Source organism: Lemur catta, chromosome 2, assembly GCF_020740605.2.
Source record: "Lemur catta isolate mLemCat1 chromosome 2, mLemCat1.pri, whole genome shotgun sequence".
Taxonomy (NCBI): domain Eukaryota; kingdom Metazoa; phylum Chordata; class Mammalia; order Primates; family Lemuridae; genus Lemur; species Lemur catta.
In genome coordinates, this window is record NC_059129.1 from 22,157,288 (window position 1) to 22,228,455 (window position 71,168).

The window sequence follows — 71,168 nt, forward strand, 5'->3', positions numbered from 1 at the left end:
GGTTTTCTCCAAGCTGGGGGCGTGGTGGACGAGGTTGAACCTGAGCCAAAAACAAGTTTTAGAAATTCTGAACATACTACAATTTGGTGGGGAAGAAAAAACTAAAATTTCAAAACAGACGCCTCAATGAATAGTCTCCTCTTATTAATACTATTCACTAGTGTCACAAAGTGACATTAATGGCCTAATCGTTCCTGCTGCACCATAATTGCCTCCGAGTCTGAGACACTGTAATTACACATTGAACCGCACGTGTCTTACAAGATCTTCCCAGCACACTCGGGATGAGCGGCGTCTGGGATTCCGCCAGTTCCATGGCTTCACTGGCAGAAGAGCAAGTCACCTGCGGCTCGGAGGGCGGGGAGTTTTCCTGTTGGATCCTCAGGCTCCCACCGTGCTGGCTGGGCCTCCCACCTGCAGTTCTGATTCCCATGGGTCTTCGTTCTAAAACCAACCATCGGTGCCATCGAGGAAGGGGATGCAGCCAAAGCCTGTTTCCCTTTCTTCTCCAAGCACCTTTCTCCCACCCAATCATTGCGTTTCATTTGGTTGCATTTTGTCATCTATCACTAGGGGCCTATTTAGCTCCATTTAGAAATGAAGTGTGACACAAACACACATATATTTTGATAACAGCTCTTCACCATTGTGAGTGGGACCCCCACAGTTGACTAAACCCTTGTACTTACTCCCTCTTTCACCTCCGACAAGTTAGGGAGGTGGGGGGAGGGCTGTCATCAGCAGAAAAGCAATCTAGCCTGTGGCTTGAATCCTGGCTCTGCCTTCCTGAACCCCTACTTCCTACTGTGTAAAATGGGGCTAAGGGTCGCTGTGAAGAGCCATGTTGGTGTCTGTAACTGAGTGTGGTGGCTCATGCCTGTAATCCCAGCAGTTTGGGAGGCCACGGCAGGAGGATTACTTGAGGCCAGGAGTTTGAGACCAGCCTGGGCAACATAGCAAGACCCCATCTCTACAAAAAATAGCAAAAATTAGCTGGCTTGGTGGTGTGCACCTGTAGTCTCAGCTACTCAGGGGGACCACCTGAGCCCAGGAGTTTGAGCTATGATCGTGCCACTGCACTCCAGCCTGGGCAATGGAGCAAGACCTTGTCTCTAAAAATAATAATGATAATAATAATAAAGCACTTGGCATGTTGTAAGTGCTTGACAAAAAGCAGTTAGGAACACCAAGCCCCCCCTGTCAGGCGAACCCTGGGTTAAATCCATCCATTCATTCCACAAGTATTTACTGAACGCTTCCTGTGGGCCGAGACCCAGGCTGGGTTGGATGCTGCAAAGACAACTGCAAATGGGGCACACGTGGTTCCTGGGAGTGGCCCCGACAGAGGAGAAACAGGTAAACAGACAAACAAGATAATTTGAGACAGCGATGAGGGGTGTGAAGACAATAACACAGGATCGTGACATACAGGGTTTGTGCTACTTGAGGGTGGAACTGTTAAGAAAGACCTCTCCCAAGAGACATTTGGGCCAAAACTCGGCTGTGACAATGCCCATCCCAAAGCCCTGTCCACTGGCTGGAGCAGGTCAGGAAGGACGTGGTACAATAGGACCGGATCTGCTCACGTCCCAAGCCCTGAGTCCCACCCCTGCTCTTCTGTGTGCCCTGGGGCTGGCACTCCACCCCAAGGCACCATTTTCTCCATCTGTAAAAAGAGCTAACACCACCTGCTGCAGTGATGGTGAAACACGGCTCCAAACAACCTGGACCCTCCTCTCACTGAGAGGTGGCATCTCTGTCCCTCTCCTTGAATCCAGGCAGGTTTCTGATGCCTTCAACCAGGAAAATTTGACAAAAGTGACACTATGTGGTGACTTTTGAGGATAAATCCTAAAAGACCATTGTGTAGTTCCTGCCTGGTTCTCTCAGAGCCTTACTAGACAAGAAGTACAACTAAGCCACATGCGAGCACTTCTGACAATGGCAGCCCTATCTGACCTCCCAGCCATGTGCCAGCATCCCCTGCCAGCCACAGGAGTGAGCCATCTCAGACGTCCAGCCCTGTCCAGCCTTCGGATGCTCAAAGCACCCACCAGGATCTGACAGCAACCGCCTGAGACCCCAAGCAGGACTTGATTAGCTGAGCCCTAAGCAAATTCCTGACCCATAAAATCGTGAGCCAAATAAAATGATTGTTATTTTACCCTAATAAATTTGGAAATAATTTGTCACACCATTATAGGAATGAGAGTGCCTGTCTCTCTGCCTTCTTATCTTAAAGCTTTCCCTCGCATGCATGTACCACCTGGACCAGTCTTCTTTCTATTCCTCAAATACACCAAAATGTTCCCGGCCCCAGGGCCTCTGCCCTTGCTGTTCTCTCTCTTCCTGGAAATTCTCCACGCCCCCCTCTCAATCTTCCCGTTGCTGTCTCCTTCATGCCTAGGTCTCAGGTCAAAGGGCCACCATCAGAGGGTTCTTCAGGATCACCTGATCTAGGTTAGATCCCCAACCACCCCTACCCTAGCTGTAATCAGATCACCGAGTTTGCCTTAACAGCACTTACCACCAACCACCTGATATTTTTGTTTGTGTTTATTGACTATGTCCTTGCCAGAATATAAAGTCTGTGAGAGGAGTCCTTCCCTCTTCTGGTCACTTGTGTCTCTCTCACTCCTTTTATAATGCCTGGTAGCTACTAAGGACACATGTCAATAAAATGAATGAACAAATGAGAAAGAAACAGCCATGAGAAGATGAGGAGAAGCATTTCCACCAGCGAGAACAGTAAGGAGCAGCCCTGAGGCTGGGGTGTTCTAGGTCAGGAAGGCAGCCAGGTGGAGCCGGAGGGGTTCTAGATGACACAGGCCCGTGAGACTCCTGGGAGCCTTTTAGATCACAGAAAGGATATTGTGATAAGTCAGACAACGTGATCTCACCTGTGCTTTGTGCAGAAAAATAAGCACAGCGTAGAACTGACCATCGTAACCATTTGGGGGTGTACAGTTCAGGCATTAAGCACATTCACATTGTTGTGCAACCACCACCACCATCCACCTCCACAACTTTTCCATCTTCCCAACTGAAACTCCGTCCCCGTCAAACAACTCCCCAGCCCCCGGCACCCTCCTTTCTACTGTCTGTCTCTGCGGAATTGATGGCTGTGGGGACCTCATGCTAAGTGGAATCACACAGTATTTGTCATTTGTTGACTGGCTTATGTCACTCAGAATAGTGTCCACAAGGTTCATCCCTGTGGTAGCAGGAGTCAGAATAGCCTTCCTTTTCTTAACTGTGATGAAGCAGACAGAACATGAGATGTACTTCCTTCCTTTTGACGGCCAAACAGTACCCCACGGCGTGAGTATTCCAGTGTGCACGGTCTGTTCCTGAAAGGCCTCTGTGGCGGTGCCCAAGGCAGTACGGACCGGAGGAGCAGTCAGGGCCCGGGGCCCACAGAGGGGTCACGGAGTAGGGCTGTCCTCCGGGCAGGTCAGCCCTAAGCTCACGACCTCTCACCCAGGCCCACCCTACCAGCAAGGAGTCCCCCCCCCCCCGGGAACGAGCGCAGGGCCGCGCAGCTGGGAGGGGCGGGGCGGGGCGGGGCGGGGCAGCGCTGTGAACCCCTCGCGCTCGACCCTGCCCGCCCTTTCCCGGCCGCAACGCGCGACCCCGCCCCGGGATGGGCCGGCCGCCGCCCTGCCGCCAGTGCGCAAGCGCGGGACGAGCCCGGCGCCGCGGTCCTAGGACGCATGCGCGGAACACGTACACGCGCGGAAGGCTCCGCTTCCCCGGGTGTGAATCCACCGATCCGGGGTTTCGGCCCCGCCGGGAGCTCTGTTTATAAACACACCGCGCGGCCGCCGGCCAGGAGTAACCCTAAAGGTAGTGGGGTCGGAGGTCAGAGGTCAGCGGGCGCGGGGGCGCCGGCAGGGAAGCCGGCTCCGCTACCCTCGAGGGCTGTCGGTTGCGCGGCGTGGCTGGCCAGGCGGACCTGCAGCGAGCCGGGGCTGCCGGGGCGCCACGTGGTGCGCACGTGGTCCGGCCCTGCGCGGCGGCTCCCCTCCCCCACGCCGCCGACGGCCCGCAGCTCCCCCTGGCGGCGCCGCGCTGCACGGCGCGCATGCGCACAATGCGGTTTGGGGGCGTCTTCCGGGGGTCGGGTGGCCGGAGGCCTGTTGCCGGCTTGGGGTGGCAGCGCGTGGCCCCGGGATGGCGGGGCGGGGAGGGGGTAGGGAATGGGGGGGGTACCGGGCGGGGGGCGGGGCCTGCAGGACTCGGGGGAGGCACATGGAAGTATTCCAGGAGTGTCGTTTCAGGTTTTTTGTTATATTACCTACTTTTATAGATTTTATTTATGAAATTGTACGTGAAAAACTGTTGGGCGTTTCCTAAGCACTCAGTCAATGGTAGTTCTTATGGCTGTCGCTTTTTAAAAAAACACAAAGCTTTATTATAAAAAGATTTCAGGAGGTCTATAAAGATCAGACACTTCTGACTTTTTCTGCCATTTTTTCATTAAGGCTCAGAATTGCATTGCTACTGCTGGTTGCTCTGTAAAATTAGTGTCCCTCAGTGTATCCACCGCAGCAACATCTTTTAAATACAGTCTCGCGTGGCTTGACAACAGGATGCCTTCTGAGAAATGCAGTTAGGCATTTGTCCTTGTGTAAACATCCCAGAGTGTCCTTACGCAAACCTAGGTGGCACAGCCCACTATACGCCCAGGCTGTGTGCTGTAGGCAACTGTAACACGAGGGGAAGTATTTGTGTACTTAAACATGGGAAAGGTACAGTAAAAATACAGTATTATGATCTTACGGGACCACTGCTGTATACTCCATCCATTGTTGACCAAACATGGTTATGCAGCCCCAGATACTGCTCCAAGCTATGAGGTACCTGGGTCACCTCTAGGTAAGAGGAAAATCTACAAGTGGTTAAATTATAAAGAAAAGCCAGGAGGTACTTATCCTAAAGGTCAGGCTGATGCTTGCTACATGTTTAAAAACCAGCTGGGGAAGGAAGGAATGCATATGTACATACATATATTCATGTATTTATTTAAAATTTTACTGATATGAAATGTGTAGTACATGAATTACAAATGATGATAAAACACACAGTACTCTTTTTTGTAAATTCCATTCTTGATTCTCAGAGAATGCTTTCATTTACTTTTACTGAACTCTTGTATCCATGGCCAACCCGTGGTGGAAATTGAATTGTAATCTGCCAAATGATTTGCCTGTTTTCCCAGTAAATTTATTGTCACTAAATATGTGACATGATTTTTGGTATTTTCACTTACATTAACAAGTAAGAAATGAAGCAAGAAAGACATAAAACAGAACTTTATTTGTTCAACAATGATGTGATCAACTTCTTTGCTGTATGGGATCATGGTTTTCCATTACTGGACAAATATTCCCTCAGAATTTTGTGCTATTCACGATATAATGGCTACATGGCCAGGTGAGGTGGCTCACACCTGCAATCCCAGCACTCCTGGAGGCTGAGGCAGGAGGATCACTTGAGCCCAGGAGTTTGAGGTTGCAGTGAGCTACAATGATGCCACTGCACTTTAGCCAGGGCAACAGGGCAAGACTCTATCTCAAAAAACAAAACAAAACAATGTAACAACTATGATTTTAGGTTTAACTACATTGTTAGTTTTCTCTATTACTTTCTTAAGTCTAGGCTAGGGGTTGGTAAACGTGTTCTGCAGAGTCAGATAAGTAAAGATTTTACGCTTTGCCAGACTCATATGGTCTTTGGCACATTGTTTTGTTTTGTTTTGTTTTGTTTTAACCATCCTTTAAAAATGTAAAAACCATTTTTAGCTCACTCAAGGGCCAGATGTGGCCTTGAAGCTCTGAATTGTAGCACTTTCCTATTTTCACAGTGTAAATGTCTCTGGAGTGGGTGATGTCAGACTACCAACATGGACCATCTGAACTTGGAGTTGGGAGAGTACTTCTAGTATACAGTTAAAATCGATGCAGATAACCTCAGGAACAAAGGAAATGATGAGTTTTGAGACCTTGTTTTCAACAGAATTGATTTCACTGTAAGTTTCTATAATTTAATTTTAATTTTTAATAACAGCTATGTTTAACAGCCAGCTCACAGAATTCCTGAGAACTTTAATAACTGGCTCTCGTGAGCCAGCTCTGAGTCAGCACTGCTTAAGTGGAGATGGGATAGTGTTCTATTTCTCAGCCTGGGCTACACTTAGGCACCCTAAAGTGGGCCCCAATAAGTCACACCCCATATCACCCACTCCCCCTAAGTAGGGCAGGGCCTGTGACATTTTCTAATCAGTGGAATGTGGCAAAGGGGGGGGTGTCGTTGCCTTGATCAGGCAAGGGGCTGCTACTCCCATCACTCGCATAATCACATGACGTTATCTGAGACCCCATCTTGGCCACCTGGAGAAGCAGCAGTATGTTGGGAACCGTCCTTGGAGAGGATCCCATGACAGGGGACCGTAAGTGGCCTCCAGGATCTGAGAGCACCTCCAGCCGACAGCCAGGAAGAAGCCAGGGCTATTGGTCATGTGGCCATGAGGAAATGCATCCTACCAGCAGCATGCACTAGCCTGGGAGATTATTCTTGCCCAGTGGAGCCTCCAGATGAGAACGCGGCCCTAGCAGCACCTGGATTCAGCCACATGAGACCCTGAGCAGAGGACCCAGGTAAGCTGTGGTCAGATTCCTAACCCGTGTTGCTTTAAGCTGCTAAAATGTAATCATTTGTTACACAGCATTAGAAAACTGATACATAATTATTCACCAGATGTGCTCACCTTTCTGTATGTGTGTTATGTTTCTCAATTTTAAAAGATTAGGCGGAAAAATTTTAACGTTAAATAGTAGAAAAGGTCAGGGCAGAAAAGAACTGTACCCAAATGTTGGCAAGAATGCTCTCAGATGGTCTAACTCTGGGAGGAAACCGTGGTGGGTTTGGTTGGCCTGTTTGCCCCTAGAGAGCTTGCTGTCCTGACCCTGTGGCCTCCCTGGGCTGAAGCAGTTGCGAGGTTGGGAGCCAGATTGTGGGGCCCGAGTTCTTTCCCCTTAGCTTCAATGCTTCCTCCTGCCTGTGTGTCTCAACAAGTCTCGATTTGCTCATCTTTAAAATAAGATGACAGTGGCACCTGCCTCGTGGGAGGATGTGGTGAGCCAGTCATTTCAGTGGACCACACTGAGTGGCCACCAGCCCTTGTAACCCTCGCCTGCCATGGAGCTGTCAAGGGGCCGGGCAGGGGGCTGAGTCCAGCTCTGGGATGGGGCCTTGGTGTTTCTACACCAGGGGCGGCAATCCTGTCCCCATGCCAGTAAGTGCTTCAGGAATCTAAGTCTGTCATTGTCCACCATTCCCTGAGCCGTCCGGAAGGGTTCTGCACTCAGTTTGCAGGGGCATAGGGTCGGAGGGTCTGGAAGAGGGTTTATCTTCCAGGAGGCACCCGTGGGGAGAGATGGCCTTTCCCTCTCTGGATGCCATCAGGAAGGATGAGCCTTGGGCAGCCCGGGACAACGCAGTCACCAGGCCCCCGGGCTGTCTCTGAAGGAGAGCAGAGCCAGCCTCGCCACCCGCTGAGGGAGCCGGCGTCCCCGAAACTCCCCCTATGTCCAGACCCAGTGACGTGGACTGACACACTGCAGCATTGTTGAGACCATGGCGAGTTGGGGTTTCTGGTACTTGACGGGCTGAACTTGTGTCCTGATGGGGGAGCTATGTAAAGCCCTTCCTCGGGCTGTCTGCTGGGAAATAGGGATGAGGGACAGTTGACACTGGATCCTGTGTCTGCAGCTCGCCCTGGACTTGGGCAGGACGGGACCAGCATAGTGGCCGGCACTGTGTCACAGCTGACACCCGCTGAGGCCTCCTGTGTGCTGGCTGCAGCTGCTTTCCCGCTGTCCACAGCGCAGCGTTGCTCGGGCTGCCGTACGATCCCATAGGCCGGGCAGCTTCAACAGCACAAGTGTGTCATCTCACAGTCCTGGAGGCTGCAAGTCCAGGATCAAGGTGTTGGCAGAGTTGGTTCCTCTGAGGCCTCTCTCCTTGGCTTGTAGACGCCAACCCTAGGACACCAGTAGGATTGCATTAAGAGCCCACCCTCGTGACCTCATTTTACCTCAATCACCTCTTTAAAGGCCCCGTCTCCAAATACAGTCACCTCCTGAGGTGCTAGGGGTTAGGGCTTCAGCATGGGAATTTTGAAGGGACACGATTCAGCCCATGATAAACCCCCACCTCACAGATGAGGACCCTAAAGCAGAGAGAGGCCAGGCCATGTGCACGGGCCACATGGCTAACCAGGGGCGGGGCTCACCCCAGGTGCATCCTCCCTGCTGTGGACTGAATGCTGTGTACCCCCAAAATTCATATGTTGAAACCCTGATCCCCAACATGATGCTGTCAGGAGGTGGAGTCTGTGGGAGGTAAATAGGTCACAAGGGTGGGGCCCTCACAAAAGCATTAGTGCCCTTATAGGAAGAGACACCAGAGAGCTTGCTCTGTCCCACTCCTCCCGCCACATGAGCACAGAGTGAGAAGGTGGCCATCTGCAAACCAGGAAGTGGGACCCCCCCCTAGACACCAGATCTGCCAGCACCTTGATCTTGGACTTCCAGACTCAAGAACTGTGAGAAATGAATGTTGTTTAAAGCTGTTACAGCAGCCTGGGCTGACTGACACAGTCCCCTGCACCAGCCACTGTTCTTTGCTGCCTCTGACAACGTGTCATGAAGCACCTACGTGCTGGGGTGAAAGTGCTGTTAGCCGTGCAGTTTGCCCTCCGTGCTGTGCCTACTGATATATTTGGAGCCTAGCGAAGGCTCCATAAATGCTGCTGAGCATCTGAGCTTTGAATTTGCACAGGATGCCACCGTCACGGTCAGGCATTTGGCAATTGTTAAATGAATGAAGGAAAGGTGCCGGGCTCTGAGGAAGAGAAACCTCCCCAGTTGGTCCTCACTATAATGTGACCATAACAACCTTCTGATTCCCCCCATGCAGCCTTAGGGACAAATGCAACCAAGGGAGCATTGAGCCAACGTGGCATCCACAGCAGCGGTGGTTTCCAGCCTGGGCCTACGGGCTGTCGCTTTCCTTCCTATTCAGCCTGCCACCTTCCTCTCACTTCCAGAGCTCACGCTGCTTCTATTGTGATATTAGGTGCCCATGGTTTAGCCCAGGCTGGCCCAGGGCCATGTCCCTGTTCGCAGACCCGCATCTTCTCCCGGCCACCCCAGCCACAGAGGCCTGGGGCTCAGCAGCCCTTGGGGCTCCCCAGGCCCCTTCCCGGAAGCCTGGACACCACCGGCCTGGCCCCTGCATGTATGCTCTTGTCTGAAAAATTTCACAAAAGAAGCCAAGGGTCCCTGGGCCCCAACTGCGGCCCCAAGAGCTTTGCCAAGGAGACAGGCCCCCACTGACGGGCGGGCGAATCTTCCCAGGCCGGCTTAGGTCGTGAGGTTGGCCTGGCAAAGACCAGACGAGCCGGATGAGGGCCGGATTGCAAGCAAGCAGCTCAGCGGGCTTTATCACCATTTTCTGTGGAACAAAGGCCTGGCTGGCCCCGGGAGCTCACGCTGCTTCTCTATTGAAATCTGGAGGTGGCTCTCTATTAATCACTCCCCTCGGTGCCTCAGAGGCTGAAAAAAAGAGTCAAACAAAACCTCTTTTCTAAGCAGGAAGAGCTTTGCAGAGGCCTGAGCAGAAAGATTCCCCCAACCCCTTGCGCCAACCTAACATTAACGAGTCGCCTTGGCCTCCGGGACTCACACACAAACAAGAGAGGCTGCCCGGCTGTGTGGAGAGGGGGGTTTGGAATGCGACCAGCTCCACTCCGTGCAGGAAACAGGGCCAGTGCGCCAGGGGTCTCGCCTTCATGCAGCCCCTTCCTTGTTTTAGTTTAGACACCAGAAAGACCCAATTGTATGATTTTTTTTTTAAGTACACATATACTAGGAGCATGGGAGAGAAAAAGACAAAAATCCCATTTCCTTTCTTCCTTAGATATAACCTTCAACCACAACTCCTTTGTCTCTCTTCTTTCTGATGTTGCTGTTCTGCATTAACCAGTAGCTAATATAATTCATCAATCTATAAACATGAAGTTTGGCTTCTGCTTTTAAACAGAAGACTACAGGCCAAAACGCCAAGCAGTCATTTCCCCAGACAAGTCCTCATGGCCCCGGGGACCAGGCTACCTGTGCGTGTGCACGGAGACTGTCCTGTTGCAGAGAAATGCCGCCCGTTCAGCCAGAGACTGTGGTTCCCATCAGGCAGAATGGGCAGCAGCCCTAGATTTTTATGCCTCCCAGTGGAAGCACATTCTTTTTCATATAAATTTATTTTTAAAAAAGAAAGGAAAAAGCTGGCTCCAATTGCATTTGAGTGTCAGACGTTCATATCTGAGGGCAGAAGTCCGTCCAAAACAAGTGCATAACATCAGCTTAGAAAATCAAATGCATAGAGATACAGTCATTCATTAAAAAAGCACTGTCCTTGGCCTAGCAAGGCCGGGGTGTACTTCAAAGTATAGAATTTGGCATGGCTTGGATACAGCAGTCATCTTATGAATCTAAAACAGAAATAAGACATGACAGAAACAAAAGTCTGCACTGCAATGAGAGATTGCATGGTGGCATTGTTCATTTGTTTGTTTTTGATCACAGCACAGTGGCAGCTGGCACATAATATGTATTTAGGAATTATTTAAATGCTATGTGGTAAGTGGTCCCCAGTCCTTCAGCACCCTGCAGTAAGATTATATATCCCCATCTTTTGCCATGCAACTTTGCATGCCTCCCAGTAGAAAAGGTGGCATTATGTCCCCATTGATTTGCAGCCTGGCCGTGTGACTTGCTTTGGCCAGCGGAATTCAAGTAGAAGCCCACACTGTGCTAGCTCCAAGCTGAGACCTTAAGAAGCACAGTAAGTTTCTGCCAGTCCTCTTACAGTTCAGCTGTCTATGATAAGAACATGTCCTGCGTGGTGACTGGCCCAAGGAGAATGAGGAGCCCATGGAGGAGACCTGACCCCCAATGGCAACCTGGAGCCAGGCCCAGTGGAGCCCAGCAGAGCTGCAGCCAAGCCACAGACCCCTGATGGAGAGATACGTGCTTACTGTTTAAACTGCTAAGCTCTGGAGGGAGGGAGCTGTTTGTTACGCAGCCCTACAGCAGCAACGGTTAACTAGTACATAGTATCTGTCTCCCCAGCTGAGCTGAGGCCAAATCTGATTTTGCTCATGGTATCCACAGCTAGTTGTACTTTTTCTGGCATATAGTGGGGGCTCAATAACATTTGGTGAATAGGTGAATGGATGAGTGACACCTTTTACTTGGAAAACTCTTCTCTATTTTCAAAATGCTTGGATGAGTTAGGTTGGCCAATTTGTTTTTAACCCCATTTTTTACAGATTAGGAAATGAAGGAAGGTCAAAAGTCTCGCCTCTGTTCACACTGACAATAAGCAGGGAGAGGACAGATAGAGCCTGACTCGCCTGGAACTTTCATTGTGAAATTTGACTATCTTGGTGGTAAGCACACATGCTGTGTGTGCAAAGTTTGATGCGATTTCATCCAGTGGATTACAGGGCTTGTTTAATGCCTAGATTCATTTAGAATTTACTAGGTGCCAAAAAGTGTCCCAGGCTCTGAGGCAAAGCATAAACTGAGGCAAGGAAATGAGCCATGCAGATATCTGGGGAAGGGTCTGAGGGGACTGCGGTGCCAAGGCCCCAAGGCCTGGGCAGACTGTTTGTTTGAGGGAAGCAAAGAGTAGTTTCCTGTGGCCTCTGTTTAACAAATTACCTCCAACTGAGAGGATTAAAACAACAGGAATTTATTCCCTCCCATTTCTGGAAGCCAGAAGTCCAAAAGCAAGGTGTCGGCAGGGCTGCACTCCCTCCGAGGGCTCCGGGGAAGGATCCGCCCTCGTCCCTTCCAGCTTCTGTTGGCTCCAGGAGTTCCTTGGCTGTGGCCACAGGGCTGCAGCTCTGCCTTCGAGGTCACTCTGCTGAGGCAGGGCCAGCAAGGGGTGGGGACGGAGACCTCATAGGGCCTTGGAGGTCGCTGTCATCACTGTGGCTTTGGCTTTCCAGGAGACAGGAAGCTATGGAGCAGGGGAGGGCCTTACACTTCCAAGGAATCACCTGGGTGCCGCGCTGGGATTACACAGGAGGGACGGAGAGATAAAATGAGGCCAGCAGGAGGCCAGGTCAAGTCCAGGCGGAGGGTGGTTGGACCAGGGTCATACCAGTGAAGGGGGTGGAGAGCGGTGGAGGCTGTGCCTTCTGCAGAGGTGGCGAGGGGCAGCTGAGAGGGTCTTCTGTAGATCCCGAAGAGAGAGGACAAAAAGGACTCAAGGACCATGCCGAGGTTTAGAGCTGGGAGCAGGGGCGACGGCCGAGCCAGCCCTGCTCATGGAGTCGGTCCCCTGAGCCGCACACGCCCTCCGCTGTTTCACCACCCACGATGGGAAGCGCTCTGCCCCGTACAGCAAATGAGTCAAATCACCAGCGCAGCGCAGGAAGGGACTGAAGGTTGTGCCACCCTCCCGATTTACAAATGAGGAACCTGAGGCACACACCAGTGACGGGGCTACTCAATCATGATGATATGCCCAATAAGATGCCTGGCCGGGGCTCCGACCCGGGTGATCCGGGCAGGAGGTGGAGTGCTTATCTCTCGAGCGCCTGCTGGCCTGTCTCTGTGCCGGGCCCGGGGCTACACAGTGGATGCATTTCCAGGGGGGCTTACGTGAGATAGCGCACGCACGTGCACTAGGACATTTGCCCCGAGCCTTGACCAGCAGGTCGGGTTTGCTGGCTGGAGCTGAGGCAGAAGAGTCCCCTGCTAGGAGCAGAAGAGTCCTTGTCCCTGGAACTTGTGACTGTCACTTTACATGGCAAATGGTGTGAGCAAATTACCATCAGAGAAGCTTGTCCCCACTTGCACCACACATGTCCTTAGAAGAGGGACGCAGAGGGACGCAGATAGCCACATGACCACAAAGGCAGACACTGGAGCGATACAGCCACAAGCCGAGGGACACCTGGAGCCATTGGAAGCCGGAAGAGACTGGGGAGGACCTGTCCCAGAGCCCTTGGAGGGAGCACGGCCCTGCCAACACCTTGACTTTGGACTTCTGGCTTTCAGAGAGCTGTGACAGAATAAATTCCTGTTGTTTTAAGTCTCCAGTTAATGGTAGTTGGTTACGGCAGCCACAGAAAACAAATACTAATACAATCATTTTTGCTGGCTTCTGTGTGAGGAAGTAGTGGGAGATGTAACATAGCAAAGCGGATTCCAGCGTAAGCTTTGAGGTCACATGCCACAGACTGGCCCCAGATCTGCAGCTGGCACCCAGTGAGGCCTCAGGCAGGTTCCATGGCCCCTGTCTCTGTCCCTGGTCTGTCCACTGGGACAAACAACGGCTCGGGGCATTGTTCAGTGAAACACACGTCCTGCCATTTTTTTCAAAAACCCAGCTTTAGGCTTTTGTTTTCCTACTTTTATTTTATTTTATTTTATTTTATTTTATTTTATTTATTTATTTATTTTGAGACAGAGTGTCACTTTGTTGCCCAGGCTAGAGTTAGTGCCATGGCATCAGCCTAGCTCACAGCAACCTCAAACTCCTGGGCTTAAGCGATCCTCCTGCCTCAGCCTCCCAAGTAGCTGGGACTACAGGCATGCGCCACCATGCCCGGCTAATTTTTTCTATATATATTTTTAGCTGTCCAAATCATTTCTTTCTATTTTTGGTAGAGACGGGGTCTCACTCTTGCTCAGGCTGGTCTCGAACTCCTGACCTCGAGCGATCCACCCGCCTCGGCCTCCCAGAGTGCTAGGATTACAGGTGTGAGCCACCGTGCCCGGCCTGTTTTCCTACTTTTAAAAGAGCCATAACTCTGTAAGTTCTATGTATTGTCAGAATGTCCTCCCCACCCCCACCCGAGCTGGCCACCTTAGTGTGACTGTCCCACTGGGAAGGTTGGACTTCCTGCCCTATTGGCAACAGGCACAGCCCTGTCATGCATGTGGGCCGGTGACAGGTGACTGGAAGTGCTGTGAGCCACTTAGGGCAGAAGCTTTAACAACAATGCTGAGGTTCCACTGTCCCCACATCCCTCTGCCCACAGGGCTGGCATGTCCCAGATGGCAGCTGTTCCCTCGGCCTGGCTTGCAGAGCCGAAGGTGACCCGCCAAGCACCCAGCACAGGAATGAAGAAGGCGTGGACCCAAGCGTGGCACAAGTGAGAGACAGGCCTGTGTGTTCGTAAGTATCTGAGATACAGAGGTTTTTTGTTATCTTACTAGAACCGAGCGCTATGGTCTGGATGTCTGTGTCCCTCCAAAATGTTCCTGTGTTGAAACTTAACCCCCGTCGTGATGTTAAAAGGTGGGCCCTTTGGGAGGAGGGTGGAGACCTCACAGACGGGGCTAGTGCCCTTGTAGAGGCAGCTCCTGAGAGCTGCCTCGCCCCTTCTGTCGTGTGAGGACCCCTCGAGCAGGTGCCCTCACCAGACACCGCATCTGCTAGTGCCCTGACCCCGGGCTGTGCAGAGCTGTGAGTGACAGGTGTCTGTGTTTGTAGGTATTCGGTCACGACAGCCAGAACGGGACCCTTTTCTCCTGATTTCACCATCGGAGGAACAACAGCATGGAGACGCTTGGGAGCTGACGTCTGAGTCGGCCCGGAGACCGCAGTGTGGAGGGTGCTGGCGGGTGTTGTTTCCTTGGCTCCAGAGGCCAGAAGCCTGAAGCCAAGTGTGAGTAGAGCCGCGCCCACTCCGGCACAGACTCCCCTCCGCCCTGCGTGGCGTCTCCCCTCCGTGTGTGTCTGTCTCTGGGTCCACATTCCCCCTTTCCATGGAGACCCACCCTAGTGACCTCATCTTCACGGGGTCACCTCTGTAATGACCCTGTCTCCAAAGAGGTCCCATTCTGAGGTCCAGGGGTTAGGACCCCAGCATATCTTTTTGGGGGACACAGTAGAGCACCCACAGGAAGAGAGCACAGCACTGATCCCACTCTTCTTCTGTTTATTTTATTTTTATTTTAAGAAAAGCTGCAGATCTGCATATGTTTGCATATTGGCCACTAATTTAATTCATTAAAACCCAGTGGGGGGCCCGTCAACCAAAGAGGTGTGGAGGCAGAAATAGGCCCACGGGGGCCATTCTGCAATCTCTGGATTAGTTGAATCCCCTCATTCTCCTTGTAATTTATTAAACAAATATGTGTCAGCCTCCCACCCCCACCTTTCACAGGGGCCCGAGACTGGGGGACAGAGGAGGCCTGAGTCGCAGCCCAGCCCTGTCACAGGCTTGTTGCTGCATCCCTTCTCCTCTTTGAGCCTGTTCCCCAACTATATAGGGGGTTCCCCAGGGTGCCCAAGGCCTGTGAAGGTCTTTTTGTGACAATTTGGTGAGCAAGCAAGGCTAGGGGTTTGCCAGGTGCTCCGTGGCCCAGCCAGCTGGTGACCGAGTGGTGGGTTCTGCCCCACCACCGTGGATCCGTGGCTCCCACCATCTTCTCTCATCGTTCATGGCAGGTTTGTCAGAAACAGGCAACTTCTATGCAGAAAAGCCAGCTCTAGACGCAGCCTCTGGCTCTCCATGGAGTTTCTGATCTGCCAGGAGACTGTTCCAACAACAAGGTCAGTGTTGTTGCTTTTATTAGGTGTGATGGGTAATTTTTTTATGTGTCAACTTGGCAGAACCACAGTGGCCAGATAATGGATCAGACATCATTCTGGGCGTTTGTGTGAAGGTGTTTCTGAATGAGACTAACATTTAAATCTTAGAGTAGTATCATCAGTACACTTAGACTAGCTGCCATCCAGTCACTAAACTTAGAGCAGGTGCCATCCAGTCAGCTGAGGGCCAGAATAGAACACAGAGGCCGACCCTCCCCGTCGAAAGAGAATTTTCTGGCAAGCTGCCTTCAGACTTGAACTGGAACATCCACCCTCCCGGGTCTCCAGGTAACCAACTGCCGATCTTGGACTGGCCAGTCTCTATAATCACATGAACCAGTTCCTTTCAACAAAACTATTCACACACACACACACACACACACACACACACACACACACATATAGTTGTGTTTCTTTGGAGAATACTAATACATCAGTTTTCTGATTTTTTACCTGTTTTTCCCAAACCTATAACCAAGCCTACACACACACTTCATCTCACCAAGAACAAGAAGCATCCTTAGGTTCGAAGTCCTGGACACCTTCTATGAGCAGTAACTTGCCGTGCACCGGCTTCAATCAGGCAGGTATTATTTTCCTATTTTACAGACAAGCACACCAAGGTCCCCTCAGGTCAAGCAACATCCCCTGAGGTCACAAGAATGAGTCACTTAGGAAAGAGCTAGGTTTGAGCCCAGGTCTGTCTTGCTCCAAAGTCCATGTTCTTGCCCCCGAACTTGGCCTCTTGAACAATGAGGAGGACTCGGGTGCAAGGGCTGGTTTCCCACGTCCTGCTGCCTTACAGACCATGAGGACGCCGTCTCCCATTGGATGATCAATATGGCGCTTCAACCTAATGGTCAGGTGCTCTTATCTCTAAGAAAATAAGCCTGGGAAACAGATATTACTTGTGATGGGCAATGCCTACTCGCTCCTCAGAGACAAACAGAATGAAATGGCTGGAACTTGCCTACTTTGGGTATTGCATTAGTCAGGGTTCTCCAGAGAAACAGCCAATGGGGCAGAGAGAGGAAGAGATTTGTTAGGAGGGTTTGGCTGACATGATCACGGAGGTGACGTCCCATGATCTGCCACCTGCAAGCTGGAGGCCCAGGAAAACCAGTGTTGTCATCCCAGTCTGAGTCCAAAGGCCTGAGAACCAGGAGCACCAATGTCCAAGGACAGCAAAGACAGGTGTCTCGGCTAGAGCAGAGAGCGCCAATTGCTTCTCCTTTACCTGCTTGTTCTGTCCAGGCCCTCGATGCATCGGGTGGCGCCTGCGCATACGGGTGACGGTGGGTCTTCTTTACTCAGTGAACTGATTCAAGTGCTAATCACTTCTGCAGACAGCCTCACGGACACACCCAGAAATAGCATCTTACCAGCTACCTGGGCATCCCTTAGCCCAGTAAAGTTGACTCATGGAATTAACCATCGCAGATGTGTGGATAGGCAAGCCTAGCATATGCTGCGATCAAATGGCAGGGAAAACCCTACCATGGCAGTCTAAGACTACTTTTGCTATCATGAGGTTTTTTTCCAACTAAGAACATGACACTCTAAACAGAGGAGATGGCTATAATAATGGCCCCGTAGTGCTTCCCAAGGAGCAGTCACACCTGTAAAGGTAGGAAACAGGTAGAGCTGAGGGCCTGCTCACTGTTATTCCCCAGGAAGAGCTCAGGCACCTGGCTAATCTTTAAATAATTTTAAAAAGTCATGAATGATTGGGAAGTTTTGTGTTTTGTTTAACAGTTTGTAGCACAAATCAATGCACGGGTCCTACAAAAAATGCAGAGATGTTTCTCTAATCCCATCCTCAACAGGGGCTTTTTTTTTTTTTCTGCTAAATCTCCAGCCTAACTTCAAAGATTAAGACATAAGAATAGTGAGGAAGGTTTGCACTTTGGTACCCAACTCACCCCCTTGTCCTCTGGTGCTCTCTTGCTATTCTTCCCAAAGCACAAACTTACAGTGTTTTGCAAAGAGTAATTGGTAAGTGCATATAGTATACAGTTGCTAAAAATGATGTCAACAAAGAATGTGTGATAACATGGGGAAATACCATATCAAGTGGAAAAAAGCAAGATAAGAAACTGAAAGTAGCTAGCGGTAAGATTACACAGGAGATTAGTTTCTTTTATATATATATTTCCCTAATTTCCTACAATGAATGCCTGTTGCAGTTCTAATTGAGAGAAGTATAGTTTTTAAAGTGAAATGTAATAGAAACTGGAACTCTCTTATATTCTTTTTCTCCCCTATGCTACCTTTTTTTTTGATGATTGATTTTTGTGGTCCATTTAAGTTCCTTTTGTTCAATTCTTGATATACTCACTTGTTGCTTGGTAACAATCATCTCCAATGAGGCCTCTTCCTCACTGGCACTTTGCAGTAAGGCTGCGTTGCACAGCAGTCTGGTATGAGATGGTTTCAGACCAGGGCAATGGCAAAACTACCTGAGTAATTTCCTGGACATGGCTACTACTGGCAACTTTCCAAAACATTGCATTTAACAAGTGGACTAGAAAGAATAACGCCTTAAAGATTCGTGATTCCTTGTTTCTGCTTTGACAGCCAGGTGTGAACATCTCTCCTTCTCTCCGTTTCTTGCATACATGCTGTTCTCTACCCCGTTGCAGCAGACACCTTCTAGTTGCCTACATAGCGCCTGACCATGCTTTTCTAGCCAGAGAACCTGGATTTTGCCCAGCTATTCACTTTCTACGAGCTTAAGGGGAGGTGGACCCCAGCCTCTAAGACAGAGTCATGACAGAACCAAGAAAAGCAAAGTGATCTCTAAGCCCTTGCCAGGAGTTGGTTCAGGCACAGGCACATGGTGTCATTTTGGCCAATGAGATGAGGGGACGTGTGCTGGGGGAAGGGAGAGCCCAGGAAAAAGGGTCTCTGTTCCTAAAAAGAGATGAATAAAGCAAAAATGGCCTCTGGATCCTGACTCATGAAGATGGGAGGCCTAAGATCCCGGCAGCCACCTTGAAATCATTAAAGCCAACACACCAAGGACAGAGGATCCAATGACAAATAAAAACTGAGTCCTCAAAGTCAGACTCAGCCCACCCAGGATTGCCCCATCTCCTAAGTTTCTATTATGCAAGATCATAAATCCCCTTGGTGTGGGAGCTGCGTTGAGTTGAGCTTTCTGCTATCTGCTGTCAGAAGCCATCTAACCGAGCCAGCACTTGAGTTAAGTCCATGCGTAGTGTGAGTCCCCTGAGCTCCCTCTGCGCAGGGTGACCCACTCCTCTGGGGTCACCCTCACACTCACAGACTACACCTGAGGCATTATAACAATGCCTCGTTTTACTCTCAAAAATGTCCCAGTTTAAGATGACCAATTATGTTGGTCACTGTTATGGGCTGAATTTGGTACCCCCTGAAATTCATATGTTGAAGTCCTAACCCTCTGTACCTCAAAATGTGGCCTTATTTAGAAATAAGGACATTTCAGATGTAATCAGTTGCAATGAGGTCACACTGGAGAGGGCAGGCCCCTGACACAACATGACTGGTGTCCTTATAAAAGGGAGAATTTGGAGACAGACACACACACAGAGTGAACACCATGGGAAGATCAGAGAGATGCTGCCACAAGCCACGGAGCTGCTAGAAGCTGGCAAGAGCCCTGGGCAGACCCTGCGCCAGCATCTCGGAGTGTGGCCCTGCCAACACCTTGATCTTGGATGTCCAGCTTCCAGAACCATGAGAGAATAGATTTCTGTCATTTAAGCCACTTGGTCTGTGACACTTTGTTACAGCAGCTCCAGCAAACGCATAGGATGGAAATCAGCTCTGTCAGGAGGCAGCTGTGGCCCAGGGAACCTTCTAGACAGGAAGCCACCCCTGTATGTTCAGTAGATGGTGATGCCGGAGGAAGGCCGAGGAGGCCTGTGGTCTATGCTACAAGCAAACCTGAGAACACAGCAGCAGGGCTCACTCTCCTACCCAGCTTGCGGTGCTCTGTTCCAGCAGCTCTAGCGAACAAATACGGCTGTCCTGCCCACAGGTGGTGTCTGGGGAAGAAGGGACCGCTTCTGGCTGCAGGTGACCAGAGGTGTTGCCATTTGGGGTGGGGCCTTGAAGGGTGGGTAGGATGCCCACAGGCAAGTGCGGCATGTGAGGAGAGGCATGAAACGCCCAGGGAAACGTGTGAACAAAGGGCAAGATCATAGACAACCCTGTTAACGCATCCTGACAATAAGAAAATGGGTGCAAGGAAACAAGTAGACCTGAAACTCCTCTGAGACGGAGAATCCTTCTGCTGTGAGAGCAGCAGAAGAGCAAATAGGGACCCTCTCTTTACAGTCCTTTGGGTTAAATTACCCCTGGGAAGCCTCCAGACTCAAACACGCTTGGCAGCGAGGTGTGGCAGGAAGATACATGGAGCACACGGCTTTGGTAAGAGCAGCCTGCAACATGCACACTGTCACTTACGCTCCACACCCAGGGGCGCTTGCTGCTCTCACTGGGTTTTCAGCTGAATGAAACAACTGCTGTTGGGCCCTTAAGGAGAATCAGACAATAGTTTTAACAAGCTACATCATACAAATTGCTTGTTCTTAAAAGTTAAACAGTACATCAGGTAAACAGATTATAAGATTACTTCTATGGCAAACTTCACATGCTTAGACTATTTGCACTCCTTTGTCCAACTCGCAAGCAGGATGCTTGCTGTAGGGTCACGAGAAGACCCTCTGGCACACATCAGACTTAATGATGAAATACTGCAAGTGTTCCCTTTGAGACCAGGAACTAGCAAAGGATGCATTTCTATTCAAAATTTTACTGGAGGTACTAGCCAGCATACTAAAGCAAGAAAAATAAATTAGAAAATTAAGAGTTTAAAAATTTAAAAAAACCAAAACTGTCATTATTTGCAAATTATATGATTAGGTATATGGAGAACTCAAAATTATCAACAGATACATGATTAGATTTAATGAGTTGAATAAGACTGCTAGGTATGTAATCAATTGTATTCCTATATAGCAGCTACAAACAGCAAGTGATGTTTAAGAAAAAATACCATGTAAAGTAGCATAAAAAGTATAAAGGACATGGGAATGAATTTAAGAAAAGATATGTACAGTATCTGCAGGGATATTATAAAATCTCCTTTAGAGGCATTAAAAAGGACTAAATAGTTGGACCGATGCACTATTTTTCATGGATTAGAAAACTCAGTATTATGAAGATGCCAATTCTTCCCCAAATTGATTTGTAGATCTAATGCAAGCCTAATCAAAATCCAAACATTTTTATTATGAAACTTGGCAAGCTTATTCTAAAACTTAAATAGAAACACAAAGAGCAAAGAATAGCGAAGACAACCCCACAGAAGAACAAGCTGGGGGCACTGGCCCGACCATATTTTAATAATTATTTAATGCTATGACACTTAATACGATATGGTATTGATTTAAGTATATACGAACATACCAGTGAAACAGGATGAAGAGCTCAGAAACAGATCAGCTACTTTATTGTAAAAGCCGCACTGCAGAGCTATGGGGAAAGGACATTCTTTTCAGTCAATGGTACTAAGAAAACCAGGCATCCATACAATAAAAGAAATTGAACCCCTGTCTTATACCACATGCAAAAATCAATTCCAGGTGGATTAAAGAATTAAATGTAAAAGACAAAGGTGTAAAGTTGAGGGGTTTTTTGGACATAAGGTCTTGATATGCTGCCCAGGCTGGTCTCAAACTCTGGGCTCAAGCAATCCTCCTGCCTCAGCCTCCTCATTATTTGGTACTACAGGCAAGATTAAAATGTTGTTTATTTATTTTTTATTTATTTACTTTTTTTGACAGAGTCTCTCTCTGTCACCTGGGCTAGAGTGCTGTGATGTCAGCCTAGGTCACAGCAACCCCAGACTCCTGAGCGCAAGCAATTCTCCTGCCTCAGCCAAGATTTAAATTTTAAACAGACATTATGGGAGAATATCTTCATGACACTGTGGGAGAAAATAATTTCTTAGATAAGTTATTAAAAACATTAATCATAAAGGAAAACAGTGATAAATTTGGCTGAATTAAAATTAAGAGCATGAAGCCCCAGGTTCATTCTCCAGCACTTCCACCAAAAAAAAAAAAAAAAAAGTGTTCATCAAAGTACAGCAACAAAAAGAAAATGAAAATGAAAAGGCCAGTCACCAAGTGCTGGAAGATATAATCAACCAGGGCTAGTTTTCCAATTATTCAAAGAACTTCATACCAGTAAGAGAAAACAAATGAGCCAATAGAAAAATGGGCAAAAGACTGAAACAGACACTTCACAAAAGAGACAGTCCAAATGGCCAATAATAATTCAACCTCATTAGAAGTCATGCAAGTGCCTGTTAAAACAGTAATGAGATATATTTATCCCCTCCAGACTGGCAAAAATTTAAAAGTCTCAGCGAAGTGATGGCAAAGATATAGAGTAATAGGAATGAGTACCCTCCAGGTGGGAGTGTAGATTGGTATCATAACTTTGAAAAACACTTTGGTATTACCTAGAAAATTTGAACTTTTCATATCCTATGACTCAGCAAATCTACTTCTGTATGTATAACCCAGAACAATGATTCTCAAACCTTAGCATGCATCAGGGTCTCCTGGAGGGCTTTTGGGCCCCACTCCCAGAGTTTTGAGTCAGTGTGTTTGGGGTGGGACCTGAGAATGTGCATTTGTAACAAGTTCCCCGGTGATGCTGATGATGCAGGTCTGGGGACCACACTTTGAAAACCACCAGCCCAGAGGAACATACACACTAGGATACATTTGCAAGAACTGCTCATTCAGTAATAGCTAAAAATGTCCATCAACAGTTGAATGAATGAAGCATGGTATATTTATACAATGGAATACTACGAAGCATTGGAAAGGAATGAACTACAGCCAGAAGCAAAGTATAGATGCATCTCCAAACAATTCCCAAAGCCAGACACAAAAGACCATATGCAGTATAAACTCAATCATAAAAAGTTTTAAAAAACAGTAAACTCAAACCATGTTATTAAGGGTTTGCAAGCATATGTGATACAACTTTAAGGAAAAGCAAACAACCTATGATCAAAACCATTGGCAGAGGGGCTTCCTCTAGGGAAAAGGGAAGTGAAGTGAAGTATGCCAGTTACTAAGTTATGATCTCTTGGCTTCAAATCCACCCTTTTATGCTGGGCTTTGTGAAAGTTGGGGCAAAGACCTGCACTACGCTTTTCTGTTCTTAGGCTCTTCCCATAGGTGGCGCTAAAGATAGACTGCAGGGCCGGAAGAGGAAGGAAGGACTTCTTCCGGTTCCTTTCCTTTGAGTCTCCACCTGTTTCCTGTCCCTTTGAGCTAGATCCTAGCAAAACTTCTTTACTCTTGCATCATCAGTTCCTCTCTGTAGCAGCAGCTAAATCGTGCCTTCCATTTTGCCAGCACTTTACAGAAGCGGCCTCATTGTGACCCCCACAGTCACCAGCACTAGCCAGCCCTGTCCTCATAAATTGGAGTTTCAGCTCCTCTAAGTTCCAAAATTCCGATAATTCCAACTTCTTCATTTTGTGCCTCCCCACCCTGTCCCCCAGGTGTAGTATCTACTCCATCCAGTTGCTGCCTCCAAGATACACTTAGAATTCTCTTTTTGCCCTTTTGGTTACCTAGTTTACAATTTCATACCTAGTCAACAGTTCTTCATATCAAGTTCTTTCTGTTAAAATAACTTGGTGCCTCATTTTCATGCTTGTTGCTTCATGGTCGCCTCTAGCATTGAGCCCACTTTCCATGCAGCCAGGAGGGGACAAAGGGGAAATGGCACTTGTAAGTTGATCTGCCCCTTTCAAAGAGCTTTCTACTGGGATGACCAGCTGTCCCTGTTTGTCCAGGTCTGAGGCAGAGGAGTTCTTCAGGATGCAGGGCTTTCATTGCTAAAACCAAGAAAGTCTGGACAAGCAGATGAGTTGTTCACCCTAAGCTCTGTGACTTCTGTGTAAATATGTTCATCATAATGTCTCTGGTCACCTCTGGCTTCAAGGAAGGCTGGGATGTAGGTTTTTAGCTGGGCTTGTTACCACCCCAGGTGAAATCGGAGTTCTGTTCATTAGGAAGAGGGCAGAACAGGTATTGGGGAGGCAGCTAGAGGTTCTGCCCTTTTAACTTCAGACTGTGACCATTAACCACCCACAATACTGCCTGAGATTACACGGCTGTCATCAGAGCTGTGACCAGAAGCCAGGTCTTCTGATGGTGGCCCCCACAGGGCACACTGCCTATTTTCCTCCTTGGAATAATGATTCATTTCTGACAGCTTAGAGAGAGAATCATTTCCATCTTTTAGCATTTTCAATCTTCAGTGACTAATTATATTTTGTAGGTCAGATGTTTATGCAATAAAGCTTTCCCCTATATATTGGAGAGTCATTGAGTGAAAGGGGTCACCAAATGGAACCATGGCCATTTTATGTATGCTCCACTTTTCTTCTGTGTTTGCAGTCAAGCTTGGTTCTTTCCAATTGGGAATCTGGGTTGTAAGTTCCTAGTTTTGAAGGGAGCTCAGGAATCCCATGTCCTGTACTCTTCTTTTTATTTTGTATTTACTGGTACTTTACTCAGACGTGAGTTATCGTTTTATCCTAGATGTCTTTATTCTAGGCATCCTTTGGGACCTACAGTTACTCTTACTGACTTGGTAAAGAAATGCTTGCTTGGGAGGATTTCAAATCCAGTAAAGCATACGCCAGCTTACTTTCATTTCAACAGCTAGCTGTTTTTGCTTTATGGCATTAATATACATAAAAAGAGGGAGGCAAAATTATGTCATAGTTTTTTTTTGTTGTTTTTTTTTTTTTTTTTGCTACCTTAAACTTCGTAAGACTCTCTTAGCCAGCTTGGTGTTTTCCTTGGAAGCATTCATCGGGTAAACCGTACAGGGAAAGTATGATCAGTAGATGTTAGACAGCAAGGGCTGCTGGGCCTGGCATGCTTCATATGCATTTTGTGCCCCGCCATACATGGTCACTAGAGGCTGCATATCTGCAGGGTACACGCAAAACAGGAGGCTGCATCTCATCTGCTTTCGATTACCGCCTTGCCGAGTGGGATTGGTAGAACCACGCTTCTCATACACGGCCGGGTGTTGGGCTGGAAGCCAGGGCTTCTCAAATTCCATTTCCTTCTCTAGGAGACGAATTTCTTCATAGATGTGGGAAGCTACATTTGCTTTTTCCTCTTCTCCCACTTCAGAACAGGAATATGTTAATATATATTTAGAGCGAGAAGCAAGCAGTTCCTACATCCGGCATGTGATTCACTAACGTCCAATTTCATTTTCTCTCCTTGTCTCCATTTAATTCCTTCTTCCCTGGTCAGAGCTCTGAAAATTTCTAGTTGAACTCCTACGCTTTGATTTTTTTTTTCATTTAAGCTTTGATTATAATTTTAGATTGAACCATATGAAAGTAATGATAACCATATTTGACCGTTTTTGAACAGCAGTTGCATGTGATTCAATCTAATACTAAATTGCACATATAGAGATCTTGCTTACGTGCAAGACAGTGCACCAAGCTCTTACACACATGACCCTCAGTCTGGAGGGTTACATGAAGTAGGGAAACTGAGACACACAGATTAAGCGACTTGTACAGGGTCATGCAGTTAGTAAGTGCTGGAGCCTCAGTTGGAACCCAGGGGTCTGGCTACAGAGTCTGTCCACGCACTGAATGACACCAGCATGCCACCAGCTCTCAAGGACAGAAACATATTATCATCTGTGTGGGTTATAAAGCATTTTGTAGAAAAGTACTGAGCGAAAGCTTTTTGCTTATGTATAATATTTTAGTAATTTGCCCTTCAATTAATAGCTTGCATCAGTTTGCAAAGATCAGGGGGCAGGAAGAGCTGCAGTGAGCTTTGGTGTCAGACTGGCCTGAGTACCAAGCCCAGGCTCTGCTGTTTGCAGCAGCAGCACGGCCCTCAGCCCGGTCACTTCACATCTTCCAATCTGAGTTTCACTTCTGTGCAAAATGCCTCTCCCAGGGTGCCTAGCACAGCACCTGGCACACAGTAAGTGCTCCATAAATGTCAACTGAAATAAATTATGACACAGCAAATTGCAAAAGAAAGAGCTGGGGATTAGTAATGGGGAGGTCTGCTTCTGTGACTAGCCTGGTTGTTTTTTCCACTAGCAGCCTCTGCGACCTTTGACAAGTCGCTTGAAGTTTAACTATCTGTCTTCTCAGGGATAGAAGCAGCAATGACAAGGGTCTCTCCAGGCACATCACAGGAGGGGGTAAGCGTGGGAAGTGAGTAGGGTGTTATGGAAAAGACCCTGGACTTGCAGAGTCCCGGGCTCCAGGCCCCCTTCAGCAGCTTGGGCGCCATGAGGCTTGGGCGTGTCACCCGTGCCGTTTGACCCTCAGCCACATGGCCATAAACTGGGAAGGATCATGATCTCTCCCTCTGTTTTGGCATCTGTGAGCAAATCAGACTTTAAAAATAAAACAAAACTCTGAAAATGATAAAAGGTGTTATTTTTAAGACAGGAAGAAATACTTGATAAAATGTTGTCTTATATATTTCCTGATATATAAATTTGTATTTTGTTCTCTCAGTGTTTACTTCTGGAAGTAGCCAGGCCCTTGTCCGGTGGAGGCTGGGTTGCAGGGCTGGAACCAGAAGTGTTCAGTGAGGGGCTCATACTAGGACCTCCCAGAAGGGGAATAGAAAGGGGGGACATTGTCAGAGGAGGTGGCTCCCAGCCCCAGAGGACGGGTCACAAGCCAAGGTCAGGCCGGCAGGATGGCTCACACCTATAATCCTAGCTCCCTGGGAGGCCGAGGTCAGAGGATCATGTGAGCTCAGGAGTTCAAGACCAGCCTAAGCAAGAGCAAGACCCTGTCTCTACTAAAAATAGAAAAATTAGCTGGTATCATGGTGCACCCCAGTAGTCCCAGCTACTGGGGAAGCTGAGGCAGGAGGATCACTTGAGCCCAGGAGTTTGGGGTTGCAGGGAGCTGTGGTGACACCACTGCACTCTAGCCTGGGCGACAGTGTGAGACTCTTTCTGAAAAAAATAAAAACAAATAACAAGCCAAGGTCAGGGAAGGATCCAGAGGATGGAGTGTTGTGAGCAACAGGGACCCACATCCTGCTCCCTTTGAAGAACTGCGAGAAGGGGACAGAGCTGCAGAGGGATGGCAGGGCTGCGGAAACTGGACTTCCCAGCCTTGCCCAAAGATTCCTGCACCCGAGCTTAGCCATGCAGCTGGGGGATGCTGAGCCTCAGGGGGCCGTTCAGCCTCACACAGTGGATGTATCAGCAGAGATAAGTGCGGGCCAGAGACCCCAGCCTGCTCATTCTAGACCTGAGACGTTGCCTTTGCACGAGCCTGGAATGGAGGGAGAGGAAACCCAGTAATGCCTGCAACTGAACTTTGCACTATTTCTACACTCAAAGAATTATTGTAACTTTTTGAAGAAAGAATGTGAGATTTCCTACGTCCCATATAATGGCTGCAAATTCATACTCATCCAGCCATTCAATAAATAGTTTCCAATCACCTGCTCTGTGCCAAGTCCTGTTACAGGTGATTGGGGTACCCCAGCAAAGAGAAGCAAGCACCCAGCCTCCTGGGGCATATATGCTAATGAATTCTTTGCACATTTTACATTTATAAATTACTGCAAAAATAGAGAAGATTGCAATTATTTAGCTCCTGCTGGGAAGTCTGGACTGAATAAATAGCATGGTTTCAGGTAAGCAGGGAACTCCATGCTAAAGTCTGATGGATACATACTATTAATAAATAACAAATAAAACTCTGCTATTGTTCAGTGCCCTTTGTCACTTCAGAGCTCTCCTAGGCAGAGTAGATGCCATGAAGAGTGAACAAAAGAAAGATATCGAAATGGAACTCTGAGGAATAAATAACCCTTGGAACAAATATTTGGTTCAAGGAACATGATGCTATCCAAGCCAGGTTTGCAATAAGCAAGGTCAGGACCAAACATCCCCCTTATTGGGGAGGTCTCTTTTTAGACCTCCAAGGTAACCTGGTGGAATGTGGCCTCCTAAATAAGCAGATAGGTGGGGTGGGAAGCTGGTGTCTCCCAAGAACGTATGCAGTTGCCACTGCCATTGTACCGCTCAGACACTTGGCTATTTGTCACTTCAGTGTAAGAGGATGAAGTGTGCAGGAGGGCCTCATGAGCTGCAGTAAAAGCTGCTTACCATGAATCCATGTAAAATGAGAACCATGAATTTTGTGAAATTTTGTGAGCGTTGTAAAAAAAAAGATATGATTCAGTCTTTACCTATAAAGGTGATCAACATAAGTTAGTTTAACTTATATTTAACTGAATTTTATTCATACAAAATTTACCTAATTTTTTAACAGCTCTGAGATACAATTCACACACCATAGAAATCAGCCATTTTGCACGTGCAAGTCAGTGACTTTTAGTCTATTCACAGAATTGTGCATCCACCACTACCGTTAATTTTAGAACATTTTCATTACAATAAAAAGAAACCGCACACCCCTTGGCCATCACCTCCCCCCTCTCAAACCCCCGTCCCATCCAGCCCTAAGCAATAATTAATCTACTTTCTGTCTCTAATGGATTTGCCTGTTCGGGACATTTCATATAATGGAACCACACAATATGTGGTCGTTTGTGACTGGCGTCTCACTTAGCACAATGTTTCCAAGTTCGGCCGTGTTGCAGCTTGCATCAGTACTTCATTCCTTTTTATTGCCACATAATATTCCATTGTACTTTGTTTATCCATTCATCAGTCCATGCACATGGGGTTGTTTCCACACGTTGGCTATTGTGAATAGGGCTGCCACAAACGTTCACGTACAGGTTTCTGCAAGGATGTATGTTTTCATTTCTCCTCAGTAGATACCTAGGAGTGAAACTTGTGCAAATTCTTTGAATGAAAAAGAAATAATGAATTAACTGTGGGGTTTTTGTTTGTTTTTGCATATTTCTGTTGTGTTTGGGGGGCCAGGGGTCGGTAGAGACCTGGGAAGGAAGCTGATGTTGTAAATGCTTGGTTAGGGATGATGTTTACATTATAACATTTCTTTTCCATCACAGCTGCACAACATTGGGGCTTGGATGTTGAGGACCCTACAATGTTGCAATTAAAAGTTGCCTTCTTTGAGTTGGAATTGGAAATCTAACTTTACATGGTATTTCATCAGATCCCAAAGAAACCAACTGCCATTTCCATCACTGAAGTCTCAACAAACATCACTGTGCACTGGCCTGGCCATCAGTGGGAGGAGTGTCTGTTCCACGAATTCCTACCACATCCGTAATAAAGGAGGGGGAACGATGGTCGAAATTTTCCTTTGTTTCTCCCAGAAAAAAAAAAAAAAAGGTAGTTTCCACTGAGCAATTAGATTTTTTGGCTTATAAGCAGTGAATCTTGTAACCAACCATATATCCTTCTTTGTTTTGGCTGTTAGGTAGCTCAGAACTAATTGGGATCCATCTCAACCAACTCTGTTAAACTTTAAGGTTTGTATTTTGTGTACTGACTGTATCCTTGGCATAATCCTATTTTTTTGGGTCACTATTTCCCTGTTTTCCAGTTTCCTCATTTAACAATCAGCTTTTATTTTATTTTGAGATATATAAGCTATCAGAAATGCTTTTTTAAAATATATTAATAGTTCAGCTGAACTTACACACCATGATGTAATCGGCAGAAGTCAGACTGTGGGAAACTCTAACGAACAAATGACCTAGTTTCTTAAATACATTGAAAGGAGGAAAAAAGGAAGTGGAGGGGAAACATAGACGAAAAGAGATTACAAGAACCCTCCTGTGTTGTGGTTGGGAATGTCAAATCCTGCACCCACTTGGGGAAACAGTCTGGTAATTTCTCCAAAAATTAAACATACACTTAGTATGTAACCCAGCCATACCACCCGTAGGAATCTACTCGAAAGAAATGAAAACACATGTCAAAGACTAGTCTGTGACTGTTCATACCAGCAGCATTATTCATAAAACCAAACACTGGAAACATTCCTGTGTCCGTCAACTAGGGGGTTGATTTTTTTTTAATGGTAGTATATTCATGCAGTAAAGGATTATTAGCAATAAAAAGGACGAATGGCTGATACTTACAACAATATAGATGAACCCACAAACCTTGCACTCAGCAAAAGAAGCCAGACACAGGCCACGTGTTGTACGAAGCTGTGTGTGTGAAGCTGGCAGATGAGGTGAAATGAGCAAGGGGAAGGCAGATGGGTGGTTGCTTAAGGCCAGGGCTGGAGCGAGCATTGGCTACAAATGAACAGGAGGGAAGTTTTGGGGTGATAGAGATTATGGTTTATGATGATGATTGGACAACTGTATAAATCTGCTAACAACCGTCTCACTGACAGCATAGGAATTTTATAGTATGCAAATTATACCTCAATCAAATTGTTTTAAAAAAGATGAACATCTAAACACTGGCCAGAAATCTGATAATATTAAGGTGCTATTGTATTAGAATCCTTTTAGGGATAATAATGGCATAGTGGTTATGTTTTTTTTAAACGAGCTCTTTTCTTTTAGAGATACACACTGAATTCTGTGAAATGATACAATGCCCGAGATTTGCTTCAAAATAATGCAGAAGGGTCCAGGTGGTGACAGCCGAAACAAAAGTGACCGCGAATGGATCATTTTGAAGCTGATTGGTGGGGGCATGGGAGGTTGTTTTACTGGTGTGTCTTCTATTGTGTATGTTTTGAATGGTTCCACAATTAAAAGGTTTAAAAAATAAACTTGAGTCTGTAAGAAACGAAACAGTGACCTGACGCATGTGGCTGGAATGAGGCAGTGGACATCTACTGTTTTTGGCTGCTCAGCACGCCCTTCCCCTCTGCTAACGGCAGCCAGACTACGCACTGAGGAGCAGCCAGCCCTCTGCACGCAGCCTGTGAGGATCTGCCTGCCCCTTTGGCCCAGGCCTGGGCACAGAACCTCTGCAAAGCCCATCGGCCTCCCTCCCCTGGGGAGTCTAATCTGTGTAGAATGATGCAAGAAGGGGAAAAGCGCAGAGCTGATTAATCCCGGTGGGGCCACGCTGAGACACCGGCCTTGGGTCTTTGCTGCTAAATCCACACAGCAGCCCTTTCTAAAGCCAGGATCTTGGCTTCAGTTATGGGAACCACCTCATATCAGGCCAATAAATTCCCTTTTTGTTTAAGTTGGCCGGAGCTGGATTCTGTGGCTCCAAAGCAAAGCACCCTACGGCAGAGCATCTGCAGGTCAGCAACTGTTCCGCATGCTCCTTTCCCCACCTCCCGTCGCCTGCGACAGCTCCACACTCAGAACCCCTTGGACATCATTTTATTTTATTTTTTTTTATTTTTGAGACAGTCTCGCTCTGTTGCCCAGGCTAGAGTGCCATGGTGTTATGGTGTTAGCCTACCTCACAGCAACCTCCACCTCCTGAGCTCAAGCCTCCCCAGTAGCTGGGACTACAGGCATGTGCCACCACATCTGGCTAATTTTTTTTTTTTTTCTATCTTAGTTGCCAGGCTAGTTTCTTTCTATTTTTAGTAGAGATGGGGTCTCGCTCTTGCTCAGGCTGGTCTTGAACTCCTGACTTCAAGTGATCTTCCCACCTCGGCCTCCCTGAGTGCTAGGATTACAGGCGTGAGCCACCACGCCAGGCCACCACTCGGACATTATTAATAAAACTTACACAAGTCCTGAGCTGGGTGTGGTGGTGCCTGCCTGTAGTCCTAGCTACTTGGGAGGCTGAGGCGGGTGGATCCCTCGAGGTCAGGAGTTTGAGACCAGCCTGAGCAAGAGCGAGACCCCGTCTCTACTAAAAATAGAAAGAAATTATCTGGCCAACTAAAAATATATAGAGAAAAAATGAGCCGGGCATGGTGGCACATGCCTGTAGTCCCAGCTACTCGGGAGGCTGAGGCAGGAGGATTGCTTAAGCCCAGGAGTTTGAGGTTGCTGTGAGCTAGGCTGATGCCACAGCACTCACTCTAGCCCAGGCAACAGAGCGAGACTCAGTCTCAAAAAAAAAAAAAAAAGAAAAGAAATATCTATTGGGACCAAAAAGGTTTCATTGGTCTATAACAGCACTAAAAATGTAATGTGAGCCACAGATATAATTTCAAATTTTCTAATATCAGCATTAAAATGGTAAAGAGAACTTGAAATTAATTTTAATAATTATTTAACCCAATATATCCAAATTATTATCATAGTCAAAATAAAAATTATTTTATTGTATTTCATTTTTTTAGAGACAGGGTCTCGCTCTGTTACCCAGGCTGGAGTGCAGTGGTGTCATCATAGTCACTGCAGCCTCAAACTCCTGGGCTCCAGCGATCCTCCTGTGTCAGCCTCCCAAGCAGTTGGAACTACAGGCATAGGCCACCATGCCTGGCTACTTTTTAAAAATTTTTTATGGTGATAGAGTCTTGCTATCTTGCCCAGGCTAGTCTTGAACTACTAGCCTCAAGCGATCCTCCCATATCAGCCTCCCAAAGTGCTGTGATTGTAAGCATGAGCCACCTCACCCAGCCCCAGTATAAAAAATATTAATGGGATTTTCCATTCTTTTCTTTTTAGCTAAGTCGTCAAAATCCGGGATCTGGTATATGTCACACTTACGGCACATCTCAGTTGGAATCAGCCACATTCCAAGTGCTCAATAGCTACATGTGGCCAGTGGCTAACGTATTGGAAACTCAGGTCTGTAAGCTCTCCCTTGGGCATTTCTGCATGTATTCTCCTGGATCATGATGAAGCCTTAGGGTGGCCACCATACCTGCCCCACTGCATCCTCAGGGTTCTACCTAAAGGCTCCTGCCAGGGCACAACTGTGTGGCTCATCCTTCCTCGGCAGTTTTTGTCTGCAGTGGGGACTCCTATGCTGTGATGACCAGGCACAAGGAAGGCCTGAGACCACACTGACCACCGAAGGACAGGGAGCCTGGCATGCTGCATTCACCAGTGACAAAGGCCACTAATGGGGCCCGGCGGATGCCTCTCTAGAAGAGCTGACACTTAAGATATTAGAGAATGGAGCAATTGGTGGTGGAAGCAGAAGCTTAAAAACCTTCAAAGAGTAGCAGTTACTGAATTACCATTTGCAGTTATTGACTTCCAGTCTCCAGGCGGGCATGGAAGGAGCTTAGTTGAACTCACCGCTCCATCCGCCCAACACAGAAGAGCTGAATGAACTGAAAACCAACACCTCTTCTTAGATCATCAGGGAAGTGAGGTCACAGAACAAACCACTGCCCCAAAATTGGAGAGACAGACAGATACAGCATGTTGGTGGCTCATGCCTCTAATCCTAGCGCTTTGGGAGGCCAAGGCAGGAGGATTGTTTGAGACCAGGAGTTTTAGGCCCACCTTGGCAACACAGCAAGATCCCCATATCTACAAAAGAAAAATTTTTTTTAATTACCCAGGTATAGTGGCATGCACCTGTAGTCCTAGGTACTTGGGAGGCTGAGGCAGGAAGATTTCTTGAGCCAGAGACTTTGAGGTTGCAGTGAGCTACGACCACACCACTGCACCCTAGCATGCGCGTCAGAATAAGATCCTGACCTTGTCTCTCCAAAAAAAAAAAAAAACGACAGAAAACTTCACCTTTAATGGAAGCGAGGAAGGGACAGGTCTAAGAGGTAGAAGGTAGAAACTCCGGGGAGACCCAGTCCTAGGGGGACCCCCATATGTTTGTGAGTTTTGCCTCTAGAAACCCTGCCAGATTATCACAGTAAAGATCAGAGAAAAACAAAACAAAACTCTTCAAGCTTCAGCAGGGGAAAGGGGGACACAGCCATCTCGAAGTACACTGGGGCATTCAGTTATCCTTTGTAGGGCCTGCCCTCCAGGGAAGCTGCCCTCCCAGAGCCCAGCCGATTGGGGTTTAGCAGAGACAAAGCAATTGCTCATCTTCTCATGCCTTAATTTCCTCATTTATAAAATCAGGGTAATAGCCATAACTGGTCTCCCAAGGTTGTTGGTTGTGAGGATGAGATGATTCATGCTCGTGAAATGCCCTGAGTAGTGCCTGGCACACAGCACATGCTGGGTACACACGTATGTGCCATTGACATTCCTATTATCACCACCCCCTGCCGCCAGACAAGAGGGACACGCAGATACTGGTGTAGCTTGGTATCCTGATGACTGTCCCGTCCCCAAATTGTGTCTAGTCCCAGAATTCCCAGCTGAGCAGCTTTTTTGGGGGGGGTGTCACTGTGGAGCTGGTATTTGGGCTAAGATTCTTGCTTTCCTCATTTCCAAGTCTGTTCTTGCAGAACAGGCTTCATTTCTTGAGGTGACAGGAGTGAGTTTCTGAATGTCTCACAGCCCCACTGACATCATCTCGGAATCCTCACTTAATGGTAGAGGTAAGTGAGGCCCAGAGAGGCCAATGACTTGTCTAAGGTCACACAGCTGGTGAATAGTGGAGCTGGCCCCAAAGTCCATGCCCTTTCCTCTGTGCCATGATGCTGGTTTGATTGAATGCAGCAGTGTAAGTGTTTCAATTAGTTTCACTTCACCTGTCCATCCAGGTCAGGAATTGACTTATTCAAATTACTTCCATTGTTATCACTAGCACATTGGCTGGCTGGTGAATAAATGTATGGATCACCAACTCCCCGTATCAACTCCCCTCTGGTATCCGCACCTCTGTGCAGTCCCCTCCCATATCGAATGGGGCCAACCTGTGTAGCCACTGGGATATTGTGGACGCGGCAGAGCAGGACTTCAAGGCTAGATCATAAAAGACCTTGTGGCTTCTCTTTATTGCTTCTTGGATTCCTTGTTCCAAGGGAAGCCATGGTGTGAGGACGCTCAAGCAGCCCAGTGGAGAGGTCACGTGCTGTCCTGCCAATACCAGCACCAACTTTCCCAGTGTGTAAGGCACCACCTTGGAGGTGGAAACTCCAGGCTCAGGCAAACTTTCAGAAGATGCAGCCCCAGCCAACACCGCGGTGCAACCTCACTAGACTCCCTGAGCCAGACCCATACAGCTGAGTCATTCCCAAATTTCTGACCCATAGAAACTGGGAGATGATAAATGTTTATCATTTTAAGCCACTAGGTGTGGAGTCATTCGTCACACTGCAACAGATGAGTAACACACAGCACCTCCATCTTTTTCTAAGTCCCAGCACCACTGTACTCTGTCAAGAATGTTTTTCACCCTTGCTTCGGTTTGAACATGCTTCCTGTGGTATTGGAGTCAGACATCTATTTTCCTGAATTGTTGTTTAAGAAATACATGTGAGTTCTAAATGCAGAGCGGGTGTAAAAGAAAAACCAGTTAGCCTGTGAGAAGCAAGCTGAGGAAACAGGGTTCATCTCGCTTAAGTTTCTAGGCAATGTCTCAAATTAAGGAAGGGTAATGGTAAGTGGGTAAGGAAGTGTTTCCATGGAGGATTCTGCCTTACAGACACACAAACTCTCACACACATTCACACACACTTCTGGCCTCCCTGTCTTTTGCAGTGATACAAAAGTGCAGTCCTTTTGAGGAACAGTCAGAGTTCCCATAACTGTGTGATGGGAAATCCTAGGGGACAGGCAGGAGCAACACTGGGGATGCAGGAAAGATGCAAGGAAGACATAGAAACAGCAGCATGTGACATCCAGTGGACAGGAAAAGGAAGGGGACAATGAGAAGACAGAAGAATGGTGTGAGTTCCCCAGTCATTCACCAAATATTTATTGAGCTCCAGGCCTCCAAAGACATGAGTGTGGACCAGTAGCTTTCAGACTTTGAGGCTTCTCCTCCTTAGCGTCATCCACCTGCCCTCAGATGCAGCCGGCACTAGGGTTCAGGGATTTCCATGAGCATCCTCTCTTGTGATGGGGACTGTATTCTGCTGCCTTGCATGTACTTACCTGGGAACAACAGTCAAAGCAAGGATCCCTTCAGCGTAAGGGAGGGGAATGACCCCATCACCACCTTGGGTCTTGCTGGGCAGCTACTGTGTGCCCAGCACACGGTGCATGGTGTGATTCCTGGACTTCAGAAGATAAAGGGAGGAGAGGGTAGAAGTAGTAGCCCAGCCACACTGTGTCCTCTAGAGCAGCACCGTGCAACAGAGCTTTCTGCACTGTTCAGTGTCTGCACTGACCAGTACAATAGTCATTAACCACGTGTGGCTACTAAGCACTTGAAGTGTGGCTCATGCCACTGAGGAACAGAATAGTTAATTTTATTTAATGTTAATTAGAGTAGAAATTTAGGCAGTCATATTGCATAATGGCTTCTGAATGGACAGCATAGCTCTTAAGTCTTGTTTGGGGTTTATAAACAATCTCTCTAGAGATTTAAAAAAAAATTTAAATTAAGGTGCAATTTACACATAGTAAAATTCTCTTTTTAGTGCACAGTTCTGCTACTTTTGTCAAATATGTATAGTCCTATAATTGCCAGCACAATCATCACGCCCACCCCCACCCCCCGCAAAAAATGCCCTGCATGTCACTTTGCAGTCAACCTCTCCCTGGACCTCCAGCCCCTGGCAACCACCCATCTGTAGTTTTGCTTTTTTTCCAGAATGTCATATAAATGAAATCGTACATGGTCCACTGGAGATTCACCCATGTTGCTCTGTGTATGGGTATTTTGCTTCTTTTTATTGCTACAAAGTATTCCCTTGTATGGTTGTGCCACAGCTTGTTTATTGCTTCCCCAGCTGAGGTGCCTTTGGGGTGTTGGGTTGTTTCCAGTTTTGGGTGATTATGAATACAGCCACTATAATTTTTGTGTAGAAGTTTTTATGTCAACATAACTTTTCATTTCACTCGTGTAAATACCAAGGAATGGGACTGGTAAGCGCAGTTTAACTTTGTGAGAAACTGCCAAGCTGTTTTCAAAGTGGCAGTACCATTGTGCATGGCATTAGCGATGTAGGAGAGTTCCAGGGGCTCCGCATTCTCACCAATGGTTGATATCGTCAGCTTTGATTTTTAAGAGATGTTGTTAATAGGTGTGTTATCCTATTGTAGTTGTGACTTGCTCCCTAATAACTGATGATGTTGAGCATCGTTTCATATGCTTGTGTGTCACCCATATATCTTCTTTGGTGAAGTACCTGCTCACATCTTTTGCCTACTTTTTTTTAACAGATTGTTTCTCTAGATATTTTATTGCCTCTTTAGCAATAAAATTAAATGAATTGCCTCTTTAACACAGCTTTAAATATCACCTGCCAACACAGCATAGTTGTCTTGTGGATGGCTAAGTGCATTGGCGTCAGTTCTGTTCCTTTTGTTTCTGCTACCAACTCCCCAGGCTTCTGTCCAGGTGAGAGGCTGGGTGCCGAGGGGCTCCAAGAGGTTGACTAGGTTCTGTCTTGAAAACTTTTTATTTTTCCTCTTTGGAGTGGATGCTTTGTGAGACAGCTTTAGCATGCCCTGTTGACCTGGAGGCAGTGAGAGAAGAATTCAGTTTCTCATATTTGGGTTGTTTAATGCCTTTTTAGTGGCCCTCTTATTTGACCTGCTCTGTGGAAGCCGTCACTATATCCAATGACTTACTGTGTAAGGAAAAAGGAATTGCAGATGACTAAACAGGTGTCCAGACTTGCCAAGGTTACTGTGAGTCAGCCCGTGAGCTCCTTGCATTACTACTGCAGAGTTTCTTGCTCCTTGGGAAAAGAATCTTCTAGGTTTGTCAGTGTGTGCACAATCCTTTGCATTAAATATTAAGTTAGGCCTGAGGTGCCTGGAAGTACACACCTGCCTCTTGTCATCAAACAGACCTGTCATTAAAAAGCGAGGAGTCACCTCAGATGAGTCAGAAGGAAGAACCTGGGAGGCTGTATGTAAATCAATCTCTCTCTCTTTAAAATTGTGGTAAAATACATATAACATAAAATTTAGCATCTTAACCATTTTTAAGTCTGCAGTTCAATGGCATTCAGCACAGTCACAATGGTGTGCAACCATCACCACCATCCACCTCCTGAACTTTTTCCTCTTTCCAAACTGGAACTCCAGACCCATTAAACACTCCCTCCCTAACCCCCCTCCCCCAGCTCCTGGCACCCCCTGTTCTACTTTCTGTTTCTCTAGGAATTTGACTACTCCAGGGACCTTACATAAGTGGAATCATATGGTATTTGTCTTTCTGTGACTGGCTTATTTCACAGAGCATAATGTCCTCAAGGTTCATTCCTGTTGCAGCAGGTGTCAGAACCTCCTTCCTTTTTAACGCTGAATAATGCTCCATTGTGTGTGTGTACCGCAAGTGTGGATGCGCACCCTTTGCTACTATGAATAGTGCTGCTATGAACATAGTGTGTGCAAATCTCTTTCAGACCCTGCTTTCAATTATTTTGGGTGTACACCTATCACTGTTTTCCGCTAGGCCACCCCATTTTTCATTCCCACCAACAGAGTGTGTGTAGATCTCCGTATGAGATCAGCATTTCCTGAATCCTTCGCTGGGTCTGGTAGCTTCCAACCTGGCCTCCCACAGTCACTCCGGCTCCTTTCAGGGTCCGCACGCAGCCAGAGTGACTGGATTTCAGACATGCATGCGGGTGGCTTTCCCTTGCTCTTGGGATCAGACCCGATCCTCCCCACCCACCTCGGCCCCTCCCTCCTCTTTGGCCTAACCTGGTTCAGCTGACTTGGTCGCTCGGTTCCACCCACAGTGGCCGTCTGTCTGTCCACCCCTCAAGGCCCGGGCTTCATTCTCCAGCCCCTGGGATCCCTCCTGGAAGGCTGCTCCCACACTCCCAGGCCCCGCTCGGATCATCCGCTCAAGCGCCCCCTGGACCTCAGGGAGGGAGACCCCTGGACCCCTGGACGTCTCTTACATCTTCTCCTAAAAATGTGTCCCACTTACCTTCCGTTTGCATCCATGTATTCAAGGATGCGAGATTGGATCAATACCTATTTCCGCCCCAGACTGGAGAGGGGGTCAGCAGGGAAGCCTCCCACCCCAGGCAGGCCAAATGTCCCTTCTGCACTTGCCTGTGCCACAGTCCCTCACGGGACTTACCACAGTTGTGATTTTACATTTAATAGAACATCTTTGATTCGTGCCAGTATCTTCCACTCGACTGTAAGCTCCGCCAGTGCGGGAACTATGTCTACTTTCCCATTCTCAACGATGATTAAATGAAGGAAATGCGGAAACTTCACCACCGTTTTAGAGGGGCCTGAATTAGCAATGCATGACCGGGATACTGAAGTCCTAAAGGGATCCGGACGATGCCCAAATGTGTCACTCCGTGTTTTCAGCTAAGATCTCTCTCCCGGGCATCTGCAGCCCCGGGGCCTCGCGTGGGTCCAGTGTACTTGCTGAGCGGACGACGGCTCCAAAAAGGAATAGAGGGGCTCAGGGGTCCATCGCGAGCACCCCTAGGCAAACTTGGTCTTCAGTTAGTGTGAAAAACCCTTAATTTGGGTCCTTCAGGGTTGGGGGATAGAGAGACTCGGGCACCGGAGACTGCTGAGGTCATTTGTCCCTCTCTCCAGTGTCCCAGGACCAAAACTTTTGTTAGACGTTTCTGGGGTGCCCCTACCCCCCGCCAGGACGGAGGGGAGGGCAGCCTGCAGCCGCGGGCGAGGTGCCAGCCCCAGGGGCGCCCGGGCCCCGCAGCCCCCAGGTCCCGCAGCCCCCAGCGCGAGCCTCGCTCCAGCCCCGGCTCGCGCGCAGCGGGCGGGGCGCGAGGGGGCCGGGCAGGCTCCGCTCCGCGCCGGCGCGATCCGGCCCGGGTTTACGCGCCCACCCCGCGTCCCGGCCTCCCCGCCCCCTGCGCCGCCGCCGCCGCCGCCGCCTGAGGCCGCCCGGAGCTGCGCGAACATGGCCGAAGTCGGCGAGGACAGCGGCGCCCGCGCCCTGCTGGCGCTGCGCTCGGCGCCCTGCAGCCCCGTGCTGTGCGCCGCGGCCGCGGCCGCCGCCTTCCCCGCCGCCGCGCCCGCGCCGGCCCCCGCACCCCCGCCCGGGCCGCCCGCGCAGCCCCCGCCCGGGCCGCCACCGCCGCCGCCGCCCCCGCTGCCGCCCGGCGCGATCGCGGGCTCGGGCGCGGGCGCGGGCGCGGCGCCGGCCCTGGTGGCCGCGGCGGCCGCCTCGGTGCGGCAGAGCCCGGCGCCGGCGCTGGCGCGCCTGGAGGGCCGCGAGTTCGAGTTCCTCATGCGGCAGCCCAGCGTCACCATCGGCCGCAACTCGTCACAGGGCTCGGTGGACTTGAGCATGGGCCTGTCGAGCTTCATCTCGCGGCGCCACCTGCAGCTCAGCTTCCAGGAGCCGCACTTCTACCTGCGCTGCCTCGGCAAGAACGGCGTCTTCGTGGACGGGGCCTTCCAGCGGCGCGGCGCGCCCGCCCTGCAGCTGCCCAAGCAGTGAGTACCGCCTGCGCCCGCCCGCCCGGCCTGCTCCCGGGCCACCACGACCGCGACCCCTGCCGGCCTGGACCTCGGCGTCCCCCGACCCCGCCCGGCCTGCCCGGGGGCTACCGCGACCGCGACCCCTGCCGGCCTGTCCCGGGGGCCACCGGGACTCCTGCTGGCCTGCCCCCGGGCCACCTCGACCGCGACCCCTGCCGGCCTGGACCCAGTGTCCGCCCGACCCCGCCTGGCTGGGCCCCAGGGCCACCCTCGACCCGTGTCCCTACCTCCTGAGCCCTCAGGATCACCCTCAACCCAGCCCGCTCTAGACCCCCGGAGTCACCCCTGAACCCCGGCCGGCCTGGGCCGCAGAGTCACCTGGTCCCTATCCCTGCCGGCCTGGACCCCCGTAGTCACCCCGACCCAGCCTGTCCTGGGCGTGGGGATCAGCCCCAACCCAGCCTGGCCTGGACTCCCGGTGTCACCCCCAACTCAGCCTGATCTGGGCGCCTGGAGTTACCCCTGGCCACTCTCACTGGCCTGGGCCTCAGAGCCACCCCGGTCCCCATCCCCGCCGGCCTGTCCCGGGGCCCTGTGCCGTCAGGTCCTGCCCCGGGGCGGCATCTGGCGGCGGGAGGATGTCGCTTGGGAAATGTGGAGTCCCCGGGGGCATCGGCACCCGCAGAAGGCCCGAGGCCTGGGGTCGGAACCCCCGGCAGTAGGGCCGGTCTGAAGGGTCAGAGGCTCGCGGGGAGGGGCCCGGACGGGAAGCGCTCTGCTTCAGTGTCCCTCGCAAACACCGCGGGGAACGTGGGGCACCTTTGTGAGCTGCTCACATGGGGCAGTGGGACCCGGAGCTGGACCTGGCGCTTCAGAGCACAAACTCCCCAGGCCGGAGGGGGCTGGATGGCCGCCCTGCTCCCATGTCCCCTCCTTTCCGGCTCCACACTCCTTTCCCCACCCCAGCTCTGCCCCCAGAGATCCGGGATCTCAAAATCTGTTGATCAGGAGAAAGCCTAGTTAATTACTCATTTCCTCAGTAGGCACTTTCTTTTTCTATTTAGTAATTGCTTCTAATGCCTCACTAGTGTTTATATTTCTTCACTGTGGTTCATGTTCAAGAGCTGTCTTTGACTATCTAATTACTCTCTTGTATAAGTGCCTTGCATCCAGGGAATTTTTTGCTGGGGTAATTCCCAGAGCTCAAAGTTCGTTTCTGTAAACTTCTTCCTTTTCTAGGGTCTTGTCATGTATGGTTATAAATTTATGGAATAATTTTAAAATGCAACATCAATAATGAATCACTGCCACTTAGCAAGTGAGAGGGAAGGTAAACTTTCATTTTCCAGCGTGAAAGGTGTGCATTTATTTCAGTGAAATCAGGACTCTGCAAATGACAGAGTTACTCTGTGCCTCAGTTATTTCTCTGTTCTGTCTTGTTCATAACCCACACTCTCCATTCCGGGCCATCAAGTGCATTTCCTGGCCAGTGTCTCTAGTGAGAAAATGACAGGTAGACAGCCCCACCCCACCCCCAACCTTCCCTACTTAGAGGCTTGTTCTGCCAGTACACTTTTATATGATTCAAGTTCTATAAGTGCTTTGATTAAACAATTTTGTTTTTGGGGTTTTCTGTCCCAGCCATTGAACAGGTACACTCCTGACTAGGGCTCAGCTTAGTGAATCTTGAAGGAGGCTTTCACATTAGTGTTTTCTCTAACTCAAGGGGGAAAAATTTCAACCCGCAGAGTTCTCAGATCGTCTACGGAATAGGCCAGTACCAAGTCTATTATATATGAGATGTTATTGGGGTACATGGCGCCTTGCACATTTATACTACAAGGAGCCCACATTCTTAGTGGGTGCATTATGGAGCATTGTGGGAGCTGGCAGGCTGAACGTTTGCCCGCTGTAGATGCCCCATGGTGCCCATCTGCCTTTATTTGACTCTACCTGTGCTTCTGAGCAAGACCCATGTAGGCAGTGATGTGAAATTTACAAGAACAGAGCAAATGTGCAGAAGGAAAAACATCAAGTGGGGTGCCCATGTCTACACTCCTAGAGAGATGCTGTTTGCTTCTGAAAGCTGTTGAGGCCTGTCAAAAATGTTCAGCAGTTCGAGTGTTTTCACATCGTTTTTTATTTTAGAAAACTTAAACCTAAGTAAGTCACATATAGAGAATGGGCTGTCGTGAGCCTCTTTTTTAGAGTTAGGTCAAGGTTCTGAGGCCTATCACGTTGAAAGTAATCAAGAAGTTTTAATGAATTAAGAGCAAGGAAGTTAGCTGGGTACATTTTTGTCACCCAGAAATGGGAAATTCGTTATCGAATGTCATTAAAAGAATGTCAGTAATTATTGTGTTTATTTTCTGTCAGGCTTTGGTACCCAGTGTTGCCATTAATATTTGAAGTTTTGAATTTCTCCACCATAAAGTGCAAGTTCTTGTGTTGGAGTTCTGTCGACTCGAATATGCCTGGCTTCAGTGGAGATTTTGTGCTGTGTTAGCTCCCGCACTGTTTCCCAAAGCCTTTTTCACCACCACCCCTTGGGACAGGTGACAGCCACATTGCTGACATTTGCACGCACCATACACTGCCCTGTACAGCTCCTACTCAGAATTTACCCCCATTTGTTCCTAGAAGTATGTCTTTCCAAATCTTCAATATTTTTTTGGTTTTTTTTTTTTGAGACAGTCTCGCTTTGTTGCCCAGGCTAGAGTGAGTGCCGTGGCTTCAGCCTAGCTCACAGCAACCTCAAACTCCTGGGCTTCAGCAATCCTACTGCCTCAGCCTCCCGGGTAGCTGGGACTACAGGCGTGTGCCACCATGCCTGGCTAATTTTTTCTATATATATTTTAGTTGGCCAGATAATTTCTTTCTATTTTTTTAGTAGAGACAGGGTCTTGCTCTTGCTCAGACTGGTCTTAAACTCCTGACCTTGAGCGATCCACCCGCCTCGGCCTCCCAGAGTGCTAGGATTACAGGCGTGAGCCACCGTGCCCTGCCCAAATCTTCAATATTTTTAATTGTCAGTAGGAACAAAATGACTTGTGGCCCAGCGTAGGGCCGATCTTGCTGTGCGGCAGTGTCTCCCACAGGGGTGAGGAATTACTCGGAGTCCCCAGGCCGAGGGGAGCGCACTGGTTCTGATCCAGGTTTGCCTTGTCTTGACTTGGTGGAACTGTGCGGGCCACACTTGTAGCCTTTCTTCTAGCCATGAGCTCACTGCATCTGGGGCTGAGAATTTGTTATCTTTAACCAGAGACGGAGCGCAGGAACTGCCTGGGAGTAGGTACACAACAGCTGGCTTATGTCTGTTGAATGAACAGACTAATGACTAAATGAATTTGCAGCTTCCATAGGAGTAAAACAATGTCATTGATTCTGACTGGTTTCCTAAAATGGACAGTCAGCATGGTGTGGGGAAATTCAGACAGCCGCCTTTGGTTTATAGGTGGGTGTGAGGGGTATGTGTGTGTGTACATGTAAACTATCCAATTCAAAATTCAAAACATGTGTTTTACACATGAACTTAAAGAAAAGACCCATACGTACCCCTCATTTGCTCTTCCCTCTTTTTCTGCAACCTTTTTTCCCCAACACCTTTATAGTAAACGTGGATTACTTGAATAATGACAATGAGAACGCAACTTCTGTTTGTGGTAGCTTTCAGTGGTAAGGTTTACATGGATGCCTTTTATTTCCCTTATACTTATTTGTGTTTTCTAAATTTTCTGCAGTGAGCCTAGTTACTTTTTTTTTGTTTTAATACTTTTTATTATGGAAAATTTCAGACATAAACAGAGTAATGAACTTCCACATACCTGTCACCCGGTGTCAGCAGTTGTCAAATCAAGGCCAGGCTTATTTTACCTTCATTCCCCTAATCTTCCCTTCTTCCTCCCAGTTATTTGGAAGCAAATCCCAGGTGTCATCTCATTCTGTCTGTAAATATTTCAATATGTCTCTAAAAGATGAGAATTCTTCTTTAAAAACATGGTGGGCACAGTGGCTTACGCCTGTAATCCTAAGCACTCTGGGAGGCCAAGGTGGGAGGATCTCTTGAGCTCAGGAGTTCAAGACCAGCCTGAGCCCTAAGCAAGAGCGAGACCCGGTTTCTACTAAAAATAGAAAAAACTAGCTAGGAGTGGTGGCACACGCCTGTAGTCCCAGCTACTCCGGAGACTGAGGCAAGAGGATCAGTTGAGGCCAGGAGTTTGAGGTTGCAGTGAGCTAGGCTGACGCCATTGTACTCTAGCTTGGGTGACAGAGCAAGAGTCTGTCTCAAACACAAAAAAAGAAAGAAACTTAACCACGATGTCGTTATCACACCTAAGTGATGAATGATAACTTCATCAAATACTCAATCATTGCTCAGTTTCCCTTCCTGTCTTCGTGATTTCCTTTCTTACAGTGTGTTTTTGAGTCAGGATCGAGTTAGGTCCAGACATGAGGACTGGTTGATTTGTCTCTTCATCTCTTTTTATCTCCAGGCTCCATCTCGCCCTCTTTTTTCTCAGAGGTCATTTGTCCTGTGTAGTTTCCCGCATCTGCTTTTACAGATTGGATTCTGGCGGCATCCGTTAGATACCTGCTCTGCCCTGTCATTCCTGTAAATTGGTTGTTAGACCCAGGAATTGTAACAGACTCAGGTTTGATTTTTGGCCCAAACTGGCACCACTCATAGGTGGTGTTCAGCATGCATCTATCAGGAGGCAAAGATGCCTGGGTGTCTCCCTTTTTGTAACAGTAGCAGCTTTTGATGGTCATTGCCTGGGTCCCCTAATGTGTTTATCACCTGTACTTTGTAGTTCATTTTGGCTGCAGCACCAGGCATTTGGCTGTGCTGACGCGCTCCGCCCGCTGGGAGACACGTTGTGAATGATGAATGTTACGGATCACAGCTTCTGCATGTGTGCCATGACTAAAAGTCATCGGTTGTAACCACCAAAGCATGTTACTACATAAATGTTTTAGGCCCTCTAGAAACATACAGAACGTAGTTTCTCATTGCTGTCTCCAACAGGTCACTTGAAGAATATCAGATTTATTATTAATAAATTGATATTTATCAATAAAATATATTTATTATCATACAAGTTACCAGATTGACATTATTTTGAAATTAACTGGGAAATGGGCCATACTTAGTGAAGACAGCAAGTACGTGTTGAATGCCCCATTACCCAGCATCTGGGGGACAGTCACAGCATTCCTTCCGTCCTGGGGGCCTCAGCCCTGTCACTCCCCTTGCCCAGGTCCAAGAGAACTGCTGGGTCCTTAAGTGACCCGGTGCTGGAGGGGGCACATGTGCTGAGCTGAGTTATGCACTTGGGACAGGAGAGGGTGTCAGATCTGTCTCTTTCCAGTGGCGGAAGCTGGAAGGTGTGAATGCTCAGCTTGTGCTGGTTCTCTTCTCCAGGGAGAGAGACCAGCCTGCAGGCAAGCGGGAGGAAGAGCTGTCATCAGGGAGGGGTTGACCTGTTGCTGACAGGAACCAAGACAGTCCTGAGGCCTGACTCTGAGACCTGGATGGGGCGGCCCTGGATGGGGTGGCCTGGGGACTGGAGAGGGCAGATTCGGGCACAGGATCTTTTGAGTGACCATTTGGACAGTTGGATCGGTAAGATGTGGGGAGAATGATACCTGCTGTGGAGCAAAGCTGGGGTTGGCGGGGGTAGCTGCTAGGTGGAAGAAGGTGAAGGTTTAGTTTCAGTTCTGTTGTGGCTTGGTAGTATGGTCAAAATACAAAATGCAGCATCTTCTCTAAATAAAGCCTTTATTCTGGTTTCTTGCTAGTTGGCAGTTACTGTGTATCACATGTATTTGTTCCAAGTGAGACTGTCATCTTGTTAAAGTTACTTTAAAAGGGTTTGTGGGAGTGTAGCAGATTGGGAGCTAGTACATTGAGTCTGTGTTAAAAATATGAGCCACTTTCTAGTATCTAGTTCGAAAAGTTTTGGGGCTTATCACCCATACGAGAAAATGCATATAGAATTTTAAAAATCAATCTATGAGAAAGATGTTATTTATCATGTAGTACTATGAATTGAATTTATAATAGCTATATGAAAGCCTTTGTCATATTGATGGAGGAATAGCGTTGGTAAGTGCAAAAAGTGTTATCATGTAGAGTCTTAATGCTGTTCATATTTAATACTTTTGAAACAGACACAGCTATGTTTAAAATTGTGTGCTGAAATGAGACTAAAGCATTTGATTTGGAGATACAGTAATTTACTATTTGCTGGTTTTGCATCTTGTGAATGTCAGAGGATAAACTCACTAAATTAATGACAACTCAAATTGCAGCAATGCCTCATTTCCATAATTACCCTACATTTAAAGCATTTCATATTAAAATGAGAGGATTATATAAAATGCTTTTACTTTGATTTCCTGGAAATAGGCCCTTGTATTGTGACTTGTTAGGACATCTTGTAGTTAATTTTCATTGCCACTATTACTTTTCATGAGTTTCTAGTTTCTTGGTAAAATGTTGCTGGATAATTAAAAAGACTGACAAACGGAATGTGTGTGAACACAGTCGGTGAATTTGTAAAGGAAAACCAAGACGACGTGATGTGTGTCTCGCGGAGTCTGGGAAAGCAGGTCCCGAACCCGCCTCGCTTGCCCCATTTCTGAACTGCTGACCGTTCGCACTTTCCTTGGACACCGCGGGACGAGCCCAGGGGTGTTTTGCTTCACTCAGACACAACCGTGCCATCCTTAAATCATGAACTGCTTGCAGATGTGTGGCTTTTCCCTCCCAAGAGTAATTGCCAGTAGGTAGTCACTGCTGATCCGTAGACATACAGAGTGCGGATGAGTGTTTTTTGTTTTTTGGTTTTTTTTGAGACAAAGTCTCACTCTGTTGCCCGAGCTAGAGTGAGTGCCGTGGCGTCAGCCTAGCTCACAGCAACCTCAAACTCCTGGCCTCAAGCGATCCTACTCTACTGCCTCAGCCTCCCGAGTAGCTGGGACTACAGGCACACGCCACCATGCCCGGCTCATTTTTTTCTATATATATTTTTAGTTGGCAAGATAATTTCTTTCTATTTTTAGTAGAGACGAGGTCTCGCTCAGGCTGGTCTTGAACTCCTGACCTTGAGCGATCCACCTGCCTCGGCCTCCCAAAGGGCTAGGATTACAGGCGTGAGCCACCATGCCCGGCCCGGATGAGTGTTTTATATATGATTTGATTAAGAAGAATCTTGTGTGCTCCCAGTCATCTGTGACTTGTTTAACCTTGCCGAAAAAGGTGTGAAATGGCTTCCATTAATTTCCATTTAATTTCAGCGGGCTCTCATTCTTCCATATGCTGCACAGCTGCCCTGCCCAGAAACCTCTATGGCTCCCTAGTACCCATGGAGTGGGGCTTTGCCCCTTAGCAGAGGCCCCAGGGCTCCTAAACCTTTTCCCCTAATCTGCCACCCTAAGTGTCAAAGGACACGATTCTCTTTGGGGCAGAATTGCCTCTGGATGTTATTTGCCTATAACAGCAATTCTCAGATTTGGGGGGCTCAAGACCCTTTTATACCCTTACACATTTCTGGGGACCCCAAAGGGCTTTGGTTTATATGGGATATATCTGTTGACATTGACCATATTAGAAATTAAAATGTACATATTTATTCATCTACTCAGAGATAGCAAGAATAAACTTATTTCAAAATTAACTTTTTATTTAAAAAAACTTATTAATATATTTCCCAAAACAACCACAAAAATATTTAAATTTTTTTTGTTTTGTAAAACTCTGTAGGGTCTGGCTTAGTGGAAGACAGCTGGAGTCTCATAGCTGCTGCATATAGTCTGTTGTGTTATGTTGTTTAGGCTGAAGTATGAGAAGAAAATCCAGCCTCCCACAGATATGCAGTTGGAAAAGGGAGCAGTTTTTGTAGCCTTTTATAATTGTGGCTGTTCTTTGATGCCTCACCAAAACTTGACAAGTGGTAATTTCTTAAAGGGTAACTGCAGTGTGAAATATGAAACTAAGTGGATGAATGTGTTGTGTTCTGTTACATTAAAATCCATTGCTCTGTCTCGCATTTTGAATTTTACCGGCATGCATGATTTTGTAACATTGTACATTGGCCATCGGGAAAATTTTGACGGAGTTATGCAGATCTTCTAGTGTGGATACATCTTCTTAGCCAAAACAAAGCCTGTTTTATCCTTGGGTTCAGTTGGTAGTTAAACTTGATCCCCTTGAGCCCAATAAATCATGTTTTTTAAAAATAGAAATCTTTTATAGGAACAAGCTTTTTGATGTCACTTAATTTTTCAATCTATTTTAAAAGTTGAGTGACACAGCATATTTTTTAAATGAACCTCTTTTAGAGCAAATGTAGGTTCACAGCAAAAGCATATTTTTATAGTTATAAAAAGTTCTGTGATTTAGTCATTGGCCTTATTAGCATATTGAGGCATAATTTAGCTAAATTTAGTACTTCTTAGGTGCGTCACTTCTTGATTCTTTCTAGGCTACTGTCCATCTTGTCAGTCGCTGCTGTCATTCCCATGACCAGGTGGGGCCTGGCGTGCTTCTCGGTCCCCGAAGCTGCCTCCAGTGGCCACCCCCTGACCTCCGGCCCTGTCCCGCTCCTTCAGCCACAGGTGTGGGCCCCCAGAGGACGGCATAGTGACCGGGAGGCAGCACAGGGCAACAGTGTCCTGGGTGAGTCCTCGGCAATGTCAGCGATAGGTGTTTTTATAGGAACGTTCATTGCGTGCGTGGGCTTTTCTAAGCACGCGCTGGAGAAACTGCCACTCTTGATACATATAAAAACTCCTTTTCTCCCTCCCCAGTCTGATAGGGAGCCCTGGAGGAGATTTCTGTCTCTTCCCCTCTTCTCAGTATTACACGGAGGACAGGACTGGTCTTCTGTCTGTTCTGAAAAAGCTTTGCTTTTCTGTGGTTTGTCTCCCAGCGACAAAGCGTCCTTACTGTTTTTCCAGTGGACAGGGGTAATGGTAAGGGGGTCCCCATTGCTTTCCCTCGCACAGACACATTCTGGGGCTTGGGGTTTTTGTCGTAGTTGTTGGCAGCACATAGGATTCAAAAACTAATTTCTTAGCGTAAGTTGGGATTTTGTGCCAGTTTTCTCTGTCAGGTGGCCTGTGCGGGTCTCACTTGGTGGCTGATCCATGGGGGTCAGTTGTGTCAGAGCTGCAGTCAGAGGCCAACTGACACCTGAAACCTGGGCACTGGGAGTGACCCAGGCTCAGACGAATGCTCAGACTGCGGGGGGATTAGTTGTGTACAGAAAACCGTCCCAGAAATACACCCTCCTGTCATGTGACTTGGGTACAGTTTACTGATGAAACGGAGGAACCTCCTACATGTTACCAAGAAGCTGTGGCTGGAATGTGGTCAGTGAAAAAATGACTTAGGAACTTAGTAACTTTTTGGAGCTGGCTTTGAAAGAATGTTAAAACGAAAGCTGATGGGGCGACAAAGCCAGTCCTAGGTACGAGGCTGTGGAAGGAGGAAAGTGGAGAGTCAAGTCTGGACTCCCCAGTTCTGCCTCTGGGATGGACGGTCGGGCTGCGTGGACGGTATATCCCTGTAGCTGGGAACAGTGACTCATCACAGCCTGACGAAAACATCTTTCCCTTAAGAATACGCAGCTCCCGTTGGTTGGATTCCTTATTAACTGAGCGGCGTTTATAGCCCCAGTCTGGCTCCTAACGTGCAGGAAGACTCTATTAAATATTCAGCTGCTTTGACAATTATGTTTTTCTTTGTCAATTGTGGTATAAAGAGACTTTCTGGGCCTGCCTACGTTGGATTGGCTAACCAGGGATGCCAAGGAGAGTCTAGAACTTTCTGCAGCGATAAAAATATTCTATATCTGCACTGTCTACCGTGGCAGCCACTGGTCGTGTGTGGCTCTTGAGCGTCTGAAATGTGGTTAACGTAGCTGAAGGACTGGATGTTTAATTCACTTTTAGTTTTCAGGTTAAAATAAAATGACCACATGTGCCTCTGCTTATTGGTGTCCTTAAAGAGGTTACAGATCTGCAGATCCCTGGCACTAACAGGTGTGGCCACTACCTCAGTTTACCCCATTTGTGTCGGAGGCACAGGTGTGACTTTCTGCAGCGTGCTCCCAGGTGAAAAAGGTCAGGGAGGTCCGGTCTGGGCCACGCGACTCAGCAGACCCAGCAAAGTTGTCTGCGAAACCTACCAGCCAGCCCCTTGTTAAAGGCTCTTTGGGAAATGTCTTGCTGCCGACCGGGCTGATAACCCCTGGCCACCAGGTAAGTTAGGGTGGAAGGCTTCCGTTTCCCCTTTATTGCCCTACCTCTTGAAGCCAGAGGAAAAAAGTAAATCGTATGAGAGGTGATTCCTGTGGTAACAAAAAGGAGAGACAAGTGCGCTGGTTTAGGAGGGAAAAAAACTCTTGGTGGCCCTCTCTGGCCTGGATTGCTCATGCACGTTGGCTGTTGATGGTTTACATGTGAGTCCAGCTCCTTATATTTTGTTCATTGCCTTGCAAACTTTAACATTCCTTTATAAACGTGTGTATGTGGCATGTGTCTACTGTCTACACATCACATAGTTGTACCAGGTGGCCCTGGGTTAATCAGCCCTCATTGTGCCTGTGCTTTGAGCTCATGGGACCTGCCCTGGTGGGTCATTATACATTGGTGTGAGTGTTGGGTAGCACCACGAGGGCAGGGGCTGGTTATTTTGTGAGGCATTCTGTTCCCAGCGCCCTGCCCAGTGCTAGGGAATACTTCCAGACACAATCTATAACCTGCGGGTTCTTCTAATAGGTACGTTCCAAGATCTTTCTCATGGGAAGTCCAAGGTAGGTGTTTGTGATTGGTGGGCAGAAAACACCTCCTGCAAGGGGTGATTCAGGGACTCAGGCAGGCACCGTCGGGGGACTGCAGCAGGCTGGGTGCGGCTACACAGGCTGCAGCAGCATCTGCCTCTGGAGGGAGAGATGGAGGGTTGCTGGGGACCGGGCGAGGCCAGGCCAGAAGCAGCGGATTTCACTTTCACTCACACCACTCTGTCCCTGGCCACTCTAAGGGAGGGTAGCGGGCCCAGGAGGGAGACCACAGTTGTTTGCTGAACACCCCGCCAGTCTCTGCCACATTTCAGATGAAGGTAGCCAGCTGCAGCCTGTGGGCCAAACCCTGCCAGGTGTTTGTAAATAAAGTTTTATTGGAACACACCATGCCCCTTCGTTCACACGCTGTCTGTGGCTGCTGTAGAGACACATGGTCCGCAAAGCCTGCAGGGTATTTCCATCTGGTCCTTGGTGGGAGCAGTGTGTGCACCCCTGCCCTGGGTCACAGTCTCTGTCGTCTTCTGTGTCTGAGCATTTACTGAGATCCATCCAAACCTTTGTATTACTGGGATTTCTTTACATAGAGCCCCTGTGCTTCTTGTCATGTTTAATCCGAGGTATCTTATGTATTTGTTTTGGGAATATGAGTGGGATCTTGTTTCTTAGTATTTTCAAAGGGTTAGTGTTTACATGTAGGAAAGGGAGGGGGAATGTGTGAATTTTCTTTGGCATAAGTTTTATAACACTAATTTTTTTTTAATTTTATATTTTAAAAAATTTCTAGCTTCCAAAAAGTTTGCAAGACTAGTACAAGTAGCTCCTGTGTGTCCTCTGCCCAGATTTGTTCATTTTTAGACTCTGCCATGTTTACTTGAGCATTTTCTCTCTCTGTTATTTAAGAGTGAGCTATATGTTGCATGCCCCTTTTCTTAATACTGCAAGATGCATTTCCTAAGAATAGGATGTTTCACATAACCACAGCCTCTTATTACATTCGGGACCTTTAGCTGATCCCGTGCTGTTCTCCAGTATGCAGTCGTACGCCACCGTTGGCCACCATTGTCGGTTGTCCCAACAACGCCTTCGTGGCATTTTGCCCCCGTGGGGTCCTGCCCAGGATAGAGCCTTGTGTTCACTTGTCTTGTCTTTTTCTACTTTTTAATCTCGAACAGTTCCTTGGGCTTTTTTGGTCTTTATTGACCTTGACATTTTTAAAGAAAACAGGCCAGTTATTTTATGGGTTATCTCTCAATTTAGGTTTGTCTGATTTGACAAAATCCTGGTTAGAATGAGGTTAAGCATCTCTGGCTAAAGTGCCAGGAGGGGGTCGTGTGTCCTTCTCAGGCTCCCGCGGGGACCTGGGGTCCTCACCGTCAGGGTTAGTTTTGGTCACTTGGTTTAGGTGTTGTGTGGCTTTTCTACCAAATAGTTACTGTGTTTTCTTTTGTAATTAATAAGTTATTTTTGAGATTCAAGGCTAGTATAAAATACTAATTTTGTATCTAGTCACAGTTACTGTTTCCAGCAACAGTTTTTCGGTTCACGTGCTTGCATTTCCTAGGTCATAGTCCTCATCTGCAAATAATGATCATTTCGTCTTTCTTCCACATTTTACATCTCGTGTTTTGTTTTGTTTTGTTTGTTTTGTTGAATTGACTAGCACCTCCAAATAACATGAGTAAATTCCACGATGGTGAGCTCCTTTCTTGTTTCTAGATTGAAAAGGAATGTTTGTGGAGAATTTGAGAGTAAATACAGCTTTCACTGCCTAAAAGCCACTTCCTTAAGGAGCCCCCCCGCCCCAGTGCCTGGCTGAGGTTGGATCCCATTGGTGGTGTACTGGTAGCCCCGACACCCCATTACATCTTGTGATTGTTGTTGTCATTGTTTGTACTTGTATTTATCTGGTAACCCTAAGTGTGGGAGCAGGACCAAGTTGTTCTTGTTTGCTGCTGTAATCCCAGTGCATGCCCACGTGCTTAGCACATCATTGGCACTGCGTAAATAATTGTTGGCAAAGCTGGTGAACAAATAGGAGAGATCTGAATGCAAAACTAACCTGGTGTGAGAAAGTAATCAGAGGTTACATTATCTTAACTTTTTGAAGATCTAGCTTGGTCACTTTAGCTGGGTGCCCTTGAGACTTCATCACTGAGCTGTTTCTTCATCCATTAAATGGGTACGCTCCCTCCTTCTTAGCTGATTATGAGAATGACAGAAGATGTGTTAGAAGTACTTACCTCAGTGCCTAGCATAGAGACGGTGCCTAGCGAATAAACGCCCCTGCATTTATGTACCTGTTGTCGTGAGTGAAAGGGACAGCGTTCATTCCTTGAGGTGTCTGGATGTCGGTAGTCAGATCTGTTCAGTGTAAAGGACAATGTTGCCGTGCTTTGAGCTGATGACGGTGGGGTAGACCGGCCCTCAGGTCTGGTGAGCTCTCTGTTCCCAGCCTGTGCCAGCAGCTGGTCACCTGGCGAGGGTGTCGTAGTTAGCATCGTGCACTGGCTGGAGAACAGGCTGGATATCTCCAGGGTCCCTCTGGGTCTGAAGTTTGTATGATCAGAGCAAAATCGAAGGGTTTGTTTTCCGGTGTCTTTCTGAGCTGCTTGTCTAGAGACTGGGAGCTCAAAGTACAGGGACTCTGAAAAGACAAACTCGGGTTTCACCTTGAGTTCGTTTGAATGACCTTTGGAGGGTGCAGGACTGGCAGAAACTGAGGGGGATGCCTAGAGGTATAAGGCGGGTGCTTCGATCCCGGGCCAGTCCAAAGTGTAGCCAGCTCCAGCCTTGACGTGTCCTGACCGCAAACTGGGAGGTGGGGGGTTTGAGAAGGAGGGTTATGAACTGGAGATGGAAGCACAGAATTGATGAAATGATTTGTATGTATTTTAAGGCATTTAAAAAATACAGCAAAGTACAAAGTGGAATTTATAACCAGTACTCACGTACCCTCCCAGAATCTGCACTTGTTCACATTTTATTACATTTTTTCAAGCCCTTTTTAAAATAAGAGAAACATGGCCTTGCAGGTGATGCCGGGGTCTCCTGTGTTCTCCTGTCCTGCCCTGTCTCTCCCTTCTCCACGGAGGCCCCCTGGGGAGGGGGAGTTTCGCTCTAGTCCTTTCCCCTGCTGCGCACACTCGCATGGGCGTCTGAGGATAATTCATTGTTTAGCTCTGTGTGGCTTTTCAGGTTTACATAAGGGGGTCACACAGTCTTGTCTGTGATCGTATTTGTGCTTTCTGCTTCTCTGGAAACATCGCTTTGCAGGTGGTGCTGCCAGATGTGGCCCTGGACGTGGCTTTGCAGCCTCACTCTCCACCTTTCTCCTCCCCTCTTACCGCTTACTAGAGGGGCTTCCTTTCCATTCCTCCAGTGGCCACCCCGACTCCCACCGTGCCCCCCTCGGTGTCAGATCCAGTGGTGCCTCCCCAGTCCCTCGTCCCTGCCCCCAGGGCTGCACGGACAGCTCACCCCTCCCAAACACGCGCCTGCATCTTGCGCTGGAGCTGGGCTAAGACAGGCGTGCCGCTCTCTTTTAGGATGTTCTAGGAGGGCCCTTCTGAGCCAGTGATGTTTGAGCTGAGGTCTGAGTTACGCGCAGAAGCTGGCGGTGAGTGGAGACCTCCCAGCAGTGGGGCCTCAGGCGTGGTGGCTCTGGGGCCAGGGGAAGGAAGAGGGGACCAGAGGGAGCTGGAGATGGGCAGGTCAGGGTCCCCACACGTGGAGGGGACAGATGTGAAGCCATGCCCAGGCACAGGGACTGGGCATTTAGGATGTTAAGCAGGCAGGGCTTGGTGACAGGCTGGTTCTGAGGGCACAGTCAGGGGGTAGGAGACTCAGCAAGGTCAGCGGCCCTGCAGGGCTGCTCTCTAGCACAGGGCGGGGTCCCGGCATCCTCACCCTTCATGGACTCTTCTGGCATGGCCTGACCTTGCCATGCAGGAGGGAAGGAAAGTTACGTAAAATTGAGGGTACCCAGGAGACTTGGGTGGATTTTATTCATTTTAGAGTTGGGGACAGAACATCATTAAGAATTGTTTTTTACCATATATGGCAAAACTAAAGGCTTGAATGTTGAAACCACATTCCCCGGTAAAAGCCCGGGCAGCAGCAGGCCTGGGGCTCCACGCAGCTCAGAAATGCCGCTCAGACGCCGGGGGTCCCTGCAGCACTGGGTGCATTTCTAGCCTCATCTTCCAGAACATTGTGACTGGAATCACAGGCAGCTGAGAGCTCTGAAGAGACCACCCTGGCCGTGATTTAATATGGGGAAGGGAGAAAAGAAGCCTGTGATAGTCACATAACATTACACCAGTGAGGGCTAAACACTGCCTCCCTCACTGTAAATACAGAAAACCCAAATACGGTAGGAAAAACGCGTGTCTGTGTTATTATATTGGGAACTTGGGCTACTGCTTGCTTAATAAAATAACTTGGGAATAAATTACTCAGACTACTAGCGGTGCAGGCTTCAGATCAGCGTCTTACCCTCGATGCTTTTGCCAACGGCGGCACTGAAGCATCTTGCTCAAAGGACGGCCAAGTGCTTTGTTCGCAAGTGTCGTCCGTTTCAGAGGCTGATACGCCGAGGTCCATACGGCACGGGCTGTCAGTGTCCTGACCCACAGCAGCGAGCGCAGGACCTGTGCACAGACAGCTTCTCCTGAGGCCAGCGGAGGGGCCAGCGTGCGCCCGAGGTCCAGCCGTGCCTGGAGACTGGGGTCTGGCTGGCAGTTCCAAACAGAACCCAAAGGATTTGTGTCTGGCTGAGAGAGCTTCCTGTCCTTGGCCCTGGAGAGACGGACAGACAGACAAAGGTCCCTGGGACAGGAGCCTACGAGAGGGCTGAGGGGGTTGAAGGCTGGAGCCTGGGCCAGTCAGGGTTTCACAGAAAGGGGGGGCACTGATGTGGGGGGGATGCCCTGGCACGTGCTCACAGAGTGGGGAGTGGGGGGGCCCTGGTGCATTTTTACGGAGAGTGGGGGGAGTGGGGGGCCCTGGCACATCTGCACAGAATGTGGGGGGAGCGAGGGACCCTGGCACATCTGCACAGAGTATAGGGGGGTGGGGGTCCCTGGTGCACCCACACAGTGGGGAGTGGGGGCTGCCCCCTGTGGGATCTGAGGGGAGGAGCAGGCAGGCAGGTGGATACTGGACCCTGCCAGCTCCTCCCCGAGCCTGGCCTGCGCTAGCCACGTCTCCTGGGGGACATTCCCCCCACACCCAGGTGGCCTGTCCTTTCCGCAAGTCAGGACCCTCAAGTGTTGCTCCCAGGATCCCTGTGGTTTCTTGGAAGTGCCCTGGGGGGAGCAGGGGGAGGCTGAGGGGCTGCCCGGGGGCAGGACAGTTCTTCATCTGTCTTGTACGTGGGCTTTCATGGGAGGCTTTCCCCAGCATTTACTGATCGTGACTTAGGAGATTGTATCAGTCCAGCAAATTTAATTTTTCTGAAAAAGATTGGTTTGGTTTGTTTTTAAAGTGCCTGTAAGGGTTTCAGTGGGTACCATGGGGGGTTTTAAGCAAGGCCACCCCCCCTGTCTGATGCTGCCGCAGGGCCTGGGTGGGGCATAGAGACGGCCCAGAGGGACCAGGGGCAGTGACGATGGTGGGGGCACCAGGGACTCAGCCACTGCCAGAACTTTCTCAGGAGCCCTCTCCTCTCCGCCCACCACCCCCAGGCCTAAGCCGTTCCTCTCCCAGGTCTGCTGTGGGAGGAGCCTCCTGACTCATTTCTTTCACTGTGGTGAGATGCACTTAAAATTGACCCTTTTTAAGTGAACAGTTAGAGAGCCTTGAAGCACATTCACATTGTTGTGCAAACGTCTCCACCATCCCCCACCAGAACTGTTCCTCTTCCCAAGCTGAAACTCTGTCCCCATCAAACACTTAACTCAGCTCCCCCTGCCCCCAACTGCAGTCCCCAGCCCCTCCTTCCTTTCTCTGTGGATCCGATTCCTTGTACCAAGTCCTTCCCGTGCACCCTGCAGCCAGTCTGAGCCTGTGCTTCCGTACTGTGCCCAGCGTTTGCATAAACTCTCCACTGGCTCCCTAAATCTTTAGTCGATCCCCAACCCTGAGTGCCTGTCTCTGCCACTTCCCCCGGGATTCTGCCCTCTGCGCTGGCTGTCACCTGCCTGGGCGACACCCCTCAACCCTGCCCTCTGTGCGGTTACCCCCATCACTCCTCAGGACCAGTCTGGGGACTCTGTGTCTTCAGGGAAGTTAGTGTCATTTATGATTGTGTATTTTTATGTGATACATTGGTGTGTCCTCCACCACCTTCCTGCCCCATTAATCTCAAAGTTCCTTGAAGGTCGGGATGGAAACGTTTCCGTCACTGTTTGTAAGGATTGATTTGAACACGGGACTAGAGCCAGGAGCAGCGGCACCTGGGAAGAGGTGAGCTCACGCCTCCATCTGCGGTGTGCTGGTCCTGGGGGCCGGGGCCTGGCGAGTCGCCCGTGAACGGTCACTGCAGCCTGGACGTGAAAACCCAGGTGGGGCTCCTGCGGGATCCTGTGCCAGTGTGGTCCTGTGGTCTCTCAATACTGTCCGGTTCTGTTGGTTTTTATCTGTCATGGTGGAAGAGAGTCACCTGCGAATATATCAAACCCTAATTCTGTTCCACGAGCTTCTCACCTTCTTACAAACTCTCAACCTTTGCGGGGTCACACCGTAATTCTAACATTCGGCAAGTCAGTGCCCATGTTTGTATTTGCCCTTTTTTTCATCAATACTTTCATCATCTTTTTGATTGTAACTCCTTGTAGCTTTCATCTTTTCACCCTTAAGAGTGGTAATTTCATTTTGTTTGCTGTCATCTAAGAAACTGGGGAGATGTGATGTATTTTAATCAATATAACTGTAAAAAATGGGTAAAAATGTTAAATTTAGTAATTTTTTAAAGGAACAGATTATCTCTTTGGAGAACTTATCTATCTGAAATGACTTTTTTCTAGAGGACTCCAGATAATTAATATTGTAGAGTTAACAAAAAGTTGTCTTAAACTTTTTAAAGGTTTTTCTAATCAGCCTCCATTCTCTCATTTTTTTAAAGTCAAAATTCCTTGGACAAAATTCTTTTTGTAGAAGCCAATTTTAAAAGAAAGCCAAAAAAGTGCACTTTAGCTTTTATGTTATATATCTGTATAAACTTTATTATCTCAAACCTTTTTCTATTCTATATGTAATTCATGCTTATAGAAAAATGGGGAAATACAGAAATATGAAAAGCGGGAAAAGCCACATAACTCTCAACAAAGATGGCTAGAAATACCATTTCAGTGTGTTTTCCTTGTGTCTGTTTCCTTTTTATTTTTATTTTTTATTATTTATTTGTATGTATTTTTAGAGACAGGGTCTTGCTTTGTCACCCAGGCTGGAGTGCAGTGGTGCAATCATAGCTCACAGCAGCCTCAAACTCAAGTGATTCTCCTGTCTCAGCCTCCCGAAAAGGTGAGACTACAGGTGTGCCCCATGATACCTGCCTAATTTTTAAATTTTCTGTAGAGACGGGGTCTTGCTTGTTGCCCAGTCTGGTCTCAAACCTGTCTCAAGTGATCCTCCCAAAGTGCAGGAATTACAGATGTAGACCACCAAGAGCGCATTGTTTCTTTTTTAAAAATCTGTAACAGGAACTTTGTTGAAACTGCATATTCGCACATTCACAACTGCTGGTGATCAGAATCCCAATTGGTAAGGAACTTAAATACTTAAAAAAACTACTCTTTATATGAGTGCTCTGTTTAAATATGTAGATTAAAGTGCTCGGCCTCCCTAAATTAGTTTATATCTGTGACACTCCCTACTGCTAAACTGAAAAAGAACGTGGTCACAGCAAGGTTCCAGGAATCCAGGCCACGGGGCGGGGCCCAGAGCAAGGTTGGGTCGGGCAGGGCGGCTTTTTCTGTGATTCCCTCTTATCACGAGGGAACCTCCCCAACTTCCGTGGGGAAAAACGGGATCAGATAATGCTGACAGTCACCAAAGAGCCAAATGTGATTTTTTGGTTCTTTCTGAGTTGGTTGGAGAGTAGAGAAAAGTCAAAGATGTCAGTGTGTATCCTAGTTACAGACTTAGCACAGGGGTGAAGCGTTTGAAGAGTTATTTGAATGAGGAATTAATTCCTTTCCTTCGAATATCAGCTAAGTCACCTTTGACCCCCAAGGTCAGGGTTGACCTTCCTTAGTGGGCCTGGATGCCCGGCCAGCACACCTGTGGCCTGTCTTCCTCTCAGCCCCCTGGGAGTTCCTTCCTGATGGGGGCTGGGCCCTGGGCTCAGGTTCCACCTCCACCACCCCCCTAAGTACTTGTGAAAAAAAATCTTGAGAAAATAACAGCTATTCTGGACTCTAATTGAATTCCATGGCACTTTCTTCTTAAAAATAAAAGCTAAAACCTAAGGGCTTCCTGCCCTTGTCGATAGCGGAGAGGAGACACATGTGCACACCTGGGGTCCCCGGAGGGGGACAGGACGCTGGGCGTGGCCCCCTCTCCGGTTGCAGAGAAGTAGCAGGGTCCCCTCCCGTTTCCTGTAGCATCACTCATCCCTGTTTGTCATAAAGCCCTGGTGCTGAGGACGCAGACCTGCACAACACCAAAGGAGAGGAATTTAGGACATTTGGGGGTGGCACGCCGGGAGGGCGGGGCCGGCAAGGCGGGTGTCTGCTCAGTTTTTATTTCAGAGAAAACTGTTGTGATGAACAGGCCGTGAGGGATAAATCAATGGGACTGAGGGTGCAATTTACATAACAATTAAACCAGTTCAGTGCATCCTGCAACTGCGAGAACCAGGCCTCTCCCCAGGCAGGTATTCAATGTTATTAATCTGTTTTATGACCCAGTTTCCCCAAATGGATAATTTCGCCTTCATAGTGTTAAGATATATTTAGCAACTCAGATAGCAGCAGTAGCAGAGGGTGGATTTAAAAGTCTGTGCAATGGCTTGGTGCACTTTCTTCTCACCGTTTGCCTGGAAAAGCCACCTTGCCAGTGGAGGGCCTTCAGTTAGAATGTCCCATTCTTCTGATTTATGGGGAACCATAGCCTGCCATCAATATACAGTATTTCAAATATTTTCTGAAATCGGAGTAAATATGGAGGGAGAGGTTGCCCCAGCAAAGGAACCCCGCTTGTAGCTGGTGGGAGAGTGAATTGGAAGGGCCAGCGGAGGGTTCCTTTTCTGAGTGGGAGGGGACCTGTTCCGCATCCCAGGGGTGTTTGGAATGCGTTTTGTGAAGGGCAAAATTCTATTTGGTGCCGATGCTGTGCTACTCCGCTTTGTTTTGTTTGGGGTGGCTGAGGTCTCTACAGATGAGCCCGTGTTGCTTTGTAAACATGATCTGGCTGCCAGCTATGGTCCCAACTGCCCTTAGGAAACTGGAAGCTCCTCTACTGTCTCTGATCCGGCTCCTCTTATCAGTGGCTGCTGGTTTGGGGAATTAACCAGAAGGCTAATCAGAGTGGTCTTGGGAAAAGACCACTCCCTTGGGAAAGATTAAACAGGTTGAACTCTAACTTGACCTTAAATTATCCAAAGTCATTTTCTAGATTTAGTGTGGAATTTTATGTGGCAGAACGAGAACAAAGATCACCAAGTGTAGCAAATTGATGCCATGAAATTATAGCAGTTTGCCCCAAATGTGACAAACTTGGGCTTCCGTGTGACCTGGGCAGGCGAGTTCTCCCTGGCATGTCTGTGGCTGTGGGAGGCTGTGTCCCGCCCTCCTCGGGTCTCCCAGCCTTGAGGGCGACCCCTGTTCCTCCTGGCTTCTCCTCCCTTGGTGCACCTGGGTGGGTAGGGGTGGCAGTCAAAGGCTGCTTCTGGAAAAGAGGCTAGTGGGACATCCTGGCTCCTGAGAGCCATCGTGTGCCTGTCCCTACGCATGCTGGGGAGCTGGAGCCCCCTCGCATCTTGTCCACATGGTGTGTTGCCTAGAGCTAGAGCGTCGTCCCCACCCCTGTCACCTGGGAAGCCCCGCTCTGCCTTCCAGACCTGGTCAAGCTTTATCTGCCCCAATCCTTGTTTTACCAGGTCACAGTGAGATCATGTTGTTGAGTTCATTGGCCTCCTTGGCTTCAATCGAGAGTTTCTATTGAGGAACTTTTATTTCTGTTCCTAGGGCCTGTGTGGGGACAGGCACTTGACAAGTGCTGATAGATGTTTGCTGGTGCGCTGACGGCTGGACCAGCACACAGTGGACTGGGCCGTCTCCCGCTGGCTGCGGCTGAACCACCCCTGACCACCAACCACTGCTGTGCTGGCCGGCGTGTGCCTGATCCACAAACCCCCATGCGTGGGGCTTGGTTTCATGGCAGGCGTGTGTGGTCTGCTAACACAGGAGAGGTGTCAGAAGAATTTAACTGTGGTAGACCGTGAATTAGTTTTGCCACAATGAAGTTTAATTCACATGATAAAAAAAGTCCAATTGCATATCATGCCATTGGCTTAAACATGTGCGCAGTGAAATTCCACAACGTACTAATAATTCCTGACATTGAGTCACCCCTGGTATTGTCCTGAATTAGGAATTGAGAGTTAAAAATTTACGTAGAGGACTATTTTATACTCACAATTTAAAAATCGCCGTGGATCTCAGAGAAACGGGTGCAGCCGGGTTTACGGCTTCCTGTGGTTCGTGCTGCAGCGGATGTCTCCTCGCTTTGGAGGGCAGGGCGGGTTGGGGGCAGGGGCAAGGCCACCCCGCAGGGCGAGGGGCACCTGTTCTGGGATGATCTGAACGGGCCACGGCTGCTTTTAATAGAAACTGAACTCAGATGAGCCACTTAATCGCCACCACCTGGAATTACAGTGGTTCCACGTCATGAGTTTCTCCCATTGAGCCACATTCCTTGGCCATTGTAGAACTGTCAGAGGCTCCTAGGGCAGGCGCAGGTAAGGTCAGAACCAAGTTCCAGGGTCGCAGTGAGACCCTTCAGGAGAATAGTAACGACAAAGCCTCCTACGCTCACCAGTCCTTACGGTGTGACCTGGCTGAGGGCATCGCACTCTCTTATCCCTGTCACCCGACTTTAAGGGGTGGGTGGTGTCACCACATCTGACCAGAACAACAGCCCTGGGTCACACATTGGGCTGGGCCCAGCAAGACGGTGCTCACAGGGTCTCCGGAGAGCTGACACCCAGATGCACCGACCTAGACGTGCCGAGCGATCAGGGAAGAAAGATCACGGCCAGACAGCAGTCGGAGACGTGGCTGGGCCTGGAGTGGGGCGTGGGCGGGGACTCCAGGAGGAGTGTTGGGGAGAGGCCCAGAGGCCGATGAGGGAGATGAGAGCAGGGAGTTCAAATTCTTTGGTATTCACAGGTGGATTATCTGTGCTTATTTTTTTAATCAGTTCCTCGTTTTTTATCTGCCCTCTAATCATGGCAGTTCACCTGCCTTTATACGTAAGGGGGAGGAGAGCAGAGGTGGGATTCAGACGCATCCACTCCCGAGCCCTGTAGAGCGACTCCTGCCTCGCGTGCCGTAATTGACGTGAAGCGATTTACTCCGGCATTCGGTCCCTGTCTCCATAAATACGGTTACTTGACATGGAAACGGGGAAAGGGCGTAAATTGGTATTGATTGCCCACGGTCTGGGATAACCAAACTGAGGATTGGCTGCTCCTGTCGGGTCCCCGGCACCGTGCACCTGCTGTCACTGTGATGCCAGGGAAGGAGACTGTTGGTGTCAGTTTGGTTATTTACCCTCAAGGAATAAACATTTCTGAGAGGAGTGGAATCCACCTGTTCTGCTTTACGTGCTTCCTTGGAAAAGAGTCCTAAGAGTTCAAATCAAACCACTGCTGTCAGAACTCTGGATTTATCATTGTCATCTTGAAAGTGGTCATGCCTGTATTAGATTTAAATGTACCGGCGATCCAGCTTCTCACTTTACAACTGGAAGGTTTCTACCCTCTCTCCTCGCCAGTCTGTCGCTCTCTCTGACAGGTGACACTTGGTTCTGTTTATACTCCAGAGTGTGTTCAAATCCATTTATGATTAAACCCTGCTCAAACAGCCGGAGTGAGATTTATTGACACACGGCGGGGTTGATGGGGATGGAGTGCCACTGGGGAAGGCGTCACCTCTCTCTGTTCTGTTTATTTCCAGTTGACAAAAGATGACATTTATTTTTAAATTGTGGTCATAGTTCTGTGACTTCTGCAGAACTCCAACTGCAGATTTCATTTTACAGCTACAATGACCAGGGCTTCTGCGGGCTGTGCCACTCCCTGGCCCTTTAGGGTGATAAACTTGCCATCTAGAACACACAATCACGTAACTTTGGTTCAGGTAATTTATCCAAGTAAATCTGTGGCTTATTCTCTTCCTGCCCTATTAATTTGCTAGTTAACTTAATGTTCTGAAATAGTCAACAAAGTTCATAACTCTGCTTACAGCCCGCTCTGTAATCTTAAAGTAGTGAAAAATATTTCTTTCATATAATTATTTCAGCATTGTTGTGTGCCAGCCCCAAGCTGGTCCCCGGGCTTGGGGTTCCCACCCTTTACTGAGCTTGGTGTCTCGGAAAAGCTAAGGCGGAGAAGGAATGAGAAGACAGCACAGCCGCAGCGCCGCTCATTCTAGGAAGGCCCGTGAGAGGTCAGAGCCCTAAACAAAAGGATTTTCAAAGCCATATCCTTTATGTTATTTCTTACTCATCTTCAAGGTGTTTTTTTAAGTCGTCTATTTTTGGGCCCTGAAAACGTGCTTTGTGACTCCCAGAACTGTCACCTTCACAAGACAGTGCAAGGAAAGCGAACATCATCTGTTCTCGCCGGCCTTATTTTAGCTTTGGGAGGAAAGGCTTGGTTTTGAAGACAATTCTTCTTACAATTCTTCTTACATTCTTTTATAAAAGTCAGGGTCCTTTTTTTGTTTCGTTTTCACCAGACACATTTATGGAATTTGCCTTAAATATTTTCTGAATAGGTGACACATTCCCACGGTTTGACACTCAGAAGGTCCCCCGTGAGACGATTTCCTTTCTCTCTCATCCTGGTTTCCATCCCCAGATAATCAGTTTCTGGGGTCTTGTCCAAGAACAGCATAAAACCCCATCCTCTTTCCACCCGAGTTCCGTTTCTGTGAGAGAACCGTGTTTTACGTGTGCGTGCAGAGGGGACTCCGGAGAATCTTGTCGTAATGCTGTCGTGCATCTTTTTCCTTGGTGCAGAACAAAAACCACAGCAGTGATAATCAGATTTTACACAGGCACGGAGGGGTAGCCTTTCTGGTCAGGTGAGTTTTGTGGCTTCGTCTAGTGCAGACGACATTCAAAGCAAGTGTAGATGGAAACGTGATATAGTGCATGGGTGTTTCATTTCGAGGACAGCTCATCAGTGGTGGCTTCAGTTTGCTGGCAGAATGCGTCTTGGAGAGAAGCTGGTAGCGTCAGGCCCGGGTGTTCTGGGGGCTCAGGTGTGGTGGCCCAGGTGCGGGCTCTGGTGGGATCGTTGTGTGGGTGGCCCGGCCGGGCCCAGCCTTCCTTGTTGACAGCAGTTGGCCAGGACTTGGGCCTCCTCTGGCCGGTGGCAGAAGCTGGAATGCCCGACCTTGGGGAAGTCTCCGCTTATCAGCAGGCAGCTTCTGACTTTAGCAGAGCCAAGTTTAGAATGAATGAAGAAGATATTTTGAAATGCTCTGATGTTGTGAAATACGGAACTTTGTGAGTTCCTGTGGTCGTCCGCTTTGTTCCTCGTTGTGACTCACTAGCAGGGATCAGGTCTTGCCAAGTCACTCTGTGGCTAGCACTGTTAAATCGGGTGTCATTGACCAAAACACTGCCAGGCACCCTGGGGTTCTCTTGCAGCGATTCCACCCAAAAGAGTGCTCACTGGTAGCTGGCTCTTTGAATACACGGAAGTGTAGGAAAAACAAAACGCGGGAGACGGTCTATCACAGGATGGGAGCTCCCCACGCCAGCCTCAGCCCCAGCATCTGCATCTGAACCTCAGAGTCAGAGTTGTCAGTGGGCAGAACAGGTGCCTCTGAAGAGCCGTTGGTGTCGGGAGCCTGGCTGTCGCCTGCGAGGACATGTCTGACATTCCAGCGCACCCAGAGCTGCACAGCGGTGAGAATGCACAGGATTTAACAGCTCAGCCCATGCTGCCCAGTTCTGGGGGGAAGGGAGAGAGTGTCCTGCCTGCGGCCTGGGCCGTGACCGCGGGTACAGCCGGGCCCTGGTCCTTCTTGTCTGGGGCCCACCCGGGCTCAGAGCCGTGGGGCACAGGCTGCACTGTGTGGAGGTAATAACCGTTTGTTTAACTGCCTCTCTTGTTGAGGGATGTTTTAGTTTTTCCCAATTTTTGGCACATTACAGATGAAGCTGCTGTGAATGATCACAGGTTTCCAGTGCACACAAGTTTCACTTCTCGGGGATAAACACCCAGGAGTGCAGTTACTAATTCCCATCATCAGCGTCTGTTTAGTTTTTTAAAAAAACTGCCGAGCTAGCATTTCAGAGAGGCTTTCGCATTTCATACTCCCTCCCCCTGTGTATGAGAAATCCTGTTTCTCCGTGTCCTCGCCGGCATACGGTGCTGTGTTTTGTGTTTTGGCCATTTGGACAGGCGCGCGGCGCCATCCTCACTGGGCGAGGATGTTGCACTTCTCACGAGCTCGTTTACCATCTTAGATCCTCCTCGGTGAAATGTGTCTTCGTATGTTTTGCCCACTTTCAAATCGAATTGTTTGCTTTTTTTATTACTGAATTTTGAGAGTTCTTTTTATATATTCTAAATATGAGTCTTTTATCTCATATGTGGTTTGCCAATCTTTTCTCCCAGCCTGTAACTTGTCTTTTTATCCTCTGTTAATGGGCTGTTTTTGCACACCAGGAGTTTTAAATTTTGAGGAAGTCTGATTTGTTGAGGGTTTGTTTGTTTGTTTTGAGATAGGGTCTCACTCTGTAGTGCAGTGGTGTCATCATAGCTCACTCACTGCAGCCTCCAACTCCTGGGCTCACGTGATCCTCCTGCCTCAACCTCCCGAGTAGCTGGGACTACAGGTGTCACCACGCCCAGCTAATTTTTTCTAGAGATGGGGTCTCACTGTTGCCCAGGCTGGTCTCAAACTCCTGACCTCAAGCAATCCTCCCAACTCGGCCCCCCAGAGTGCTGGTTTTTGTCTTTTATGGGTCATGTTTTTGGTGTCACATCTAAGAACTCTTCACCAAGCCCTAGATCCTGAAGAATTTTTTGAATTTTGGATCTTTAATTGTTTTTCCCTCACAGGTTTCTCTCTGGCTGCTTTGTCTTAAGTTTTCACAAGTTTGGCGTGGATGTCTTTGGGTTTATCCTGGATGGGTTCACTCATCTTGAATCTGTAGGTTTATCTTTTTGCCAAGTTGGAAGATTTTCAGCCATTACTTCTTCGAATCTTCTTCACCCACTTTCTGTTCCTCTGCTGGGATTTTCATGATATGAACGTTAGATCTATTATTACTGCCCAGTGTGTCCCTGAGACTCCTAATAATCTATTTTCAGTCTCTTTTCTCTGTTGTTCGGGTAATTTTTACTGTGTAGCTTCTCACCGTTGCTTCTGCTGCCCTTCTCATCTGCTTGAGCCGTGCACGGAGGTTTCACTTCAGTCCCAACCGTTCCCCAGTGGGGGCGGGCGGCTCCTGCGCTGGGCAGAGTCACCAGCCGCAGCCTCTTCCTCCTCAGGCTCCAGACGCTCCGTGAGAGTTAGACGTGTTCACAACCCACCCTGTGAGCCATGTGGGAGGCCTCCCACCGCCATGGTCTTTCTCATCCCTCGGTCAAGTTTCGTAGTTTCCTTCCTGCAGGTCCCCCGTTGTCACAGCAAGTGTTAGTTACAGTGGATGGTTCTGAGGACAAACCAAGCTGTGCACAGAGAGTCGGAGAATGAAGGTTTATTCGCCGGCGGGCTCAGAGGGGTCTTGCTACCAAATTCTGAGCCCCGTCTACCTGATTTTTCCCACTTTTATTAGGTTGGGGTGTTCTGAGGGGTGGGGTCTCAGGTCTCAGGCTGATGCACCAGGTGATAGATGGGGGTCTTCCTTATCACCGTCTCTCCTGCTTTTTGCTTTGCTGTTCTCACTGCTGCCCTTAGAGTTTTCCACTGAGTTAACAGCATCCTCCGTGCACCCTCAGCTGCTTCTCGTCACCCGGGAGGGGCTGCCTGTCCCGTCTGTGCAGGAGGTTTGCTGCGAAGCAGGTCAGGTCTGACCCAGGATCCCGGCTTGTGTGTCGCGGCTAACACGGGCTCCGGATGGGCGGAAAGCCCCGCTGGAATTTCCCGGCTTTGTCGCCCTGAGGACCGTGTAGCCCCTCCAGGGCCCTGGTGAGGAGGGGGCTCCCTGTGACCCCAGGCCTGTTTCCTGTGGCTGCACAGTGGCCCCATAAAGGGACTTGAATCCTAATCCTGAGCTGTCAGCTGTCATTAACTTAAATCACGTAAAGAATCTTAAACTTTGAGAATAAGAATAATTCCAGCCCTCCACGAAGGGGGACCCGTGAATGGCAGTGTAAGGGGCAGTTTTCCTTCCATTTCGTTTCCCCGAGTGTAGGGAGTCCCCGTGTGCCGACCCCGGGCCGTGCCCTGGGGGAGGACAGGTCCAGGGCACGGCAGGCGGGGGTACATGCGACATGTGCACACAGGATGGCAGCCCCGGGGGAGGGGGCCATGGGGCCTGCCGTGGGCAGGGCCAGACGGGGCAGAGAGGACACAGGGACAGGGGGAGACGGGCGGGCCCCTGGCGTGCTGGGAGTTTGCCTTTTCTCAGAGTGGTGGACGGTATCTAAGCTGAGGAATGACTTAATTCGGCCCAGGGTTTTGCAGGGTCAGGGAAGGCACAGGGTGACCACCCAGTGCCCTGGGAGCTCTTCAGGAGCTATTCATCCCTGAGGGCCCTTCAGGGCTTGGGTACAACAGGAGATAGTGAGGAGATGCCAGAACCTCTGCTCGTTTATTTTTAATCTCCACTTAGGTGTATTTCTCATGTTTTATAGCATACAGGTTAGTTGAGCACATCACATGCATAATTTATGAATAAACAGCACACTCACACTTTGCACACAGGATGCCAGGAGGCCTCCGGTCCTCACCGTCAGGAGAGCTGGGCGGTGGTGACCACGCTGCAGCCCAGGAGCTGATAAACGTGTGGCTTTCCGTGGGACATACAGTTTCAATTTTTTAACTAAAAAAAAAAAAAGCCTCTAAGTACTTCAATTTTCCCTGAATTAGTCCTTAAAAAGAGAAAGAAAAAGAACCCTGCTCCCCACTGCCTCGGACTGTGGCCACATCTCTGCAGGTGACTCTCCTCCCGGCTGGTGTGGACGGCACACCTGGGCAGGTCCCTCGTGGACCCTCTGTCTCCTGGCCCCTTGGGTCATGGCTGCAGCTGAGCAGCCTAAAGGCATTGAGTTCAAAGGGCGTGGTGGCGCCAGCTCAGCTCGGACCACAGGGGAAGGAGTGATTGGATAATTCCCGAGATATTTAGTGAAGGAACACAAGAAAATTGTGGAATAAATGAAAACTAAGTAAAATGAGAGAAGTCCGTACTGTTCTCAGTTCCATATGTGAGTTTTGTTTGTTAAAATTAGACTTAAGTGTGAACGTGTCCCTGTGTCCTGTGGCAGGCGTGCACGGGTGCACCTCGTGGCCTCCTCCTCGGGGAGGCGGGTGGGACGTGCTGGGAGAGGGGACTTCGGTTAGGCCTCAGGGTTTGGGCGTGCCCTGCGCTGCTGATTCAGTGAGTGAGGGAACAGGATTAGTAAGTGCTGGATTTAGCTTCCCCGACATAAATGCTAGTGCGGTGGAAACAGCTTTGCTTTCTCCGTCCATCCTCAGTGTCCCTGCTTCAGAGACGCCGCCTGCCCTGGTCATTTACAATCTATTGTTACAGAAGTTCTCCAGGGCTTTGCCTGGGTTCTCATTGTAGCCTCTTATGTACTTTGGCCGTATTTCCTCAGCGAGCAAATACTCTTGTGTGAATAGGTTTTCCCTGAGATCTTGGCCAGAGGATGTCCAACAGCCGGATGGCGATGGTGACGGTGCCAGGTGATCGCAGCGTGCCAGGACGGGCACAAGAACACCCTGGCCACACACCTGCATACGTCACGGGCACTCCCATGTATATTTACATGCAGTTTCCAGTGTTTTCTCAGAAACATACTTTTCCTGCGGCGTAGCAGGGAGGTGGTTTGAGACCCATCTGGGGTGCTTCTTCCCCCGCTCTGGGGAGAGCCGACTGCCTGGCCTGGCTCTGGGGTCCTTCCCTGTGCCGCCGCAGCCACAGGCCCTCCCCGGCGCTCTGCCACGCCTCTGCTCCTTCTCTGCCCCTCTGGCTGGGAGTCTGACTCCCAAAGAGAGTGGGCAGAGATCGTGTGGTCAGACGGTGGCAGGCTTCGTGTGAAGAACCCTTGAGCCTTGCAAAGCTGAGATAACTGTACCCCAGCTCCAGGGCCGTGGAAGTCAGCGGGATGATGCGGTCAGGGCGGGTGTGTGTCCGCAGTCACCGCTAGGGTGGGTGGCTGCAGAGGCAGTTGTGCACAGGCAAGTGGGCTGCAGCTTGGCCCCTAAGTGACAAACGTAGTGATGAAAGAGCTTATTGGTAAATACTGCCTAAAAACATGGGCTTAATTTGTCTTCTCAAAGCTGTTTTTGTTTTGGGGTTTTTTTTTTTTTTTTGGATGTTCCTGGCTGACTAAATTTGCATTCTTGATTCAAGGACCATCTTTGCATAATCTTGCTGAGTTAGAAGCATACTAAAAATAGCCAAGGGAGCCCTTGTGCAGTGTCGTGCTGGTCAGGTCTGTCCGTCCCTGTGCCTCCCGGTGGACGCCCTGCTCCTACAAACACTGTTCCCCTTGTTGCCATGGCAGGGTCACCTCCCGCTCAGAACAAAGTATGAGGACTTGCAGGAATGCAGGGTGATTTCCTTTCTCCTGCTCTCTTTCAAGCAGATGTTCAAAATAATTACCGTCAGTTTTTAAAAACTTAAAATGACCTTGCATTTTCTGCTTCTTTGTCCAGGGTCTTGGTATTTGGGGTCCTTGATCTGTGAGAGTGAAAATGATAATGACGTTGCAGAAGAAGCTCTTGGTGCTCTGCGTGGCTGGGTACCAATAGTGCCTGAAACGTCATCCCCTTCTAACTCGATTCTGTGTACTATATCCAGAGTTTGCTTTTTTCTTTAGTTAGGGAGCTCTGACTTATTTTCCTTTGAAATCTGGGCAATTTTGTTGTGTCCAAAGTGTATAAAGCAACAGAGGTTTTGTGCCTTGTGTGTGCCTCTGTTCTGGACCACATCCAGCCCAGGCTTCTGCCCAGCTCCCACTGTTCTGTGAGGCTCTGTTTGTAAGGCAGCCTCGTTGTCCAGGAAGGTTGCTGGTGCACCGGTCATCGCACCTCCACTCTAGGCCAGAAGTGGGAGGGAGGGTGGTGGGCAGCCATTCTCACTTGGCAGCTGTCTGCCTGCCACTCAGGGACTTCTGTGAGGCTTCCCCTCTCTTCTCACTGGTCACACCCAACTGCAGGGGGAGCAGGAAATGTAGTTGGGCACGTGGCCACCCAGAAAAACAGTGGGGGCAGGGAGAGGGGAGTCGGGCTTGGGGAGGGCACCGCACCCTCTGGCCCATCCCGCCACCCCCAGCACCCACCGGAAACCCCGGCCTGTGGGCCGCTCACTGCGTTTCCTGAGGGTACTCTTTGCTTCTGTGTCCGTTTCGCTACACTGAAGCTGGGTCACTGGGAAGGTGAGAGCTGCTTCTGGGGAACGACGGTCCTTAGGCTTTTGCCCAGGGCCCCAGAACACCCCACAGAATGCTGACCCCCTGGTTTCCCTTCTGCCGTAGCAGGAAGTGAAAGGAACATGGAGCGGAATCTCCTTGGACTGCCGGGGCCCTGCTTTTGTTAAGACAGCAGCAGGGTGATGTAATCAGGTTGTTTTTTTACTGCTGTGGCCCGAAGTGAAACCCCAGCAGCGGGAGAAGGCAGCCTCCTGCCACCCTCAGAGCGGGGAGGGCCCACCCTGGGCTCTCTCTCCGGCCTGCAGCAGCCAGGGCCCGGGGCTCACGCTGTATCTGTGGCCACTCACTGGCCGGGACTCGCCTGTGCTCTTGGGGTGTGTAACAGTATCTGGAGAGCAGGAGCTGCCCAGAGCTCGCTTGGCAGCGGACACGCCCAGGCTGGCGACCGGCCCCAGTGGGTGGCAGTGCCGATTGCTGATGATTTCTCAATCTCTGCCAACTGCCGTAGCTCCCGGGGCCCTGGCGCGCCGCGGGGTTTCAGTTCTTCAGGGAAGTGGGCTTGAGCCAAGCATGGCACTCGGGCAGAGGAGCCGAGTTCCTGGCACACGTGCA

General features: G+C 48.9%; 1 protein-coding gene and 1 long non-coding RNA gene across 10 annotated transcripts in view; both read left to right on the plus strand.

Annotated features, from left to right (window-relative positions):
* Positions 1-3,708: 3,708 nt before the first annotated feature.
* Positions 3,709-30,463, plus strand: LOC123631514. Of its 9 annotated transcripts, none has more exons than XR_006733182.1 (9): positions 3,709-3,846; positions 5,867-6,031; positions 6,377-6,659; positions 10,932-11,512; positions 14,120-14,256; positions 14,575-14,749; positions 15,535-15,639; positions 28,880-29,198; positions 30,252-30,463. It is a non-coding gene; the product is annotated as an uncharacterized LOC123631514 (long non-coding RNA). The 9 variants fall into 9 exon arrangements; XR_006733179.1 differs by lacking the exon at positions 10,932-11,512 and having other exon boundaries at positions 28,880-29,058; positions 29,147-29,198; XR_006733178.1 differs by lacking the exon at positions 10,932-11,512 and having other exon boundaries at positions 28,773-29,198.
* A 9,035-nt stretch (positions 30,464-39,498) lies between these two features.
* FOXK1 (forkhead box K1) overlaps positions 39,499-71,168 on the plus strand; it is a 60,312-nt gene continuing 28,642 nt past the window's right edge. Inside the window, exon 1 of the mRNA XM_045541238.1 lies at positions 39,499-40,037. Within this exon, the coding sequence (XP_045397194.1) occupies positions 39,499-40,037 (539 nt within the window). The remainder of the gene's footprint in view (positions 40,038-71,168) is intronic.